General features: G+C 41.1%; 2 long non-coding RNA genes across 2 annotated transcripts; both read right to left on the bottom strand.

The window, feature by feature from the left end:
* Window positions 1-35,400: 35,400 nt before the first annotated feature.
* On the bottom strand, window positions 35,401-36,060 carry LOC114546398 (uncharacterized). The gene is made up of 3 exons (XR_003691052.1): window positions 36,007-36,060; window positions 35,730-35,795; window positions 35,401-35,505 (listed from the first exon to the last, which is right to left on the bottom strand). It is a non-coding gene; the product is annotated as an uncharacterized LOC114546398 (long non-coding RNA).
* A 20,597-nt stretch (window positions 36,061-56,657) lies between these two features.
* LOC114547149 (uncharacterized) lies at window positions 56,658-59,725 on the bottom strand. Its single transcript, XR_003691116.1, has 2 exons — window positions 57,010-59,725; window positions 56,658-56,891 (listed from the first exon to the last, which is right to left on the bottom strand). It is a non-coding gene; the product is annotated as an uncharacterized LOC114547149 (long non-coding RNA).
* Window positions 59,726-65,879: the final 6,154 nt, after the last annotated feature.

Consider the following 65,879-nt stretch of genomic DNA (forward strand, 5'->3'; position numbering starts at 1 on the left):
GGATATCTTTAACATTAATTGTTGAAGATCTATAGGATAAAAGCAGTATATGTCGGGACTAGTCGTTCCTTCTAGCAGTCCTGCATTTAAATGTGAACCGTTAGAAGTTGAGGGCAAAAGATGATGAATTTTATCTCTTATTGTTATAATTTTATCATTAAAGAAGTTCATGCAGTCCTCATTACTTAGAGCTAGAGGAATAGATGGCTCAGTAGAGCTGTGGCTATCTGTCAGCCTGGCTACAGTGCTGAAAAGAAACCTTGGGTTGTTCTTGCTTTCTTCTATTAGTGAAGAGTAATAGTCTGATCTGGCCTTTCTTAGGGCCTTCCTATAGGTTTTTAGACTTTCTTGCCAATCCAAACGGGATTCTTCCACTTTGGTGGAATGCCACTTACTTTCGAGGTTTCGCGAGATTTGTTTTCATTTGCGAGTTTGGGAGTTATACCAAGGTGCTAGTTTCCTTTGCTTCATCATCTTCTTTTTTAGGGGAGCAACAGAGTCTAAGGTTGTCCGTAGGCAAGTCGTAGCACCGTCTACAAATGTATCAATTTGAGAGGGACTGAGGTTAACATAGAGGTCCTCTGTTATGTTAAGGCATGACATAGAGTCAAATGCTGTTGGAATATCTTCTTTAAATTTAGCTATAGCACTGTCAGATAGGCATCTAGTGTAGAAGCTTTTATCTAATTTAGTATAGTCAGGTAGTAAGAATTCGAAAGTAATTAAAGAATGATAATACCGAATTCTGCGGAAATATTAAATCCTCAATTTCAATACCATATACCAGCACAAGGTCGATGGTGTGGTTAAAACAGTGCGTCGCCTTGTGCACACTGACTGAAACGGATTGAATCCAGTAATGAGTTGGAAGCAGTACTAAGGCTATCATTGTCAACGTCCACATGGATATTAAAATCCCTTACAATAAGTACTTTGTCTGATTTAAGGACTAAACATGATAAAAACTGAGAATTCAGATAAAAATTCAGAATACGGACCTGGAGCCCTGTAAATAACAACGAATATAACTGGCTGTAATGTTTTCGGTTTTGGATGTACAAGATTAAGAACAAGACTTTCAAACGAGTTATAATTTAGTTTAGGTTTAGGATTAATTAACAGGCTTGAATCAAAGATGGCTGCAACTCCCCCTCCTCGGCCTGAGCCTCTAGGAATTTGAGTATTAATATGACTGGGAGGAGTCGCTTCATTTAGACTAACATTCTTCATGGCCCAGCCAGGTTTCAGTAAGACAAAATAAATCAATGTTATTATCTGATATCAAATCATTTACCAATACTGCTTTAGAAGACAAAGATCTAATATTTAATAGTCCACATCTAATTTTCAAAACAAATTTCTAACTTGATTTATCAGTATCAGAGATGCAGGTCTCTGAGAGAGTGCCTGAGGGCTTTGCAAGTGGCATAATTAATATCTTTTTTTTAAATAAAGAAGAAAACAACAACTTAGATAATAATAGACCAATCAGCCTGTTGAACAATGATTATAAAATTCTTACCAAAATTATTGCAAATAAAATAAAGCATGTAGTATCCTCTGTGGTTGGAGAGACACAGTCTTATAGTGTACCAGGGAAAGATATATCTGATTCAATACTGACCGTTAAAGAAACTGTTAAAAACATGGTAGCAGAGTCTGGAGTGTGGCTGGGAGTTGACATGCAGAAAGCATTTGATAGAGTGGAACATTCCTTTTTGTTTAACACCTTACACACAATGGGATTTGGGGATAAAGTGATTGCATGGATTAAATTGCTTTATAATAATGCATATAGTAAAGTCAAATGTAATGGAGACTATACGGAGTCTTTCCCAATCACGAGATCAATAAGGCAGGGTTGTCCCTTGTCTTCACTCCTGTACAGTATTGTGGCAGAACCCTTGGCAGTACTGCTACTACAAGACACAGGAATTAAAAGGTATCAATTTGAACAATCAGACAACTGTTAAAATTGTTCAGTATGCTGATGATATTAATTTTTTTGCTCGTACGTGTAAAGAAATAGATTTATTTCTGACACACATGACGAGCTATCAATTAGCTTCAGGTGCAATGATTAACATTGGAATCAGAGTGCACTGCTTTTAATTTGGATCAAAAATGTATACCAAAGTGGGGTTTTAAAAATGTGAATGCACCTAGGAAGGTATTAAGAGTATTTGTAGGACAACATGTGCAGGCTGCTATAAACATGACCTGGGAATCTGTGATTGAGAAAATAAAAAAGGTCTTAAACATGTGGAGGAAGGTAATTGTATGTATTGTATGTATTGTCAATATGCTGGTATTTTCTCTGGTGACTCATGTTTTAAATACTTGTGAAACTCCGATGTGGGCTATTGAGGGAATTAATCGACTCGTAAATCAATTCTTATGGAAATCAAAAGGGGTGACTATAAGGCATGGGGTGATGATTAATAAAGTAACTAACGCACATGCGCACATGGTGATGTGGTCTCTCTGCCATCCTGTTTTCAAGCAACAGTATTTATTTCAACCGCTCACACACTTTTAACATAACTTTCCAACCATAACCTGTGTGCCTCTGTCTGCCCAGCTACAGTCAGCCATGCAGCCCGTTGCTCCCAACTTTTGAAAAAAGGAACACCAAAACAATTTCTCACAGCCCAGTCCTGTCTCTGAGGTGAGTGGCAGTCATCTGAAGCTCCAGCACACTACTGCAGATAAAGGGATAGTGTAATTAGGCCAACACCAATCAGCTGGGACAAATAACTCACCTGGCACTGCTCTCCTGATCTATCTCCACTGTAGCTGATTGCAGACCACGCCCACCTCCACATACACTGTTTTAGTTACACCTGGATTTTGAAGCTATTGAGGCCAAGGGTAACTTTTCATTCCTAAATGAGTGAGCAGTAAATCTAAAGTCAATATTGTAGTTTTCTACTGCATGGTTATATTGAATTGAATCAGCTTGCAACATTTTTGGAATGATTTCTGGATGCAAAATAATACCTCAGTAGACAGGCTACATTACAAAGCCCATGATTCAATTCAATTGAATCTTATTTCCAATCAAAATTATTCATAGAGCACATTTAAAAACAGCAACAGTTGACCAAAGTGCTGTACAATCAGAAAAACAAAAACATAGAAAGAAGACAATGAACAGTTTAACAGCAAAATAATAGTAATAATGAAAAGCAACTATTGTAATGTGTCTCAGGCCTAGTCCACACGGACACGGGTATTTTTATTACCGGAGTTTTTTCTCCTCCGTTTAAAAAAAAAAAAACCCGTCCACATGAAAACGCAAAAACACGCTGTCAAGCGCTGTCAAGAGCATGCCACACCAGCAGGCGGCGATATAACCCAAATCGTAAAGTCACCTTGGCCAATCAGAAGCCTAGAAAAAAGTTACATCCTACTCATCCGCCATTGAAAAGAATCGTCAACAAACATCAACAAAGCAGTTAGCGGCGCACAATATGACGTCAAACACAGCGGTTAACAGCGCACACTCTGACGTCGCAAGGCAAAAAATCCCGGTTATACTGTCCACACGACAACACTGTAACCGGCGGTTCTGAAAATGCTCACCCTGGCCGGAGTTTTCAAAAATGTTCGGTTACAGTGCCCTGAAACTCGATTTCGTGTGGACGGAAGGCCGAACCGCGTAAAAAAAGTCACGGTTATAAAACTACCTGTGTTCGTGTGGACATGGCCTCAGCCTGAGAATAAAAACATGTTTTTAGATGAGATTCAACAGACAGGGTAGGCGCCAGCCTGATATGTAGAAGCAATTGATTCCAGAGTTTAGGGGATACTACTGCAAATGCACCGTCTCCCCTGTTCTTCAACCTTGTTCTTGGGACCGCAAGGAGCAACTGGTCGGCTGACCTGAGCTAGCCCAGTAAATGCTTTGTCCGTAAACAATAGTATCTTGACATCAATTCTGAAACGTACAAGGAGCCAGTGAAGGAAGGGCGGAGGAGGAGGAGGAGGGTGAAGAGTGACCAATGCTGTCTACCAAACATCTGTCAGACAAGTAGGATCGGAACCATTCCAGGGCAGTACAACCGACACAGTGCTCCAGGCGAGCCATCACGATGTTGTGGTCTACTGGATCGAAAACTGTTGAAAGATCTAGAAGCATTAGAATTAGTGCTGTCAGTTAAACGCGTTAACGGCCTTATTGCAAACATCACAACAAAATCTTTTTTTTTACATGCTGTTGCGACAACTAGAAAAACGACATCACCACACCGGATCTAGCTTGACTGGAAACACAACAACAGGCACGCCGCACACACTGGTTTGGGCTTGGAGCCGGCCAAAGAGTAGTAGGCTAACGTTAAGTTTTAAGTGGATGGTGAGCGTGAGACGCTGAAATGGATACCAATAATATTATGAATGGAAAGATTACTTTTAAAAAGTTGCCAAATGGTTCCATTGACAGGACTAAAGTGATGTGTGTGTTTTGTGGTTGTGAACTCAGCTATCATCGCAGCACGTCGTCCAGTCTGAAATACCAGTTATTCTACTTAATTTAGGAATGCTTGATTCTGACTTCCGGTAACGGCGGCAAGCTAGGCAGTCGTGATATTCCGACCCTCCGCTACACTTGAGTAAAGAATGTTCGAATTACAACATACAACTATGAGAAAGTAAGTAAACGTGTTTGGCAAGGGATCCTGATGTCGTCTGCAGGAACTAAACTGGGCAAACTTTGCAACAAAAATCTGCAAGCAAAAATTTCGGACTTTGGCTCGACTAAGGAGGACTAATTCTGGAGGCTATAAGACATCTGAAGGATGATTTCTCCAGCGGATTTGACGGGGTATTGAGTGCTATTGAGTGCTAAAGACAGTCTAAAGCTGTGGAACAATTTAACGCACCACAACGCCAACGTCATCCACAAGCGACAGCAGTCGACGGGAAAGAGGCAGCCGGTAGCTGCCTTCAATCTCCTAACCAACAGTTAGATCTATAGCCTAGTCTCTTTTATACTAATATAGTGTTTTAAAATAACCAAAGTTACATTATTTTGTGTAGTAAGCATTAGCCTCACGCTAAATCATCAAGACTAGGCCTACCGGATCGACTAACGTTAGCTCCATGGCTACCTCTACACCTAGCGAGTCCCCACTTCCCCACAGGATTCCCCCGTTGTTTAAGAATACAAACAAAGAAATTGCTGACCTTAGGAAAGATTTTCGTCGGCTTTCCGTGGACTTAAAAACCAAAGATGCTTTGTTAACCCTCCTGCCCTCAGCTTCTCCAACCGTTTTACTGCCCTGTCGGAGTCAGAACTAGGGCTGTTGGAACGAATACCAAAATTTGAATATAATTTGAATAGTAAAAAATAATCAATACTATTCGAATGCTGAAATTACTATTCGAATGTGCCTTTTTTTTTTAAATATGTTGGCTAACGGGCCACTTCTAATGTCATGTGACGGATCACCATCGTCTGTGACAACAGGGCTGAGTGATACACCCGCTGAGAAGCCAACTCTGGTTATTGGGAGCTCTATACTGCGATATGTGAAGCCGGCGGCGGCCCCAGCGGCTACGGTCATATGCGTCCCCGGGGCCAGAGCGGGCGATATAGAAACCCATCTAAAGCTGCTGGCTAAAAAGAATCGTAAATACAGTAAGATCATACTTGATAATGGTAATGATACCCGATTACGTAAATCGGAGATCACTAAAATGAATGTTGAGTCACTTTGTGCATATGCAAAGACAATGTCAGACTCAGTAGTGTTTCCTGGACCCCTCCAAAACTTGACTAGTGATGAAATGTACAGCCGTACGTCATCCTTCCACCGCTGGTTGTCGGGGTGGTGCCCAGCTAATGATGTGGGCTATGTGAATAACTGGGGGGCGTTCTGGGGAAAGCCTGGTCTGATGGAGAGAGATGGCATTCATCCCACCTGGGACGGAGCCGCTCTCGTATCAAAATATCTGACCAAGTTTATTATTGGTCATAAACCATGACAACCCAAGTTTGATATTAGTAATCAGAGGTGCAATGCGCCCCTCTGTGCTTCCGTTAGAGCAGCCACCCACTCATAGTCTAATAAACACGGTGTCTGTCCCCCGGATCAGATCAGTTAAATCAAAGGTAAACAAAAGATGCGCTATACTTATGAAAGAAATAAAAAATAATCAGTCAAGCTGGCTATGCTTTATGAGGATACAAATCATAGTTGAATTATAGTTGTGTGTTTAGTGGAAGAGCACTGTGACAGCTTAGTCATGCAAAATGAGAAAAGGATACTGTTGTACTGTTGTACAGCAGCACTGTATGACGGTGGTCAGAAAGCAACAAGAGTGCAGCAACAAAGTTAATATCAGTTTGATATCAGTTTGACCATGAGAATAAGTTACTCCTCAACCTGTGACAGGCAACAGCGGCGCATTGTTCTTTCTGACCATCAGCATAGCTAAAGTCTGCCTAACAGCTGATGAAGAGGGCGTGTGACAAAAGACTGGGACCAGTCTGTGCACCAACCAGGGGACGCTAAGTCTGAACCACGGTACTCCTCCAACTTTTAATAAACAAATCAAAATGCTCTTAGAGACTGATATATGAATTCATGTATAAGCCAGAAAATTCAGTCTGATGAGAGAAGCCTGTGTGCCTGCTCAACTCGGACCCGTGTACACGTTTATGCTCTTATGATTTTACTTAAATAAATACTTGTTAAACTTTTAAATCCTCTCCTTGCCTACTTAGTGGATTTTGAAACGCAAAACTTAACAACCTAATTGGAATTAAAATGACTGCAACGACAGAACAAAATAGGAAAATTAGATGTGGATTATTAAATATGTCTGAATGAAGCCACTCCTCCCAGTCATATTAATACTCAAATTCCTAGAGGCTCAGACCGAGGAGGGGGAGTTGCAGCCATCTTTGATTCAAGCCTGTTAATTAATCCTAAACCTGAACTAAATTATAACTCGTTTGAAAGTCTTGTTCTTAATCTTCAACATCCAAAATGGAAAACATTACAGACAATTATATTCGTTGTTATCTACTGAGCTCCAGGTCCGTATTCAGAATTTTTTTTTTTTACAAAAACAAAAAGAAAACAACAAAAACCCTCTCTCCGCAAGACAAGATATTAAAGGTGCAATATGTAATATTGTGTGTAATACTGGCAGCTAGCGGTTAAAATAGTTACTGCACTACCAATTCAAAATACTGGAGAGTTGTCTCCCCCGCCCCCTCCTGCCCAGACTCCAAGTTCACGTGGGTTGCCAGGCTGAGACCGCAGCATTCACAACAATGTTGCTAGACACTTTTCTCACATAGCCAGACATTACTCCACAGCACAGCAGAGTAGCTAACGTTAGATGCTAGTCTCACATAGCCAGACATTACTGCACAGCACAGCGGAGTAGCTAACGGTAGATGCTAGTCTCACATAGCCAGACATTACTCCACAGCACAGCGGAGTAGCTAACGGTAGATGCTAGTCTCACATAGCCAGGCATTACTCCACAGCACAGCGGAGTAGCTAACGGTAGATGCTAGTCTCACATAGCCAGGCATTACTCCACAGCACAGCGGAGTAGCTAACGGTAGATGCTAGTCTCACATAGCCAGGCATTACTCCACAGCACAGCGGAGTAGCTAACGGTAGATGCTAGTCTCACATAGCCAGACATTACTGCACAGCACAGCGGAGTAGCTAACGGTAGATGCTAGTCTCACATAGCCAGACATTACTGCACAGCACAGCGGAGTAGCTAACGGTAGATGCTAGTCTCACATAGCCAGACATTACTCCACAGCACAGCGGAGTAGCTAACGGTAGATGCTAGTCTCACATAGCCAGACGTTACTGCACAGCACAGCCGAGTAGCTAACGGTAGATGCTAGTCTCACATAGCCAGACATTACTGCACAGCACAGCCGAGTAGCTAACGGTAGATGCTAGTCTCACATAGCCAGACGTTACTGCACAGCACAGCCGAGTAGCTAACGGTAGATGCTAGTCTCACATAGCCAGACATTACTCCACAGCACAGCAGAGTAGCTAACGGTAGATGCTAGTCTCACATAGCCAGACGTTACTCCACAGCACAGCCGAGTAGCTAACGGTAGATGCTAGTCTCACATAGCCAGACATTACTCCACAGCACAGCAGAGTAGCTAACGGTAGATGCTAGTCTCACATAGCCAGACGTTACTCCACAGCACAGCGGAGTAGCTAACGGTAGATGCTAGTCTCACATAGCCAGACGTTACTCCACAGCACAGCGGAGTAGCTAACGGTAGATGCTAGTCTCACATAGCCAGACGTTACTGCACAGCACAGCGGAGTAGCTAACGGTAGATGCTAGTCTCACATAGCCAGACGTTACTCCACAGCACAGCGGAGTAGCTAACGGTAGATGCTAGTCTCACATAGCCAGACGTTACTCCACAGCACAGCGGAGTAGCTAACGGTAGATGCTAGTCTCACATAGCCAGACGTTACTCCACAGCACAGCGGAGTAGCTAACAGTAGATGCTGGCTATGTTGACAGTCATAAAAGCCTGTGCTCACGCGGAGCTCCGTACCCAACTGACAGACACACTTTTTCGGCTTAAAATTACAGTATGAACCGCTAAAAACACAACAACCTCACTGTCCTCTCCACACGCCAGTCAGGCACACTTCCTCGGCTTAGAATTACACGCTAAAAATACCGCTACCTTGCCGACGGAACACACTTCATTGGCTTAGAATTACGGCAACAATCGCCAAACACACTGCAAACTCACAGTCCTCAATTTCTGATTTACAGCCCCCCTCTCGTGGCTTAAAATAACTCACCGTTGTCGGCTCCAGCCGCTGAAGAGGCTACACGCTGTAAACAGCCATGGGCTGCTTGCCTGGTCCTCCCGGTAACGTTAACAGTTAGCAGGGTTAGCATGGCGGCGTTAGCCAGGACCAGTTGGGATCACTTTACTGGCTATGTCTCAATTGTTTTTGCGAGTAACCAACTCGGGTACTCTAGCTATATAATTCAATGTGAGTACACAAATGTTGAAATGACAAAAAATGCCTGTCCCTAGTAGCTGTGATAAATTAGCCTGAAGCTAATGCTAACCTGTTCAGGAGAAAATAAGCCAACTCTGCGTCCTTTTGGGATCTAAGCTGTCTCCATCTTTCAAATACATCTCCAATATTTACCAGGGGGTTGTTACGTCTCTGGTCACGCAACTGTTAGAAACATGCTGTTTTCTTTTTTTATGTCATGTAGAATCTATCTCCGTTGATCCTGTTGGTTTGTTTGCTGCTTTCATGGCTGTACTACCGTTACAGCTGTAGCGTGCTGGGTTTTGCTAAGAAATAACTAAAAGACGTGTTTGTTCTAATTTCTGGAGGAGGAAGGAGAGGCTGTGGTCGAATTGAAAGTTAAGCAAAAAGTTTAATGAACTGCATGAAAACGACAAGACAAAACACAATCAAACATAAAACACTAAAACACTGCAGCTGACAGCGGACTGATCTCATGCTTCTCCTTGCGGAGTTACAGAAGAACAGTCATGTGACATGACAAACAAATACGCTGTAAACAGCTGACTTCAACGTGCTTCCCCTGTCGGGGTCACAGATTGAAGTGCCGACATCACCTCAGTTTCCGAATTATATTCCTGTGGAATTGTGGGTCTCTGATTAAAGACACACCTCTGATTTTAGGTTTACCCCAGGTCACAGACAAAGGTCGTTTCACATGGTAGTGCCGATTCTGTCTAATCACGTCTGGCCCTGCAGGGAGTGGCTCCCCAAAACCGACGGTGTGAGCCAGACCAATGCTAATCAGTGTAGTTATTTGATTAGATCTAGCAAGTACATTTTTTTTAAAACATAAGCCGGGTTTTAACTTTTTAACTTCAACAATCCCTCATTTTCACAGTGATTAGTGACTTGTATTCCATTTGAAACAAAAACAGAAACACTTAATTAAATCAGAAGATATTAAAGCTGTTGACCAGGTAAAGACAATGGAAGGGAAAACATCTTAGAAATCAAAGAAAACAAAACCAAATTCAAGTTTCCACACTGCACTTCAAATACTGCACAAGGAATAACTTGTCTCACATCTGTAATGCAATCTGGTGGGCTGAAATCTATTCTATGGCAGAACATATCTTTTATCTGGCTCAAGGAAAAAATGAATTAGGTTTGATCTTAATCTCAAAGGAGCTAAAAAAAAAAAAATGATACACACACACTTCCATATATGCTGACAGTTCAGATGGAGTGAGCACAAGGAAACAGTCTTCATCAATGACCTTTCTGTAGTGAAAGATGCAGACTGGGGAATGGTCTGAAATCCAGATTTTGAAAAGTTCTTTGTTCAGTCTTGTCCAATCTGAAAATTTGGGACAAAATCTCAGATCGCTGCTGGTTCATTCTCATGCACCCAGCACAGGCGGCAACGTCACCAAAAACCTTAGCAGGCTATGGCGCACTCTTGACGTCACATTTGCGCGCCTAGCTTGGCTGCAGCTGCTGTAAAAACTGCTCTTATCCTCCTGAGCATTCTGGCCCTTTAACCGTTGAAACATGAAGGTGACAGATCAGAGGGGAGCCCAGGGTCTCCTTGTGGATTTACTGCTGACCCAATTCTCCTCACTCCCCTTGTTGGCGTTGGTGTCCATCTCACTGTGCTGGCATTCAAGCGTTACATCCTGTAGGAAAAAGCCATCCTTAGCTTTTTTGGTGTGTCAGCAGGTCCAGGGTCAGGGGGTGGGATCCAGTCTCCTTGCTCTGTCAGGAAACCACCGCAGGAAGTCAGCAGCAGTGATGCTCCATGCTCTCCGTCAGCGTCTGGTCAGATGAACTGGGTTCCTGTAGGCACTCTGCTGGGCTTGAAGTTGAAGTGTGAACCTGGTTCCTTGTGATGCGTCTCTCCCACTCCACTGCAGCGCTGGTGTCCAGCAGCACCTTGCATGAATCTGTCCTGGATTCCTTGATCAGATGTAGTCATCAGGCTGAATGACTTCATCAGCAGGAATCTGGAGGCTGCTTTCACCTGTGAATAAAATGGCTTTGACACATTGACTTTTTGCAAAAGTCATATTAGTGTTTTAATTTCAGGCAATGTCTAGGGGTGAAAACAATGAAGAAGAAAAAATTTGATAGTTTGTCCTTGATTTGTCCATTAATTTCTCATGGAAGGAGAAATGTCCTTTGTCATCTGTGTTTTCCAAAGTTCTTAAGACAATGGGCAAAAAGCTTCAGTCCATAACACAATAAATGATCCCAAAAAGTCATGAGTCCATTGTAAACATACAGTACACATGATACAGATCATCAATTACAAAAACACAAAAACAAAAAATAAAACTCCACAATTTTCTTTCTCAATGGGGGAATGTGGGCTGCGTGATTCATCTTTTACTATTACTTAAAACATTTTTTACAAACTTGGTCAGCAAATTGCTTTTTTTTTTTTTAAATCAATTTCTATGTCACAAATCTATCTTTTGTGCCACTTTTAATATTCTGAGCAGAAGATTTGCATAGCACTCTGTGTGGCCAGCACAGAGGCTTTACTAATCCTCTGATCTCCCCCCATTTTTTATTTATTTTTTTAACAAAATATTTACAACTAGGGAATAAAAATAATAAAAAAAATCAACAAACCATAAAGAAATATCAATGGAATTACTACTACCTTGACTCTCTCAACCCTATGATTTCTCAGAGACATCATCAGAAACATGAAAAAGAATAAAAACTAACAAAACAAAAGAAAATAGTGGAAAAGATTAGCTACAGTAAGATCAGAATGCTTAAAAATACAATTAATTTATCTTCATGTGCCTGTTATTTATCATTTTTAGTGAAAAACAAACCAATTTTTTTGTCAAAATGCCCAAAATGCAAAATGCATCTACCAAATGTATCCATTGAAAACCCTCTAAGACTCTTAAATTCTTTTTGTGACAATTTTAGCTAGTGTTACATTGCTTAAAGTAGCTCAATTTATTTCTCCATACTGCCACGTTTATCTCCACCCCCCATTGAACTCTCTTCCCAGGTAGAATGAGGGATTCACATTGGTGAGAGTGTAAATTCAAACAAAGGCACCTTTTGTCTTGGTTTTGTGTGAAATAAAAGAATATGTGTGAAAAAATGCAAACAGCTGCTGTTTTGACTTGCATTAGGCTTATCAATCACTCAGACACAATTCTACTCAATGCAAAAACCAAAAAATTACAGATGATTCAAAATAAAATGCACTTATCTCAACTACCTGAAACATTGGAGCAACAAACATTAATTCACAAAGACTCTGAGTAAATTTACATGCAATCTGTCTGCTTGTGTTAAAACAAGGTGTGAAAACCCCCCTGTGTCTCCTAAACGGTCCTCCATTAACACAGGAGACTGATACTGTAAGAGTTTGTTTGTTGGAAGAATAACTGAAGTTTAGTCAAGGAACAGGAAAATGGATTTAAAGTTTAAAGAAATCTAAGACTAAGGTATTCCCAAGGTGGTCCATATAAGACAACACTAAAAACAAACAGGAAATGTAATCAAATGAAACTAATCATTTGATTACATTTTAATTTTACTCAGTTCATACTCCATTCTGTTTTACTGGTAAAACTTTTGGTTCAAATCAAATGAGATAACTGTGGGACAAAATTCAAAAAGGGTTCTTAAATGAGTTTACCAAACTACCAGAAGCAATTTTTTCTGGGCGGCTGTGTCTATTCATAATTCATCATTATGCCAATCAAAACCTACTTTTTGTTCACAGCGTGGTCAAATTAGTTCTAACCTTTTTTAGTTTGGGAGGGGGCCTGTCCTGAGTTGGTGTCGCTCTGTGGTGCTCCGGTGACAGATTTGGACCTGTGAAGAAGAACTTGAGTAAAATTAGAGAGAGTCCTTATTATCTGCTGCTCTTATCTGCCACAAATCCAACAATGAGCTATCTCTGGGCAGCCCTGGCAGTTGTAATATCCCTCCCCTGTTAAGTATTTCACTTTTTATTAACAAATGACAGAGCTTCGCAGGAGCCACCACGCGGCCATCATGCGATCTCCAAAGACCTTGTTCTGACTTATTTGCACCTTTTAAAAGCCACTGGTTTTGCTCACAGATGCTTGCCTGTTCCTGCATTCTCTGTATGTTTTCTTCAGTTAATTCAAGGCTCTTGTTTGTCTGTAGGCATACCAATTGTCTGTTGTAATCATAAGGTATTTGTGTTGGGGGACCCCTGATAGAACAATCTCTGGCCCAGTGTGTAAGCTGCCCACAAGTGAAGCAGCCAGGGAATCCTCTTGGTCTACCCTCATACTGTCCTCTTTTGTGCGCTCTCTGGTGCTGCATGTGTTGTGGCGTGACTGGTTCTGCCATGATGTTAAATCGTCTATCCCTGACTTTGTAAAAATGAAACAATGACTAAATTAAAACAGAAACAAAATAAAATGGAATGGAATCAATGCTATCAATTCAACACAAACAAATTTCCACAATTAGTCCACAAGCGCTGAGCTGCGCGCTCTCAATTTAAACAACCCAATCTTATTTACAAAAATTAGTTAGTTCCTGTCACAACCAACACAGGAGTCACCTTCCGCAAACTCCGTCATATTTACACTAGCTTATCACAACACAATTTCAACACATCACCGCGGACTCAAATCCCAACACAATTCTAAAAAAATATTTACAGTAGGCTATGTACAATTTCCTAAGTGTTTTTTACACAATTCGACTATACCTTTATTAAATTGATTTTCCTATTTCCATGCTATGGTCACGAGAAAGAACTGGGGGGTCTTCCACTGATGCCTTTCTTCCGCCGCCGCGAAAGTAGCTTCTCCAGGGCCTACGTCCCCACAGCTGTTTAAGCTGGCTTTGAAAAAGTCTTAATCTTTCCTCCGTGCCTTACAGAGACTTACTCTGTCGCCGCCCTCGCGGTCTTTTATTTAAAAATTTTCAGAGTCTAACTCGGGCCGGCTCTTACGGTCTTTTACTCATTCCTTTCAAAGTCTAATACTTAGGCTGACTTCACGGACATTTTAATATTTTTTCAAGGGCTCCACCCCGGCCGACTGTACGGACCTCTATAGACTATGCACACGGTACCAACACTTTCAAAGGCTTCACCTTCGGCCGACTTCTACGGACTTATTGTGTGTGCATTAGCCTAATAATACCATGGATTTCACAGGCCATTTAAGCTTCCAATCACCACATATATCACACACAAATCACATACAAGTACTTTTGACTTATCGTTTTCAACGTGTTCTCAATTGGGCATTACTTTATCATTACTTTTTCAGATTTTAATAGACTTACCAGTTGATGCTGCTGAATTTTTACATCTAAAAACGTTTCCTATATAAGCTTTGCAGCGTTTTGATAAAACCTCTCAGTGGTCTGGGCCCATGTGAAAATTCAGCAAGTCACCATGATTCAGTCTTTCAATTTGCCTTTTTCCTTTTGTCCTCCAAAAATCCACGTCAAGGGTCACCATCTGTTAAGAATTCTCTAAATTGACGTGTTCTTTGATTTCTGGAGGAGGAAGGAGAGGCTGTGGTCGAATTGAAAGTTAAGCAAAAGGTTTAATGAACTGCATGAAAACGACAAGACAAAACACAATCAACATAAAAGATAAAACACTGCAGCTGACAGCGGACTGATCTCATGCTTCTCCCTGCGGAGTCACAGAAGAACAGTCATGTGACATGACAAACAATACGCTGTGAACAGCTGACTTCAACGTGCTTCCCCTGTCGGGGTCACAGATTGAAGTGCCGACATCACCTCAGTTTCCGAATTATATTCCTGTGGAATTGTGGGTCTCTGATTAAAGACACACCTCTGATTTTAGGTTTACCCCAGGTCACTGACAAAGGTCGTTTCACATGGTAGTGCCGATTCTGTCTAATCACGTCTGGCCCTGCAGGGAGTGGCTCCCCAAAAGCAGAAACAATAGTTACCTTTCCTGTGGGGACAATGAGTCTTCTTCATATGTTAAATGTCAGACATGACCTGATTAATTCTTTAGAAGCTAGGTTTTAGGTGAGACACTCAAATGCTGTATTAGTGTACTTGATTAAATTTAGCTGCAGGCCCCATTAAACATTGTTTTCAAAACTTAAGCCGGGTTTTGACTTTTTAACTTCAACACTTTGAAACAATTACATTCACAATGAATAACTTTTTCACATATATCACGACACCTCCCCCCTTTTTAGGTCGATCCTTTCTAAATAAGTTGTACCCGCCTATAGTCACATCCTTATCAGAAATAATTTGTTGAGCCAAGTTTCACTTAAAACAAAAACATCGGCATTGGTTGAAAGTGCCCAGATACAAACCATATCTATTTTGCCAACCAGACTACGAACATTCAAATGACAAAATCCCAAGCCCTTTCTGCATTTAAAGCTTTCAGGGGTGTCATATGACATATTTTGCTGTGGGCCTGGATTTGGATGAACATTTCCAGAAATTAATAGCAACAATATAAGCACAAGTCTCTGTTTAGGCAGTTTCCAATGATGGTGGTTGTGGATGACTGTCAAGTTTAAAAGTGCTGCTCCTTGAGATCCCAGATGGTTTTGCAGAGCCATGAGACAGCTTAGACGTTGCACTTCTAATATGCCAGAAGAAAAGAGCAAAGGCTGGGGTCGATTGACCGCAGTCAGCTGATGGCTTGTTTCACTCCTCGCCCGAAGTAAACAATCCGGAAATGAGAGCAACGCGTTTCCATGGCAACAAGGGGAGATTCCAATAGAGATACACAGCGCTATCAAATGCAGCACAGCAAAAAACAACCGTGTCTTTAAATCCATTTTAATTCAAGGACTTTAGTCAATATCCATTACAACTCAAGATCCTCTTTTTCGAGTGGAGTAAATCCACCACTAGCTCCGCCCCGTCCACAGCGTCCTCCCGTAACGCAATGCTGTGAAGCTGGGAGTTAAACTGAATAATTTCCACGGATAAACAATGCGTTCCGAAGTTGCAGCCAACCCGGATAAGGTAAAAACAGCAGTGCTTATTCCAAGGCAAGGCAAGGCAAGGCAGCTTTATTTATATAGCACATTTCAGCAACAGGGCAATTCAAAGTGCTTTACATAAAACATTAAAGAGCAGTTAGAAAACAATTAAAAAACAATAATAAACAAATTAAAAACATTAAAAGACAAGAATAAAATTGATAGTGCAGTATAAGAATAAAAGTTACAGTGCAGTATAAGAAATTAAAGTTAATAAAATAGATTATTTAAAGAAAAGCAACATCAAAAAGATAGGTCTTTAGCTTAGATTTAAAAGAACTGAGAGTTGCAGCGGACCTACAGGTTTCTGGGAGTTTGTTCCAGATATGTGGAGCATAAAAACTGAACGCTGCTTCCCCTGTTTAGTTCTGACTCTGGGGACAACAAGTAGACCTGTCCCAGACGACCTGAGAGGTCTGGGTGGGTCATAATGTAGTAACAGATCAGAAATGTATTTTGGCCCTAAACCGTTTAGTGATTTATAAACCAGTAAAAGTATTTTGAAATCAATTCTTTGAGGCACTGGAAGCCAGTGTAGAGACTTCAGTACTGGAGTGATGTGATCCACTTTCTTGGTTTTAGTGAGGACTCGAGCAGCAGCGTTTTGAATCAGCTGCAGCTGTCTGATTGATTTTTAGGGAGACCTGTAAAGACACCGTTGCAGTAGTCAAGTCTACTGAAGATAAAAGCATGGACAAGTTTTTCCAGATCCTGCTGAGACATAAGCCCTTTAACCCTTGATATATTTTTAAGGTGATAATAGGCTGATTTTTAATTATGTTAATGTGGCTTTTAAAATTTAGGTCTGAGTCCATGACTACACCAAGATTTCTTGCTTTGTCTGTTGTTTTTAACATTGTCGTTTGAAGCTGAGCGCTGACTTTCAATCGTTCCTCTTTTGCTCCAAAAACAACCACCTCCGTTTTTCTTCATTTAATTTAAGAAAGTTCTGGCACATCCAATCATTAATCTGTTCAATGCACATATTTAATTGTTGTATTGGGCTATAGTTCCTAGCGATAAGGTTATGTAAATTTGTGTGTCATCCCATAACTATGGTAACTTATTTTGTTGTTTTCCATAATCTGAGACAGTGGAAGCATGTAGATGTTGAACAGAAGAGGCCCCAGAACTGAGCCTTGGGGAACTCCGCACGTCATATTTGTATGCTCAGATGTATAATTACCTATAGACACAAAGTAGTCCCTATTCTTTAAATAGGATTCAAACCACTTTAGTACTGAGCCAGAATGACCAACCCAGTTTTCCAATCGGTCAAGCAATATTTCATGGTCTACCGTATCAAAAATGCAGTAATACTAAGACTGAAATTTTGCCACTATCTGAGATGGATGTCATTAAAACTTTAAGACTGTCTCAGTGCTGTTTTGAAAACCACTATCTGTTGTTTAAGTGGATGTGAGTTGTTGAAAAGACTTTAACAAGATTTGTCTTAAAAAGTGCTGTGGTTTGATAAACCTATAGTTGCATCAAAACTGTCATGTCTAGATTGTTCTTTTTTAGGAGTGGCTTGATGACTGCCGTTTTCAAGGCCTGTGGGAAGATACCTGAGAGCAGAGATGTGTTTACAATCTGTAGAAGATCAGAAGCCAAACAATTCGAAACATTTTTGAAAACACCCGTTGGTAGAATATCAAGGCAACAGGAGGAGGTTTTCAGATTTTGTATTATGTCCTCCAGGTTTTTAAGGTTGATCGTATGAAATTGTGTCATGTTGGAATTTGTTTCGCGTGCACACTGTGACAACACATATCCTGTACTTGATATGGAAGCACTGACTGTTTGTCTAATTTTCTGAATTTTGTCTGTGAAGAAGGAGGCAAAGTCATTGCAAGCCTTGGTAGACAACAGTTCAGATGCTATTGGTACTGGAGGGTTTGTTAATCTATCAACAGTAGCAAACAAAGCACGTGAATTATTATTGTTTCTGGCAATAATGTCAGAGAAAAAGGACCGCCTTGCATTCCTTAGTTCCAGATTATAAATGCGAAGTCTCTCTTTATAAGTGTTATAATGGACCTGGAGATTAGATTTTTCGCCAACTGCGTTCAGCTTTTCGACACTCTCTTTTTTCTGTTCTCACAACTATAAAATTTCTCCATGGAGATCTTTTCTTACCAGAGACAGCTTTGACCTTAATGGGAGCAATAGCATCAATAACATTCGTAATTTTACAGTTGAAATTATCTACAAGCTCAGTGACTGAGGCCCCAGTGAGGGTGGGTGTAGAGGAGAAAAGCTGAATGAATGATTCACTGGTGTTTTCAGTGATATACCGTTTTCTGATTAACTTTGTTTGAACACTTTTGGGCAGAGAGATAGTGCCGTTAAAGAAAACACAGGAATGATCAGAGAGAGCAACATCAGTCACCACAACCTTGGAAATGTTCAGACCCTTGGAGATAATCAAGTCCAGAGTGTGCCCCTTATTGTGCGTGGGCTGTGTCACATGCTGAGTCAGTCCATAGCTCTCAAAAACACAACACAGTTCTTTGGTCCCTCGGTCCTGGGGGTTGTCAACATGAATGTTGAAATCACCAGCAATAATTACACGGTCAAAGTTAATACAGATTATAGACAACAGTTCAGTAAAGTCGTCAAAGAAGGTTGCACAGTATTTAGGTGGCCTGTAGATATTTAGAAGTAGAGCTTGAGGGGAGGATCTTAGCTGAAGAGCCACATATTCAAAAGAAGCAAAATTTCCGTAAGATATTTGCTTACATTGGAATGAGACATTAAACAAAATGGGGACTCCACCTCCTTTCTTATTCACTCTATTCTCACTCATAAAACTGAAGTTAGGGGGGGCTGACTCAATGAGAACAGCAGCACTGTTATTATGGTCCAACCAGGTTTTAGTTAAAAACATAAAATCAAGATTGTGGTTGATAATAAAAGGGAAAGTGATTGTTACAAATCTTATGTCTTATTCACAAGTGCAACATGTACTAGCGACGTGTTCTTTGCCCAAATGGGCTTTGACTGAGTTAAATAAGCTGACCAATAATTTTTTATGGAGCAGCAAAGTGACCGTGATTTCTCATGATGTACTGATAAATCAAGTTAAAATGGGAGGTTTAAATTTGGTCGATTTAATTAGTAGAAGGGATGCACTAAGAATAAAATTAGTAACCAAGTTTTTAGACAGACAGCGGGATGTGGGGTGGAAAGGTTTTTTTGCTCGGTTTTTGAACACATTTGGTACTAGAGATGAGATGAACTTGTTGCAAATTCATAAACCTATGACGTATGAACATTTACCGGGTTTGTATAGAGAAGCCTTGATGGCTTGGAGTAAAATAATTTATGTGCTAAAACCGGTGTGTTTGAGTAAAGAACATTTAATGCAGTTACCTTATCTTTTAAATCCTTTTTTCTCCTTTCAAGGGAGGAATTTGGTAAATGATAACACAATCAAAGCTGATTGTAATAGAATTATGTATATGTGTGATGAGGAGGGTAATATTTCAAACAAAGCATTACTTCAGGTGCTGGGTTTGAGAGGGGTGTTAAAGAGGACAAGTACTATTGTAGCTATGTGTAACAGGGTACGGGCAGCAATGCCTTTGGAATGGAGTCATTTTTTGAAAAAGAAAAGTGTGGGTGTATCAAGAAAACAAATGGAAATTAATGCATGTATCAGTGTGAAAGAATTTAATGTGTGTGAAGTTAAATTTCAACAATGGTATGTTTTTTTGAAAAATGGCAAATGTAAAAGACCTACGGCGGATAAGAAATGGGGAGAAATGTTTCCGGGGGAGTCTGGAGGGGATATTTGGGGAAACATTGTTGTACCCAATTCATCTCCAGAAACTTTTCATGTTGATTTTAAACTAAGGCACAGAAGAATTTTTACTGGTATAATCTGGCATCAAATACACAAGCAATACAGTAGGTTATGTAGTGTGTGTGAGGAAGAAGATGAGGATTTGGAACATTTGTTTTTAAATTTTTTTTTTTTTTTTTCAAGAGTTAAAAAATTTATTGATACATAAATGTAATCTTGTGATGGAAAAGCAAAAAGACTGGAATTGGATTTTTCTCTTTGGTATACAGAAAAAACAGAATAGCGAAGAAATAAATAATGGCTTAGTAAATTTGGCCGTGCATGGTTGGGAACAATAGTCGACATAGCTTTGCCGGAGCCACTATGTGTCCAGTGTGTGACCTCCAAATGCCGTCTTTATCCTTGCATGCTCCTTTTCTCTGCCATTCTGAATGTTCATATGATCCGGCTTCTTCTTGGATGTCTTTTATGTTTTCTGTGGTTAGTTCTGTTGGTCCTCACTCTGGTTGCAGTGTCATTTGTCTGGGAGTGTACCCTCCAACTTCTTTGGCTCTTTGGTCTGCTGCTTCATTTCCTTTTGCCACCCTTGTGTCTTCTTTGTCATGTCCTTTGCACTTCATTATTGCCACTGCTGCTGGCGCTTTTACTGCTTCCAGTAGGGTTACCAGTTGATCCTTGTGCTTGACAGGAGTCTTGCTGGAGGTCAGGAAATTCCTCTTCTGCCATTGTGGTCCATCTATATGCACCGCTCCATGTGCGTATGCTGAGTCTGTGTAGATATTGACCCTTTTCCCTTCTGACCACTGCAGTGCTTTTGTGAGTGCCAATATTTCAGCCATTTGTGCTGATGCAGGTTGTGGTATTATTCCTGAGTCCACTTGATTGTGTGTACCGTCTGCGTGTTGTTCCATCACCGCATAAGCAGCCACATTTACATTTTCTCCTTTGTAGCAGCATCCATCTGTGTACAGCCAATGTTGTGCATCTGGCAGAGGTTCGTTTTTCAGGTCTGGCCTGAGTTTCAGTTCTTGTGCTGCCACTTCTTCACAGCTGTGGGGTTTTCCGTGTCCTATTTTGTCTGCCAAATTGATGGCTGAGGTTACAAAAGTGATGTGGGGTTGTCTCAGCTCCTTCTGTATTTTCAGTTTTCGTTCAGTACTTAACGGGAATGCATTGCTCTGCAGGAATGTGGTCACTCCGTGGTCCGTGTGGATCTGCAATGGGTGATGCATGACCAGGTGGGTAGTTTTTTGGACAGCTTTCGATAGTGCTGCCAGATGTTGAGCACAGGATGTTTGTCCTTGTTCAATAGTGTCCAATTTCGAGCTGTGGTAGGTTAGCACTAACCTGTCTCCCCCTTTTTTCTGGAAAAGAGCGGCATGAACATGTCCGTTATTGACAGAAACATCAAGCTGACATGGAATGGTGTAGTCAGGTGCAGCCAATATGGTGGCCTGGGAGAGTGCTTCCTTAGTGAGGGAGAAGGCAGTTTCAGCTTCAGGAGACCATTGGAGGAGAGCATTTAGGTTTCTGTTTCCAGCTTCAGCCACTAGGTCTCTGAGTGGTTGGATGAGGAACTTCTTCAGTGGCTTTCGAGACCTGTAGCTTCAGAGCTCTTTTGGTCAATTGCAGCATCTCTTCATCATTTGTTCGCGATGTAGGTCGGTGTGATGGGAGATGTGCGCCAACCATTGTTCTTCTGGCAGGTTGAGCTAGGCCAACAGTGAGTTTCAGTTGTTTTTGCACTGGCTCAGGCAGACCAGCTATGCATCTCTCTCTCCACAGCAGGATGGAGGCCTTGGAGCGGTCATACTTCTCTCCCCAAGCTGACCTCCATAGAGATTTAGCCCTGTTAAGATAATCAATGGGGTTTTCGCCTGGTTTCAGGGTTAGGCCTGTCATGGCTTCTGGGTTGGCCTTGGTGGGATATTTATCACGAAGCCCATCCCAGACAACTCCTCTATAGTTCCTGAAATTGTCTCCATCATGGTCATTTCTGGAGATGTGGAGGCTCTTGAGCAGGCGTTTGGCTTCATCACCACCCATGGCTCTGGTGAGGAGGGCTCTCATATCTCCTAGGGCCAGGGTTTGGCCCTGGCAAAGTTCTTCCAACGTATCCATGGTCCAGCTCCCTGGGTGATTGGTGGGAGGTCATCCAGTAACCCCTCCAGATCTCTGTTTGAATGGCACATACACTCCAAAGTTGGTTGAGGGGTGTTCCATAATAGGGAAAGCTCCAGCCCCCCTTTTTTGGGGTCTGTCTCTAAGGTCATATACTCTTCTTGCTTCATCCATGACCTTCGCTTCTCCTTCAAACACACCTTGCAGCTGCAGTTTCTGCATGCCTCCATCGTGTGGGGGACCCCTTTTGGTGAAGTGTTTTATAATTCTGTGCTGCTTTTCATCTTCATCGTCAGTAGAGGATACGTCAGTTCCTGATTCCTTCAAGCTAACCGCTGAGGTGTGGCTGGAGAAGGTGTAGTCAGAGTATTTGGAGACTTTATCTGAGGGGGCATACTCATTTACAAATGGATCAAAAGGAGGTGGTCTCACTTACAGACCCCCTCTAGGAGTGCTCTGGGACCGAGGTTGGGGCAGGAGTTGAGGCGTTGATTGTGATGGTGGCAGTTGGAGTGATGCAGTGGATGGTCCTGGGGGTCCTTGGCCTGATGGTGACTGTGTCCCAACCATGGATTCCCCCTTGAGCTGGCTCATTTCTGCTGTTTTGCATTTGATTTTCTAGTTTGTCAACTGTGTCAGTCAGGTCGGCTGTGCATTTCACCAGATTTGCCAGGTCGTTGTGTTGGGGGATGTCCAGATCCAGAACTCCTCCATTCACTTCCAGTACACCTCTCTTTACTGGCACCACATGAGCTTGAACCACTGTTATAGCCTCGTAGGATGGTTGTGACAGGGAAGGGTACATGCTGGCAGTGGCTGTGGTTGGGTTATTATTAGTCTTTTCTGGCACTACTTTAGTTGTGCCACCAGATGTTGCCAACTTATCATTTTTCCTTTTCAGTTTACCCAGCAGTTCAGTCAGCCCCCTTGTGACATCTTTCTCCACGGCTTTCTTTTGTTTACGCCCCCATGCAGGCCCCCACCTACTACTCCCTTTTTCTTTCCATTCTGTGTCTGCCACTCGTGCCTGACTCTCTGCTCTGATATTCAAAGTTCTCAATACACTCTCATCTCTCCCTATGTCTGCCAACAGTCCTTCCTTTTCCCACTTACAGAGTATCTTTTTCCCTGTCTCAACCCATTGTTTCTGCTGCCCCCCCGGTGCTTTCTTCCCCAGTTTCACCAACAGAAAAGCTTTCAGTTCTTCCATTTCAGCACTGTATGCACAATCTTTCACTTCTTTATGCCATGATACAGTTCCCAACAGCACCCGAAACACACTATATATAAGAAACCGTATATATTTTCAATGAACAATTGTCTCTGCTTTTCAAAGTGTCAATTTGACTCTGTAACGTCAGTCTGTCTCTTGTCCTGCTGTATGTTGCTCTCAAAATCTGAGTCTAGCTCTAAACTCACTTCGTCACCACTACCTGTTACTGTTTCACTCTTTTCCTAAAGTATTCTCCCCTGTCCGTTCGGACACTTCACTAGTAATTGTTTGTACTTCAAGCTGTGCCTTATTAATTTTATCCTCTTCACAGTATACCTCAAAATCAAACAGTGCTCTAGTAATTTTATTCTCTTCACAATATACTTCAAAATCTTTTATTTATTTTATTTATTTATTTATTTAAGGACAATGCACATTTAATAAACATGTACAGCAGTACACGTAAAAGTGCCAGATTATAGCCCAAAGGCTAATTTCCATCTGTAGTCCCAATTGGCAGATATAAATTACAATAACAAGACATAAGATAAACACTATTAACATCTGCTATATAAAACAGGATGAAAAAAACAAAAATTATTAATAAATGTTACAACATCTGCCTCCGTATCGAAATGTAAAACGTTTTGTCATTGCATTGAATTCACAATCATTGGCTTTTTACAGTATTTACCAACCAACCAACTGCGATTCCTCTAATTAAGTCAAATTAAACCAACTCTCCAATTTTTCAAACCAAGAGCTTTTTACGGTTTTATTTCACCCAATGTACTCAACTTTCCGACCAGTTGCATAAGCTTTTTACGAGTCTCTTATAGCCAATTTATAGGTCTCGTCAGACCATTGAACCTTCGAAGGTTTACCTCTTTGATTTTAGTTTTGCCCAACTCTCCGGTCTCAATGAACCAAGAGCTTTTTACAGGCTAATTTAGATTTATTTTTTGTTACCCAACTCCCCGGTCACGGCGGACCAGGAGCTTTTTACAGGCTAATTTAGATTTATTTTTTGTTGCCCAACTCCCCGGTCACGGCGGACCAGGAGCTTTTTACAGGCTTTCTTTAGATCTAATTTTTGTTGCCCAACTCCCCGGTCACAGCGGACCAGGAGCTTTTTACAGGCTTTCTTTAGATCTAATTTTTGTTGCCCAACTCCCCGGTCACAGTGGACCAGGAGCTTTTTACAGGCTTTCTTTTCACTCTGTTAACAGTTCTTATTTTGCAATTTCGTTTTACTGTTTAGTTTTCTTTTATACTCTTAAGATTTCATTCAATTTACCAACGGCACTCTTGTTCTTCTTTACTCAAAAATGTGGTTATGCTCAATGTGCAGAAGTTAGATATTAACAGGTCTCTGCTTACCTTATTTCTGACAGCGCGCTGTTTTGAGTGAAGAAAAAACTGGAGTCCGTCCTGTCTGCTCAATTCAGGGGAAAGTCCTCTGGCGCCACCTAGTGGATCGCATCGGGGTCACCACTTTGTCGTGTTTCAAAATCCACTAAGTACGCAAGAAGTTATTAAAAGTTGGAGGAGTACTGTGGTTTAGACTTAGCCTCCCCTGCTTGGTGCACAGACTGGTCCCAGTCTTTTGGCACACGCCCTCTTCATCAGTTCTTAGGCAGACTTTAACTATGCTGATGGTCAGAGAGAACAATGCGCCGCTGTTGCCTGTCACAGGTTGAGGAGTAAGTTATTCTCATGGTCAAACTGATATCAAACTGATATTAACTTTGTTGCTGCATTCTTGTTGCTTTCTGACGACCGTCATACAGTGCTGCTTTCTGCACATACAACAGTATCCTTTTCTCATTTTGCATAACTAAGCTGTCACAGTGCTCTTCCACTAAACACACAACTATAATTCAACTATGATTTGTATCCTCATAAAGCATAGCCAGCTTGACTGATTATTTTTATTTCTTACACACCACAGGTCTTATGTTGACAAAGTGGACGCAGACATAGCAAACTCCAAAGGCAGTCGTAATATTTACCTAGCACACTAAAGCAAAACATCGCCGTAGCTTTAGCTACCTGTCTAATCTTGTCTTGAGTCCAGACTCGAGTACCACAGCCCTGACAGGTAGATATCACTTAGCTGAACAACTGAACAAGCTGCAACAAGCTGATTGATACAATGGGAGCCTGACTCTCATTGCTAAGTTGGCACAATGTAACCTCGCTGTCCCAGGTACATCTATGCCGAGTGAATGTGTTTTCTCAACGGCAGGGGACATAGTCGCTGCAAGTACGTCTCGCCTCTTGGCAGAAAATGTGGACAAACTGATTTTCTTGCAGAAGAATATGAAAATTAAGTAAACAGAGGAGTGTCATGTTTTTTTGTTGGCATTTTCAGCCTTTATTTGTATGGGCAGATGAAGACATGAAGGGGGAAATGACATGCAGCAAAGGGCCACAGGTTGGAGTTGAACCCAGACCCACTGCATCGAGGAGTAAACCAGGGGTGAAATTGTCAATCACACATTGGGGGACAGCTGTGGGACTTTTTGTGTTGGCGCATGCACACAATTTTTTTTAATCAAAATAAAATAAAAGTCAGAGTCCAGATGTTTGTAATTGTATTACACAACAAGGAATTTTATTACATCTGATCGTCAAACCAACGTATACTCACCCTGTAATGATTACAGCATCGGCATCAATTACAAGCCTGAATTGACAACAAAGCGGCCAGTGATCTCTCTCTTATATTCTTCTATAAACATATAGTGGCTATAAACGTTTTGATTAAATTACTGTTACAGGATAACAATATTCTAATATCAAGTCTTGAGCAATGATAGTAAAACAGTTATGTACTAATGAGGGAAAATGCTCTTTATTTTGTACAAATTTAAACAAAACTAACTTGTCAGTTTAAAAATAAACTCGCTGAAGTGCTCAAGCCACTAGCCACATATTATATTAAATACAGTTTGTAGGCCAATGTAGGCTCATACAGTAGGTCCTATTTTCAAAATTCTTGACACATCTTTATAAATCAAACACAAAGTAATAGCGGATGTCACTCATGGCTATTAAGCTTTTGCAGACTTGTTTTCTATCAATTCTGTCCAACCTATCTCTGTTCAACCTCTTTTGCGTCATATTGGTTCTCAGCCAGGTTTTTAGCCTTCTCAAAGCACTGAAGCTTCGTTCAGCCTGTGATGAAGAAGCAGGAACTACAAGCAAAAGTCTCAGGAGTGTCTCTACTTGTTTAAAAAGACTCCTGACCTCAGGCACCATGGTCTTTAGCAGGTCCACCACATCCCCACAGTTGCTGTACTGATAGGTGGACTTCAGCATCGACAACTGCACCTGCAAGACAAAACTAAAAATGAATCAATGAAAATAATTGTATGACTTTTTATACTAAACATAACTGTGACCATATATTTACTGTCTGTACTATACAAATAATACATTCTTTGGACCCTATGCATTTGCAACCTTACCTTTAGAGTTACTTGGTCCAACTCTGGGTAGCTCTTGATATCATCCATCTCTCCGCTGATAAGGACCTTCTCCAAACTTCCGAGTGTATGAATACCCGGCTCATCAAAGCGCTGTGTAAGCTGCCGAGCAGCTGTGTCAAGCATGTTGAAATAGTGGCTTCTGTAGAATGACTCTGCAGAGGGGTGAATATGCGGCTCAGCTGGTCCAGATAATCGTTTTGGAGGGCAGCAAATATGGGGCATCTTGATGGGCACCAGGTCTAATGATGAGGCAATGTCTTGGGCTTGCGCATACAATCCTTCGAAATGCTCTTCTGTTCTTCTGTTCTCCAAATGTCTTTTGACATGCTCCACAGCCAGCATCATACCAGAGATTGTCTGCCGTTTACTCTGAAGGGAGGTATTCAGGGTTAATAGGGCTGACATGACATCTGCAGCCATCTTAAGCCCCAAGACTGTGTTTCCTTTGAGGAACACCTCATGAAGTCCATTAGCCCTGGATGCAGTCTCCCTCACACTACAGTTCACCATCTCTTCAAGTGATGTGAACACACTGTCGTACTGACTGAGCACAGACTGGATGGCTGGTGTGCGTACGGTCCATCTAGTGGGACATAATGGCTTCAGGGAGGTACCTTACACTCTTAGATTTAGCTATTTCACTGAAAATTTATTAAAATTTTCCAGACTGGTTAGAAAAGCTTCCTAATTCATTGACTGCGTCAAGCGAGTTCCTGACAACCGATGAAGCTGAAATAGTCATCTGTGGTACAAGGTTTATGCAGTGTGGACCACAGTGAATATATGGAGCCAGAGGTTGCTCCCTTCTCAAGAGAGCCTGTACTCCCTGTACCTTACCGGACATGTTGGCTGCACCATTGTATGTCTGCCCTCTCAACTGTGAGATGGGCAAGTTCAGTCGGAGTATGACGTCAGTGGCAACTTTAGCAATGCTCTCTCCAGTTGTGGAGTTAGTTTCATACAGCCCTACAAACTCTTCGCTAGGATCTAGATCACCTACATACCTTATACATATGCACTCTTGCTCTATCCCAGCAATATCTTGAGTTCTATCAACGATCAAAGAATATTGCACTACAGGCAAATGTTGTACTTCCTGTACTATTTCTTTGATAATAGAGTTACTTATTATCTGAAGTATTTTGTTTTGGATCATTGGATTTGTAATATTCTGTTTCCCTGCAAGCCAGGAGGCCAGCTAGGGATCATCCTCTGCCTTGTACTGAAGTAGCTGTTTAAAGTTTCCTTCATTCTGCTCATAACCTCTGAAAGCATTGCCCTGCCTCGCCAAATACTGTATGCCACCAACTATCGTCAAAAGTTTTTCCTTGGCTTGTTCTAGTTTCTTTTGTGCACAAGATAATTGTATAGTGATTGGTTGGGCTTCATGTATGTACGTGGTCACTGCATGTTTATGGCTCTGGCTTTTCCCATGATTTTCAAATTTTTCAACAGCCTTCCTCCAATTCTTGAATCCAACTTTAATAAATGCAGAGTCAGCCTTTGTAGTAATTTTTGGCTTCTTGCCTCTGAATGCCCTACAGCAGTAAAAGCACAGAACTCCCTTGCTTATTGGGCAGTAATGTAGCCAGGGATTTTCACAGAACCACCTCTCCTGGAAAGACAGAGTTTTGTCGGCAAGAACTTGTGTTGGGATGGTCTTGACATTTGGCTGGTTCGGGGTATGTCCTAGCTCCTCTGCTGATGCCTGTTCATCTAGCCTGTTCTCATCTACTCTTGTCTGGACATCTGGCTCATTTGGGGTATTTCCAAGCTCTTCTGTTGCTACCTGTTCTTCTTGTCTGCTGTCACCTACACTGAAGTCACTCTGCACTACCTGTAATTCAAAATGAGTAACATCAAAACTTTCTGATATCTGTGGTTTGAATCCTGAGTGCTATTTGGCTGATTTAAACCCATGGTTTAAGAGACTGTATACCACAAGTATGATATGTTACCTATTTTTAATGCACTATTTGTTATGGAAACTGGTTTATTACAGCAATGAGGTGTCTCAGGGTTTTGTGATATATGGCCAATATACCAGAGCTAAATGCTGTATCCAGACACTCCATGATGCATCATGCTAAAACAATTTTTGCTTACAGCATACCATTTGTCACTCACCTCAGCGTCCACCCTACTCTCACTCACATCCGTCTGATTCTCTGCCTTTTGCTGAAACTCGCTCTGCTGGATGAGTCAAATAATACAGTCAGACAAACAAAATATTTTGGTAAGAGCCCCCAGGGGTAACTGTCCCCCCCCCTCTTTATTTCACATTTATTTCCCACAACATGTCACCAATTTTATCCCACAACACTTTCCCTGGCTGGCACTGATCATGCACAATTAAAATTGTCCTGTGTCTAATGACAATTTATGTAGATATTCCCACCAAATTATTTTGTGATAAATGTATGTAATTGTTTCATATTTTTAAAACATTTCAATAAGTAGAGCTATATCTTTGTTTTGAATGCACAATTACAACAGCCGTAACTAATCCACTGGTCTAGAGATTATCCCAATACTTACAAAAAAAATCATCACATTTTCTAAAAATCTAAACATCTTTTTCCCTTCATAATTCTCATAAGAATGGCCATGATCAACATATTCTTTTTCCTCTAAACTTTGCTTTTTTGTTTTAGCAATTAAACATTGTTCTTAGGGGCGGCTTGTTACCCCATCTTACCCTATAACGTTACATTCACTCACAATGAATGTCAGTTAAGAGCTATTAATGTCAGTCTGGTGTCCTGTACCTTAGAACATTAAATTACTTCTGTTAAAAATGCCTAAAATCTCCAGAAACGTACTTTCTTTTTCTTTCCAAAGAAATTACGGATGTCAGCAGCTGCAGTCTTTCTCTTGTTCATTTTTGGCCACTACTGTGAAATATAACAGCAACACAATTCCAAAGGGATGAAAATGGTGAAGTAAGAAAGAACAAATGGCAGGCCTCTAAAATAACTTGCTAGATAATAACCCAATTCTGAGAACAGGAACGTGGCCCAAAAACGCTAACGTTAGCTGTCAAAACTGGGTTTGGTACAGACTTCCAGTACATTTGAAAAGCCTGTCACTGACCGCTATCCCAGTTTGCTTTAAAGCCAGGCTACATGCTAGCGTGTATATAGTAACGTTAGCTAGCTGTCGGCTAGCTTGTCAATAGTCCCTCCCATTCATACAAGCTGTATAGTATTACAGTCGAAATTCTACAATTCGAAATTCTAGTGAAATTCACCTGGTCGTTATCTAAGGGATTATGTCAGCCAAATACAGGATATTTACCATTCATAGATACGTGCCAAATGTCTGTCAGATTTCGCGCTCCTAACTCTTCTTCTGTTTGGTTTTTCCTAACTCACTGACTGTGCACGAGCAATATTTTCGGAGCTGGAAAGAAAGACATATTTGCAATCACATCGATATTGCCCGCATAATCATACAGTATGATCAAATATTGGGGGGGACAAATTGTCCTTATTTGAATATTGGGGGGGACGTGTCCCCCTGTCCCCCCATAGAATTACGCCTATGGAGTAAAACTCTATATATGGGCACCCTCGCTACCATCTGAGCTATCCGGGTCCCCAGGAGTGTTGTTTTTAAACAGTGCAGTGTGTTGGATCAGCCCATTCTCATGGCAGTTCGTAAAATGGTCCTGTTATTGAATCTATGGATTTGTGGACAGGACACGATAATGTCGTTATTTTCGTGTGGTGATCACGGATTTTAAAGTAATGTATTTCAATGGGAAGCATATTTTGTGATAACAATCACAACGATTACGGTAGCGAGTAGTATTGATAAGGCGAAAATCCGTGCAGGGAGGTTGGTCGGGGTGGTGGATGGTTCAAACAACACAGGACTTTCACCCTGGAGATCAGGTATCACGTCCCGTGTGTTGCAGTTCCTTTCTGTGTTATTCTCTTCCTAACCACAACCGTCCCGTTGTTGTCGGCGTCTCCTGCGTGTGACGGTTCCTTTCCCCGTTTTTCTTTTCCTAACCACAACCGTCCCGTTGTTGTGGCCGGCGTGTGGCGTTTCATTTCCCCGTTGTTGCGTGCCACAGAGACAGCGTGTGGCGTTTTCATTTCATCATTTTATTGAAACCAAAGTGCAAACGCTGTCTCATCAACCGGTGATCACTGGACGTCAGTGAGTAATCACTAATATATATATATATATATATATATATATATATATATATATATATATATATATATATATATATTTATAGTGTACAGGCCAAAAGTTTGGACACACTTTCTCATTCAATATGTTTCCTTTTTATTTTCATGACTATTTACATTGTAGATTCTCACTGAAAGCATCAAAACTATGAATGAACACATGGAATTATGTACTTAACAAAAAAGTGTGAAATAACTGAAAACATGTCTTATATTTTAGATTCTTTAAAGTAGCCACCCTTTGCTTTTTTATTAATAAGGGACAAAATTCCACTAATTAACCCTGACAAAGCACACCTGTGAATGTAAAACCATTTCAGGTGACTACCTCATGAAGCTCATTGAGAGAACACGAGTGCAGAGTTATCAAAAAAAGCAAAGGGTGGCTACTTTGAATAACCTAAAATATAAGACATGTTTTCAGTTATTTCACACTTTTTTGTGTTCATTCATAGTTTTGATGCCTTCAGTGAGAATCTACAATGTAAACAGTCATGAAAATAAAGAAACACATTGAATGAGAAGGTGTGTCCAAACTTTTGGCCTGTACTGTGTGTGTGTGTGTGTATATATATATATATATATATATATATATATATATATATATTAGGGGTGTGACGAGACGCTTACTCCACGAGACGAGACACATCACGAAATTGGGTTCACGAGAACGAGACGAGACGAGATTTTAAATTTTTTTTTAAAGAAATCCTCAATGATGAAATATATGAATGGAAAATAGTTTTTTTATACAACTGAAAAATCACAAAATGCAAAACAATTTGTGTGCATTTTGAAATCAACTATTAATGATGAATGTTATTTAACTTTTTTTTACTATTTTAATGAATCATATGCAGTAAAGGACGTGCAAACACTGCAAAATGTTTTGTATAAACTCTACCAACTGGCTTCTGCCTTGTACAATTTCACATGAGAAATCTAACTCCTTTCCACAAATCGAACATAAAAAAATAAACAGTATGTGTAAATAAAATAAATGTGTAAATAACAGAAAAACTTTAAATGCAAACAGTAAGTGTATCAATAACCAAAGTACTGCTCTCTCAAAACTACAAGTGCAAACAGAAACAATTTTTTTCTATAAGATAAACTACACAGAACAGCCTAAGATATGGTCATGTTCTTTTCAAGAATATAAGCATGTCGACTATTTCTGGCAGCAGTTGAGACCTTTGGGCAGTAACTATGTCTCCTGCAGTAGAAAAAAACACACTCACTTGGAACAGAGGTAGCAGGGATGGAAAGGTATGCTTTGGCAAGTGGAGACAGCAAAGGATATTTAGGAGTTGCCGAAATCCGACATTTTCCACCACAGAAAATGGCCTCATATCAGCTGCAATGAAAACGCCTATGTCCCTCGTTATTGCCGTGGCTCTTGCACGGCAATTATTTGCAGAGATGCAAAGGCTTTTAGAGTTGTTTGCCCTTTTAATGTTTTCGTCGCGGGTGCAGTAGTTAGTAGAGAGCTGTGGTGGTGCTGTAAGTGTTTTTGCATAGTGCTCGTGTTAGCCCGCGGTATCTGGCATTTTTTCTTACAATGTTTACATATTGTGTTCGTCTTGTCTGTCACTCTTTTGCTGTTTATTATTTCCGCAGGAAAACCAAAATGTTTGCACACAAATGATTTAAAAGTGGCAGGGGGATCTTCAATAGTAATTTCACTCTCCATCACGCTGACATCACATCGCCTCACGAGACAACTTTTCACCTCGACGAGAAATCTCGTCACGTTTTAATCTCGCGCACCCTTTATATATATATATATATATATATATATATATATATATATATATATATATATATACATACATACATACATACATATATATATTACTGCACACTATATTGACTCTGGTAACTAGGGTTGGGTACCGAAACGTGCCGACCTAAACGGTAGTAACGAGACTGAATAAGAGAAAATTTCTGTGCCTCATTTCGGTGCCTGACTTTACACTACACCTGAGAGCAGGTAACATTAGCCTACCTTTAGCTAGCAGCTGGATTAAACAGGGTTAAAATGCTGACAGCTAACGTTAAACAGTGTAAAGTGTGATTGGATTTCACTGTACTGTACGTAACGGTCTGCTCTGCACCGCAGCAGCTGCCGTTGTCGAAATTAAACAACACAGACGGTGCGTTCACTTGCAGCTGCCGTTGTCGGAATTAAACAACACAGACTTAAAACAGGTGGCCTCGTGGTGCATTCAAAGTAATTGTAAAATATCATTTTCCCATCTGGTGGTTGTTTTTGTCGTTAAACAGCAATTTACTGGTGAAATAAATTGTTATAGTTATTACATTATTATTAAATCTTTAATGTTGACCATGGCCTTAACAATAAACCAGTTCCTGACTCTTGTTTAGTACCCTTCTTTTTTTATTTTGTTTACAGTAAATAAATAATAAATTAATACAAATCTTAAAGTGAAGTTCATAAAGTAACTTTCTTTGCATTAATTTGATTCCCAATCAAGATACACTTGTAATAATTGCTTTCCATTATTAATATTTACTTAAAAACAGTTCTGAAATGCAAAATAGAATTTTAATCATGTGATAAAACATGCCATTAATCGCAATTAACTATAGAAATTCAGCGATTAATCGAGATTACATAATTTTTTAATTAAAACCTTCTGTTGAAATTGTATGCATAATGTGTAATAACAATTTCAACTGATGCTCATTGCAAGTTACATGTACTCCAACATTTTTGTTATTAAAAAATTGACTTTTGTCTCAAACTTTTCATAGAAAAATTGAAAAGCACAAAAATAATGCTCAACAACACTGGTGTATATTTACATTTTAACACAATACAATTATTAAGATTATTATTGATTCACAAAAAAATGCATTCCACTTGCAGGATTATTTAAAAAATAAATAAAAATGCATTAAAAACATAATGTAGGACGGGGCGGCCTCTAGCTCACCCAGTGGGAGCGTTCGCCCCATGTTGGCTGAGTCCTGCAGCGGCGCAGTGTTAAGGGTGAGGGAAGTAGAGGACCCAAAATGCAGAGAGAGCAGGCAGGCAGGCAAACGTTGAAGTGGAGGATTTAATAAAAACAAAAAGCGGCAGTACAAAGACTGGAAAACTCACAAAAAATAAACTGACAGGAAAAACATAGGCAGGAGCAAACTGACGCAGACACCAACACAAGGCACAGGGAGAAAACACAAGGGCATGGCTACAAAACGATCTCACACAAGACAAGGGGAACACAGAGGCTAAATACATGAGGCGATGGGTAAATCAGAAACAGGTGAGACAACAGGTGAAGCACATCAGGGCGGGGCAGGACAATCAACAAAGGCGGGAAACAGAAAGACATGACAAGACAGAAGACCAGACTATCAAAATAAAACAGGAAGCAGGACAAACAGACAAAACATGACGTAACCTAAATACAGACACTTGACACAACACTAGACAACACCAGGGATAACAGAGACGACAGGAACACAATGCAGAATAACAAAAATGGGAAACAAACACACAAAATACAACACGGTCAAAACAGGGTAAACAGAAATATACAAAACAGGATAAATACATACAAGGGAAAAAATATACAAACAGGCAACAGAAATATACAAACAGGCAACAGAAATGTCCATAACCACAACACGCAGGGTTCAGGTATGACCTGCTGCCCTTTGATGCGTGTCATCCCCCATCTCTCTCCCTCTTTCATATCTATCCACTTTCAAATAAAGCCCAAAAATAATCTAAAAAAAATAAATAATATAGGACAAACAAAATCTACATCCAACGTGGAGAAGAAAGACAAAATAAAAAATGCAAAACACATGTGGGTGAGGCTGGGGAAGATGAGTGGAGGCAAGAGAGGAAAAGGCAGGGAGAAATAAAGGCAAGAGGGAGAGGAAGAACACAGAATGTGAGTGAACAGAATGATTAACAAATAAATAAAAAAAAATATATGTATATATATATCTATATATCTATATATATATATATATATATTTAATCTAAAATTTAAAACATTTACATAAATAGGTGGAGACATCCTTACACAAAGATGGCTGCCGTAAAATGCAATCCTGTTGAGGCTACAATCTAGTATGGATTATTGACTGTACGATGCTATTTAAAAAAAAATCATTTCCCAAATTTGTGAAATGAACTCCGTCTCTTATAAATATCCCAGGACAGTCAAACTTTATGGAAGGATGCCTTACACTGTCTCCACCCAATTCCCTGACAAATTTGTCATCTCTCTGTTCACCCAAATTCTGGTCTTGTTGATCTTTCCTGGATCTGCTTTCCTCCAGTGACATCTCTCATTGATGGAAAAGAGAATGATCTTCATCTCAGGAAAGATGCCATGGAGGTGCAGCAGGTCCTGCTTCATCACTGTGACAAGCTCCACACCTTTGATGTTGGCAAGGTCGTTGCCGCCACAGTGAATCAGCAGGACATCCGGGACTCTTCTTTCTCTCAAAGACTGATGAAAGGTTCCTCCATCTCAGACCACCCCAGCCAAACCACCACACACGGCCATCCAGTCCAAGGTTTGTCCCGGCTGTGGTCTGTGTGGCTCTCTCTTCCCCACGTCGGATGTAGCTGTCTCCAATCAGCCACACTTTCAGACCTAGATATTATTAAGTATATTGGATTTTAAAAAAAGTACTTTGTGCTCTTCTTTACACAAACATGGTTTATTAAGCTCTCATATACATTTTATATTGTGTAAAGGACTAAAATTACAGGTACTAATCATACCCTAAAAAAATTCCATGAATTTGTGTATCACCTTTATGAAAAGATTATGCAAATAGAATAAATAACAATGCTTGAATATATAGCCTAGTTCACCTTGTCCAAGTACGGCCGGGACCACATTGCGGTTTGTCCTTTTGGGCTCAGTCCACCGGGGAGTGTCTAAATAAAGTAGGTAAAAAACATGTTTTATGTTCTCCCTACTTTAAAAACAAAGAAAATGATCAGCAAATGCATATTCAGTTGAGTTAACTAGCACTCAGACTACTTATGTATGTGTTTTCCTATAATACATATATCCTGCCAGGTCTATCAATTTCTGTATCATCTTCATGAAAGGATTATGGAAATATAATATATAAATGTTGTTCACCATGTCCAAATACTGCCGGGACACCAACGTGATTGTCCTCAGTCCACATATCTGCCATCTAAATAAAGTAAAAACATTCATGCTCAATATCCAAAACACAATGTGTGTGTCTTCCTATACCAATGACAGAGATATGAAGGTAAATATGGTGCAAAACGTGAGAGCTTGTAAAATACAATGTGAGAACTTGCAGAACAAAAAATCTGAACTTGTATGTTAAAATTTGCACTTGTAAAATTAAAATTTGCACTTGTAAAACAAAAATTTGCCCTTGTAAAAAATATTCACACACATGATCTGAATTTGAAGTCACAAAAAGAAAAAAAACACGAGAGCTTGTAAAAAAAATCTGAACTTGTAAATTGAAATTTGCACTTTGTATTCATAATGTGAAATCGCAGAAAAAATATTCACAAATGTGTAAATTGATATTTGCATGAACACAATGACAGCTGCAAAAGTGTAATGCTACATTTACATTTACTATTTTTTTACTCAAGTTCATTTTCCATCACAACCACAACTCAGTGATTACAACCTCTCGAATCTGTCTCTGCAATGTCACATATGTGCTCTCTCGCATCACGAAGAAGAATCTGCGCCTCGACTTTTGCAACACTTGTTGCTATACATTTGGTGCAAAACTAATTTGTACCTGTGGACTACGGCTGTGGAGCTCTGAGCCAACAGGACGGGGAAAGCAGGGTTTCTATCACCAGATGCTACCGGGTGTGAGGCTCTCTGTGTCCCGCTGGAGCTCCGACTGCAGGTTGAGGTCGGCAGCGAAGCTTTCTGGCAATAGCAATGTTGCTACGCTGGCCGATCGCCCCTCATCTGGTGATAGAAACCCTGCTTTCCCCGTCCTGTTGGCTCAGAGCTCCACAGCCGTAGTCCACAGGTACAGATAAGTTTTGCACCAACTGTATCGCAACAAGTGTTGCAAAAGTCGAGGTGCAGATTGGCCACTTTGTGATGCGAGAGAGCACACATGTGAAGTTGCAGTGACAGATTCGAGAGGTTGTAAGTTGTGGTTGTGATGGAAAATGAACTTGAGTAAAAAAAAAAAGTACACGAGTAAAGGTTGCATTACACGTTTGCAGCTGTCATTGATTTCATGCAAATATCAATCTACACATTTGTGAATATTTTTTCTGCGACTTTACATTCAGAATACAGGTGATTTTCTACAAGTGCAAATTTCAATTTACAAGATCAGATTTTTTTTACAAGCTCTTGTGTTTTTTTTCTTTTTGTGACTTCAAATTCAGATCACCTGTGTGAATATTTTTTACAAGTGCAAATTTTTGTTTTACAAATGCAAATTTTAATTTTACAAGTTCAAACCTCGGCAGACCCAGACTCTTGGTAGGCGGTGTCTGACGGGGCCGGTTGGGGGTGTGAAGGCGATAATAGTCGCATTGAAAATAGTGGAACAGTGACTTTGAAGGTAGTCGTTGTAGTTCATGTCACAGCAGGACGTTGCGGGATGAAACGTGGCGCTGCAGAGCACGGGTGGGTGCAGCAGACGCAGCAGGACGCGGCTGGGCGGTGAAGGGAATCGCAGAGCATAGCTCTGCGAAGAAAAAACATAAGGACTCCGGGGAGTAAACTCCCCAGAGCTAGGTTAGTAACAAGCAGTTCTGGGACAGGATGCATACAAAAGGAAACAAATGAAAACATTGATGAGAGGCTGTACTGACCTGCCCCCCTCAACTCACACTATATTGATTATATGATCAATAAATCTGATGACTACGAAGAGAAGCAGGTGGGCCGGGTTAGGCGGACGCTGCAACTCCTCACTACACCAAGGCTCTGGCTCCCATTCTACTTTTGGAGACTCTAGGAACCACAAGTAACTGCATTCTGGGAGCGGAGTGCTCTAGTGGGACAATAAGGTACTAAGAGCTGTTCTAGATAGGATGGTGCTTTACCATTTAGGGCTTTGTAGGTCAGGAGATGGACTTTAAAGTCAATCCTGTATTTTACAGGAAGCCAATGCAGAGAAGCTAATACATGAGAAATATGATCTCTTTTCTTAGTTCTCGTCAGAACACGTGCTGCAGCATTCTGGATCAGCTGGAGAGTCTTAAGGGACTTATTTGAGCAACCTGACAGTATAGAGTTACAATAGTCTAGCCTGGAAGTAACAAATGCATTGTTTTGAGACAGGATATTCCTAATTTTGGCAATGTTACGAAGATGAAAAAAGGCTGTTCTCGATGATTGTTTTAGATGGGCGTTAAAGGATATATCCTGATCAAAAATAACTCCTAGATTTCTGACAGTAGTGCTGGAGGCCAGGGCAATACCATCCAGAGTAGCTATATCTGTAGATAATGAAGTTCGGAGGTGTTTAGGGCCCAGCACAATAACTTCAGTTTTGTTGTAAATTATAGGTCATCCAGGATTTTATATCTTTAATACATGCTTGAAGTGTAGCTAACTGACTGGTTTCGTCTGGTTTGATTGACAAGTATAATTGGGTGTCGTCCGCATAGCAGTGATAGTTAATTGAGTGTTTCCTAATGATATTACCAAGAGGAAGCATATACAAGGAGAACAAAACTGGTCCAAGCACCGAGCCCTGTGGAACGCCATGCATAACCCTCGCGTACTTAGAGGATTTATCATTAACATTAACAAATTGAGATCAATCAAAAAAATAAGACTTTAACCTGCTTAGTGCAATTCCTTTAATTCCGACTAAGTGTTCCAATCTCTGCAACAGGATTGTATGGTCAATAGTGTCAAATGCAGCACTAAGATCTAGTAAAACAAGTATGGAGACAAGTCCTTTGTCTGCAGCTGTTAGAACGTTGTTAGTAATTTTCACCAGTGCCGTCTCTGTGCTATGATGCTTTCTAAATCCTGATTGAAAGTCTTCAAATAAGCTGTTGCTATGGAGAAAATCACATAACTGATTAGCAACTACTTTCTCAAGGATCTTGGAGAGAAAGGGAAGGTTAGATATAGGTCTATAGTTTGCTAAGACCTCAGGATCGAGGGTGGGTTTTTTCAGAAGAGGTCTTCTCTATCTTTCAGAAGAGGTCTTATCACAGCTACTTTAAATGACTGCGGTACATAACCTGTTAATAGAGACATATTGATCATATCTAATAGAGAGGTGTTAACCACGGGTAACGCTTCTTTGAGTAATCTCGTTGGGATGGGGTCTAAGAGACAGGTAGATGGCTTAGCTGAAGATACCTTTACCATTAGTTGTTGAAGGTCTATAGGATAAAAGCAGTCTAAGTAAATGTCAGGTCTGGTCGTTCTTTCTAGCAGTCCTGCGTTGAAAGGTGAACCATTAGAAGTTGAGGGCAAAAGGTGATGAATTTTATCTCTAATTGTTGTAATTTTATCATTAAAGAAGCTCATGAAGTCATTACCACTCAGAGCTAGAGGTATCAAAATTGAAGATGACTGACTATCTGTCAGCCTGGCTACAGTGCTGAAAAGAAACCTTGGGTTGTTCTTATTTTCTTCTATTAATGATGAGTAATAGTCTGATCTGGCATGTCTGAGGGCCGTCCCATAGGTTTTCAGACTTTCTTGCCAGTCCAAACGAGACTCTTCCATTTTGATGGAGCGCCATTTACTTTCAAGTTTTCGCGATTTTTGCTTTAATTTACGAGTTTAGGAGTTATACCAAGGTGCTCGTTTCCTTTGCTTCATCTTTTTTTTTTGAGTGGAGCAACAGAGTCTAAAGTAGTCCGTAGGCAGGCCGTAACACCATCTACACAATTGTCGATTTGAGAGGGACTAAAGTTTACATAAAGGTCCTCTGTTGTATTAAAACAAGGTAATGAGTTTAGTGCTGTTGGAATGTCTTCCTTAAATTTAGCTATAGCACTGTCAGATAGGCATCTAGTATAGAAGCTTTTATCTAATGTTGTATAATCGGGTATGAAGAATTCGAAAGTAATTAAGAAGTGGTCTGATAATAAAGGATTTTGTGGGAATACTAATACATCTTCAATTTTGATACCATATGCCAGCACGAGGTTGAGGGTGTGGTTAAAACAGTGCGTGGCCTCATGCACACTCTGACTGAAGCCAATAGAATCTAGTAGTGAGTTGAAAGCAGTAGTAAGGCTATTGCTGTCAACGTCCACATGGATATTAAAATCACCAACAATAATTCACCATACAACTGGATTTATTTCTACAATTTCAGGGTAGTTAGCATGAGGTTGGTTGAACAGGTAACATATTTGAAATAAAAAAGGCCTGTCTTAGTTTAAAGCCCACTCACCACGTCAAGGTGCAGGCCTCGAGTGGGGACACAGACCAATCACTTATAGTACATACTCAGACAAGACAATACATATATACATAGAACAATACTAAATACATGAGAAATCATGAATTCATTAATTTATTAGTTAATGACCTATTAGTAATGTATAATAACTAATATAATATCATGCATGAGCTAATGCAAAAAAAACAATATATTAATAAATGCAACACCTAAGGTGTTATTAATTCATTCTGAGTTAGTGGTTTATAGATAAGTCTGCAGTTAAAGGGACAGGCCAAAATACTGACCAGTCAATGCAGTGCTTAGATGTATCCTTTGAATTTCAAATGTTTGTTATCAACTTTTTATGACTTTTTCCATGTATGGCCCTTCAATTAATGTGGTCCTAACACTGAAATAGATACTATTTGTTCTTGTACATTCCTGATAGTTCATGTAGTAGCACATTCATTATTCTTGTTCTTATTTAGGCATTAAGTCATACATAAATTTATCTGTCCTTACCATGAAAATTTGTTGAACGTATGAGGAACTTAGTTAAAACACGTAAACTGAGTGCAAACAATGTGGGAATATATTTAATATTTAAACAGAAACAACAGTTACAAAATTATTTTTTGTAAGTTTTTTATTTGATGTTTTTTTAATTGAAAAAGGCTATCTTGAACAACAACATATAGTTCAAAGCAATAGAAAGCACAGACCAAACTATTAACTATATACACTTCCAGTGAGTTAGCGCAAAATTGAAATAAGAATTTGTAATCAGATGAAATTTTTCTGATGCACTGTACATGTTCATTACAGACTTGTGCCGCGTTAAGCGTACTCCAAGCAGTATGTTGAAAACTATATGCACCAATTATTACTGTCAGCCACTGCATTTAGAAAGAAACCACAAAACTAACACTGACTAAAAGAAGGCTTGGGATGTTGCAGTTCACATTCACACACAGACATACAGTCTGTCCACTGTTACAGATTGAGCACAATAAAATTAAAATAAATTTGAATAAATAAATTAGAGGTATATACAGTGAAAACTACAGTATACAGAAGGTTGTATATTACATGACACAGTTATATAAAAACACAGAAGAAGAAAGCTGTTCATTTAAGCCACCCTCAGCATGTAGCAGCATGTAACTACTGATGATGAAAATGGACCAACTTGGTGTATTTATGCCTGACAATGTCTTTTGTCATTTTCTCAGTTTCACGTCTGGCTAAGTGGTGCATCCTTACTTTACAGTATATAGAGGATGCCATTTTCACCAGTAGATGTACATGATTGTCCTCAACAGTGGTTTCAAACATGTGGTCATGCAACTCTGGGAACAACATTTTGTCTGCACTGTAATCCAGAACTTGATATGTGATAGCTGATGTTAAGCCATATCCCTGGGGGAGCTTGCCAGATGTTGATCTCAAAACCTGTTGAAAGCAAAGCTCTGCCTCTGAACAAACAGCAACTATCCCAGGTGATGGTTTTTGCAAACCTCCACGGGTCTTCAGGAGAACAAAGGGATGCACAGTGGAATCAGAAGTCAGCGCATCAGCACTTTTTTCTTTTGTGTGATTTGGGTGAGTAGCCCTTTTGGCACACCACTAAAGGAGGCTTCCAGCATCTCTGCACAGCCTGTTGAGATCAGCAGTTTCTGCTTCACCATACTGATGACCTCAGTTAAACTGGAAATCTTCCTTTGCAAAAGTCGTGTCTTCTGTTTTTCCAATTTCAGTTTTTTGCGGCAGGTGTTCAATTTATGTCCTATTTGGTGCTTCAATGTTTTGGGAGATATTCAAGCTGGCTCAGTTGTTCTGTTGTCACTGGTGATGTCGAAGATTGTAGGCACAGCAGTTGAATTTAGTTTCATTCCCGCACTGCCAGTTTGGAAACACTCCTTTGCGGTTAATGTTTCTGACCCACTGACGCCTCCTTTTTTTTATCAAGGACAGGAAAACTGTAAAATATTTAGTGTAATCAGTTGAAGTAAAAGCACTCACTGCAGAAAATCCCTTTAGAAAGCATGATCTATACCTTACTTAAATTAGTCACAATACAGTCTGTTAAAGTAAATTAAAAAATGGAAGCGTTAACGTTACTTTAATAAAAAAAAAAGTGTAAAAATCACTTGAGTATTTTCTTAATGTTTATCAATGTTACACATAGATGTGATCCTGGATATATTAAGAGTTAGTGATCCTTATCCATTATGTGATCACACCATGAATATATAACAATAACATTATCAAATGTAGAGCTAATTAGTTTAAGCTAGTTATTACGCTTGCTAGCATTAGCATAAAAAACTATAATATAAAATATAATACTGTATATTGCAACTGAAATCATTTCAACATACCTGAACAGAGTTACCTTGTGCCTACCTGGAAAACATGTTGCAAATGACTTGAATTGAATTCATGAGTCTTTTGCAACAAGTTTTCCAGTTTCAGCTGCTGGCATGCCACGGTCCATTATCTGCTAGATGACTTCTCCCTCTCAGACAGCGATGTCCTTGTCCTGTCCAGAGTTCATATTACTTGTCTGACTCTTTATTTGATCCAAAGATGATTAAAAACAATACTTTAAAATTGTAACTGTGCAAAAATGTAATCTGTTTTGTGAATCGTTTTCTGGTATATAAAATATTACACACTTTCATATAGCCTACTGTATGTAATATATAAACATTTGCTACTTATATGTAACCTTACCCGTTTTGCTATTTCTTAATAAACCCTTCTATCATTGTTGATGTTGTACCGTCTGTCTCATATTTCGATATGAAAGGAAATTAAATGCTTTTATTATTATCACCAGGAGGTGAAAATGAGTGCCACCATACATAACGTTTATTACAGACAGGACATACAGTATATTAATATATTGTATATAGCCAATCATTGACTTCTACAGTTAACGACAATGTTCATTATAATACTTCACTTTGCCATGTATTAATTAGTAATGCTTATCAAAATAAACGATGGATGTTTTGAGAAAACCAAGTCGATGTAATCACTATGTCTGTAACGTTATCTATGTACAGTGTTACCGTTCTCCCATGCTAGCTAACGCTGATGTTAGCTACTAGCCAATAGCCCTTGCAGTTTTAGGAAACGCTAATGACGTTACATCCACATAACAGCATACATACATGCATACATCCCTTGGGTGTATCATAAGATAATACCATGGGCGCAGTCCCAATGGTGTGCTCGCTCCATTATGCGCGTTCATCATTTCAAATTTAATAATTCTGGATTCGCTTCTAGTGAATGCTAACATTTTTAAAAACTTAACATTTTAAACAAGGACCCTTTCATTGTTCAAGCTGCTAAGTTGAAATGTAGACGTTTCTTTCGCCATGCATTGTCTATGTGAAAAGTCTTTCTGGGCCATGGGGTGCAGCACCACCGTTATCCGCTAAGCCCACGGTGGCTTTTAGACATGGCGCTCCTCCTAGGGGCTTGACCGGGCAACCTTAACCTATAACCCACAACCTGGCAACCTATAACCCACAACCTGGCAACCTGTAACCCTCAACCTGCCGACCTATAACCCTCAACCTGGCAACCTGTAACCCTCAACCTGCCGACCTATAACCCTCAACCTGGCAACCTGTAACCCTCAACCTGGCAACCTATAACCCAGTTGATCTCTGCGCGAGCTTTGTGGAAAGTTCAGAACCGAAAGCGAGCCGATAAAAATGGCAGGTGAAGGTGGTGTTCCTGCAAAGAAATTGAAATATGGCTGTAAATTTCAACAGTTTTGGGCTCAACAATTTACATGCATCTTACCTAGTCATATCGACAACCTCCACGCTGTTTGTAAGGTAAGCGGCACCATCGCGCAGAAGAAGCACATAAGGGCACACGGGCCATTTCATCCATAATCACGAAAGGACAGACATAGGCAGGAAACATGACGCAAGCTGAACTCAAGATTGCAGTGTTGGTAGCACAGACTTAAGGGTGTTTTACATTAGCCGCAGCCCAGCTGGCGCGCGCAAATGTGATGTCATGGGAGCGCCGTAACTATTTATATCAGCGCTAGTGGTTGTGACACTAGTTGCAGTCTTCTCCTGAACAGAGGTGGCGCTAATGAGCAAAGGGTACCGACTTTGCTCTTTCTACAGACTAGAAGAAGAAGAAGAAAAAGGCAAACAACGGCAGAACTGGCAGCAGCATTGACGTCAATGCTTCGATTTGATTGGATGAGCTGCTTGGTGGGATCAAGCCTTTCATTCACCATAAAAGAGCTCATCTTAACCCAGGAAGTTTACCAGGGAGACGTGCAGTCACTCTGAGAGTCCTGGCATCACGTTGCCCTTGAGCTTCTTCATGCTTCCTGTTTCCTCCTTCCGCCATTTTGATGCTACAAAGCTCTCACCACCCGTTAGCATTCCACTGACTCCCATTCATTCTGACGTCACTTTGACAGAGAATAACTTTACATCTGAAGCGTTTAAAGACTATTTGTCCGTTGTTTATTTCTAAAGAAACACGACAATGTATAATAGGCTCCATTACCTTGTAGCTCACGTTATGGCTCCGTAGCAGACGCTTTTATAACAATAGGCTAACGATTGTGTCATAACCACGAGACTTACTGTCACACAGTAGAGGAATTACCGTATAGTACAGGAGAAGCTCGCAGGCAGTTTGGACTTACGTTAGCTGTTTAGGTTTAATTACTAATGTTAACTATCAAATTATAAAAAAAGCAATCGATTCTATAATCTAGATCGGGAGTTTGCCGTATTAGCAGAAGCAAACAACTGGACACTTTTTACAATTTTCATCTGCTATTCCACCACTAAATTCACTATTGAGACTTTTTTATGCGATACATTAACTGTGTAGAGTTTGAATATGGGCAGTTTTACAAACGTTGATGGCCAACAGCACATTTTCTCCGATGTTGTCAGAAGCTTCAGTCTGACGGGACAGCCAGCTGGTGGCGGCCGGGATCGCCTCCCTGCTGGCCGGCCAGTGATGCTCACAGACACCGCTGTTAGCTGGAAGTCTGAAAAAGTACACGGGCTGTACAAAAGGCCGTCAATCAGGAGTGTAGTTGTGAGGAGGCTCCATGTTGGAGAATAGCGCGGACACGCACCTCACACCGCTAGCACCACCCGGAGAAAAAATTGAGAGAAAGAAAAAGGAGAGGTCGCAGTTCGGACGATGACTATCCGGTTGAGATTGTGTGTGTGTGTGTGTGTGTGTGTGTGTGTGTGTGTGTGTGCGTCCTCGAGATCTGACCACACACAAACACACGTAAGCAGAGCTACCCACACCCATGTTTCTACTGTTGCTTAATTAAATATAACATCAAAAGAGAGAAGTCCGTGTTTTAAACAGACACACCTGGGGCGAAGTTGGGAACCAGAATCAGCTTTAAATCCAGTCCTAATCTAGTCCTCACTAACACAGGCCCAGTTATAGTAACTACATGAAAACTTCACGGTTGTAGCATGAAATGTGGTTTGTGTTTAGCTAACATCATCATTTTCTATCATGTGAAACCAGAGCCAGCCTAGTGGTGAATCTGCAGACAGATGCTTAACAGTGTGCTCCTCAGCAGTAAGCTCCCCCTGCTGCTCATAAAGTGCCTCTGCACCCCTTTGGTTTCAGACCCTCCCACCAGCCTTTGGGCCACGCCTTCTCATTTACATTGACATGTGTCAAGTCCAAACAAAAAGGTAATGTTAAATGGAAATTCAAAAGCCAAATATTAAATCCAAATGAAAATCCAATGTTAAATTGAAATTCAAAAGCCAAATATTAAATGAAAATTAAAATCCAATGTTAAATTGAAATTCAAAAGCCAAATGTTAAATGAAAAATAAAATCCAATGTTAAATTGAAATTCAAAAGCCAAATATTAAATGAAAATTAAAAGCCAATGATGAATTAAATATTAAATTCAAAAGCCAAAGCCAAATGGAAAATTTAAAAAATGATAATATTTAGGGCCCGAGCGCCGACAGCGGCGAAGGCCCTATTGAAACTGAAGGAATTATTGTTTCTTTCTATTCTTTCTTTCTATTCTTTTTCCTGTCAAATGAATTGGCTTTTTGAGGGGCTTAACATATTCAAAAACTCACCAAATTTGGCGGCCGCATCAAGTCTGGTGAAAATTTACGTATTTTAAGGGTTTCGGGAATAGGTGCACAAAAATGGCTCGCTAGCGCCCCCTAGAAAGTTGAAAATTGAGCCCCTGAAGTGGGTTTAACGTAGACTCACGACACTTGGTACACATATGTATCATGTCAAGATGTACAATAAATTTCATTAGAGCCATACCCTAAACCCAACAGGAAGTCTGCCATTTTGAACTGAAAGTTCGAAGTTTTTTTTTTGGCCATTTCCACATTTCAAACTCGGTCTGTGCCATCTTAAGACGTTAAAGATGAAAAGTTGTTAAAAGAAAAACTTTTCGTCATAGGGCGTGGCCGTGGCGGGGCGGCCATTTTGTGCGTTTCGCCGGCGAAACAGGAAGTGGGTTTTCACAGCTAATGAACCGTATGACGTAGAGTCTTGTGTGAACTATCGAACTCGGCAGGGAGTTCCCTTTTCATTGTTGACGATTCGCGGCATCTGAGTGCCGCGCGAAAGCACGGTCGCAAAGAGCGGCGTCCGCCAGTAATCCCGACGCGCGCTGAGGCGTGAGGGCCCGTCCATCGCTGCTCGCAGCTTTAATTATTTTTTTTTTTTTTTTTTTTTTGTGCGTTTCACCGCCGAAACAGGAAGTGGGTGTAAATCGAGTGTACGTTGTCCGATTACCTCAAAACTTTTCAGGATTCATAAGAGTCCAACCCTGAAGACAAATAAAGGCAGATATTTACTTAAAGTCATAGCGCCCCCCGCTGGCAACAGGAAATCTGCCTTATATGACAAACATCATCCGATTTGCATGAAACTCAGAATGTGTGGTCTACGTGTGATACTGAGCTGCCCCCTATACTATGGCCACGCCCACTTACTCAGGCCCCCTTTCATAACATTTGAACCATTTAAGGTATACCCTTGTGTGAGGTGTCATTGAACTCAGCATAGACTTCTTTCTTCATTGGTGATGTTTGACCCGCCCCCTATGCTTAAGCCCCGCCCCCTTTCTTAAAATTTGAACCATTCAAGATAGACCCTTGTGTGAGGTATCAATGAACTCAGCAGAGACTTCCTTCTTCATTGGTGATGGTTTGGCCCGCCCCCTATGCATAAGCCACGCCCCCTTTTATACATGCTGAACCATTTAAGGTAGAGTCTTGTGTGAGGTATCATTCAGCTCAGCAGAGGCTTCATTTTTAATTGGTGATGGTTGGACCCGCACTCTATGCTTTAGCCACGCCCCCTTTCACAGCTAATGAACTGTATGACGTAGAGTCTTGTGTGAGGTATTGTTGAACCCGGCGGGGAGTTCCCTTTTCATTGGTGACGGTTTGCGGCGTCTGAGCGTCGCAAGGAGCGGCGTCCGCCGGTAACCCAAACGCGCGCAGAGGCGCGAGGGCCCGTTCATCGCTGCTCGCAGCTTTAATTTTAATTTGATCTGGCTTTGTTTTCTCTTTGGACTTTCAATTTCTCTTTGGACTTTCAATTTGAATTATGAATAAATATTTCTTCCATAGTTAAATCATATTAAAAGTCATCATTAAAAAGATGTGTGAATATGTAAAAGTGTCAGTAAACTCAGGAATGCATATTTTCAGTTTGCTCATATTGTTAAAGGAGATAAATTGCAGCAGGAAACATCTGTTGTGATGTGGCTTCGTGTTTCACAGCTGTCGCTGTCTTTCAGCGCAACTAGCAGCAACAGTGACTGTTTAATATGTGATACTGTACAAGCTCCACAACCTTTAACTACTGTATGTATTCAGATTGACTGACTAGGGCTGATCTGTTCTCGCTTTTAGTTGCCACAAACTGTTCCTTGTCTTAAGATTTAGTACACCAAAACCCAAGCAACTAAAGTCAAAAAAGTTGAAAATCACAGCCAGTTTCCTGCATGAGCTCCTGTGCGTTCGGGATTTTGTTCAAGCTGGTGCTTTTGGAGCCCATGCTGCAGCTAAAGCACAACCCTGATGTCTGTTTTTTTTAATTCCTGGAGGCTTCTGGCTGGACTTTGAGCAGGCGGACTGTATCTGTGTGTCTGCACTCTGCAGCCCTGTTACAGATATGACAGACACGTTGCTGAGCCAATCACTACTCACCTAACAGGCACTCTCTGACCAATGGGCGTCCTTAACCTGGAACAAGTGAGCCTGTCTGCGGAAACTGACCCTATGTTCCAGTAGAACTACATGAAGCAGGTCATTTAAGACAAAATCTTCAAAAAGTCCTGGATCTTCACAATCCTACCTACAGCAACTTTAAATTCATTTAAATAAAAACACCCACTTTAATACTTAATCTAACTCATACATGTTTACTATTACCAAATAAATTAACCAATACCTTTTTTAAACATGGTTTCCCTTTCGTGGAAAATGAGGACAGAGGCATATGGATTTTATTTATTTTTTATTCTTTATTTTAATTTTCTTTTTTTTAATTTTCATTACCTTGATGGTTGGAGGAAACCGGAGCACCCCGGGGTAAACCCACACAAACACAAGGAGATTTAGGCTACATTTACATTGCTACGTTTTGGTTTTTAAGCAGAGTTTTGGGCCAAAAGTGTTTTTAGCTCCAGTAGAAGAACAAATATCTGTTTACACTAACACGCCCAAACCAAAATATCTCGTTATCATTCTGGTATACTGGACATAAACAGGAGGCCGTGTGGAGACTCCGCCCACTGCTGGTAGTTGCCATGGTAATTTTTAGTAGCTTTAAGTCTCAGAGAACCCAATCAGGAGGAGAAACGTTGGCGTCAGTTTCGGCGTTGCCAAAGGTCTCCGTTTACACAACCCCGCAGATTACCAACCAAAACGGGTCAGAAGGTTTCTTAATGTCTCCGGTTTGTAAGCTCGGAAACACCAGAGCAGGGGGAATGAGAGGGAGAAATGCCAGAGCAGGGGGAATGAGAGGGGGAAACACCAGAGCAGGGGGAATGAGAGGGAAACGCCAGAGCAGGGGGAATGAGAGGGGGAAAAGCCAGAGCAGGGGGAATGAGAGGGGGAAAAGCCAGAGCAGGGGGAATGCACAGTGTAAACGTAGCAAAATATATTTGTTTTTAAACCAAAATGTAGCAATGTAAATGTAGCCTCAGAGGCCAAAACATCTCCACACAAAAATGTAGCTACTCTTCTATTGGTAAAATTCAGAGATATTTGTTTTGGTTTTCAGTAGATGGTATATCACATACCATCTACTGAAACACAAATATTAAAGTTTGGCTTCTGAATCCCCAAAATAGATTCAAGACACCTCCCAGGTAGGCTGTCTAGCCATCCATATTCACATCAGAGCTTTCCGGCTGGTGATCATTGTCACCGGTAGTCGCCTTTTTCTCGTCCGATTCCCCCTGCTTCTTGTATATATCATTGAGGGACTCGCCTTGGAGGAACCTGCATACATTACTGAACTCATCATCCTGCCCCCACCAATTCAAGTCAATGCTGTTATCAGTGGAATCGGCTTTGCTTTTAGCGTTAGCCTTTAATCCATCGGTAACGAATAAATCATTCGACTGCCACCACTCCCAGTCGAGATCGATATTGTGGGACTGGCCTTTGTTTTTGGTGTCATTTTGTGGCTCATCTTTGATATCAGGTTGGGGTTCATAGTCCTCGGTAGTTGATGACTGATCATCTGACTCCCCCTGCTTGTTCTCGATGTCTTTCGTGTCGGAATCGCCTTTGTTTTCTGAGTCATTTTCTAATCTATCGGTGATGACTTTACCGTTTGACTTAGCACTCGTACGAGAGCTGTCCGTCTGGGTTTCATCGTAACTGGTGGTTGAAAACTCTGACTCCTCAAGTTTGATGACTTTACCGAGACAGGCTTCATAGGTCTTGTAGGCCCTTTCGGTTGCCCATCCATCGATATTCATGTGTGAACAACCAGACTGTGGTTCAATCTCACTGCTAACGTCGTAATCGCCTCTGTTTTCGGAGTCATTTTCTGATCTATCGGTGACGACATTACCGTTTGACTTATCGCTCTTATGAGAGCTGTCCGACTGGGTTTCATCATCACCGGTTGTCGAAAACTCGTCCTCTGACTCCTCATCTTTGTTGACATTACCGTCTGACTTATCACTCTTACAAGAGCTGTCCGTCTGAGTTTCATCCTCACCGGTAGTCGAAAAATCTTCTTCTGACTCCTCATGTTTCTTGTCGATATTACCGTGACAGGCTTCAGAGGTCTTGTAGGTCCTTTTGGTTGCCCATCCATCGATATTCATGTGTGAACAACCTGGGTGTGGTTCATCCTCACTGGCAGTTGAAAACTTATTATCTGACTCCTTCTGCTTGATGACTGTACTGTGAGTCTCTTGTTTGCTTTTGGAGACATTTTTCAATCTATGGGAGTTTAATTTGCTATTTAACTCCTTATCTGACTTGCCCTGCTTCCTGTTGGTGTTCTTACTGTGGGACTCTTGGTTGTTATTAAGTATCTTTTTTAGTCCATGTGTGCAGAAACCCCTAATTTTATTCAAAACCAAGCGGTTGTTTTTGAGGATTTGTCCAGCGGAGACCTCTGCCTGTGTTCTCAGTCTCCCTTTCTCCAGTGTTCTCCTCAAAGACTTTGATTTTTAAATTCATGTCATTTTCTTGGAGCAAGTTTTTATTTATTGGGATCAAGTTATTTTCTTGGACTTCCATAATGGTTACATCCATGTCAGAATAACCTGTCGTCAGGCTGGTCGACAACCCATAATCTGCCTCAACCTTGCTTTTGACGCCTATTCTGTTGGACTCGTCTTTGCTTTTTGACTTGGACCCATGGGAGATGAAACTCTTAAGCCTCTTAAAAACCGAACGCTTTTTCGGGAGGATTTCTCCTAGCTGCAGGGGAAGATCTTTCTGCCTTTCTCTACTGTTCTCAATTTCTAGTCGATTGATTGGGAGAAGGTCATTTTCTGTGTTCTGTGTTCTGTGCTCATTCAGATCCTTGTTTTCTGTCTTACTTTTATTCTCAATAATTTCCCTAAGGCACTTATTCTCTTCTCTTAGAGCCTTCTTTTCTGCTTTGAGGACAGCATTTTGATTGCACATACGCTCAATGGTTGTGTAAAAGATTTTACGGAGCACCATAAGCTCCTTCTCTTTCGCGTCGATTACAAAGTTCCTATAACGTGCACCTTCAACGACTTTTCTCAGGCTGTGAACGTCTTTATTAAGAAGATAGTTCTCATCAGATACAACCGCATTGAGTTTTTTCAGGCGTTCAACCGTTTTTTTTAAATTTGATATCCCATACCTTTCATCCAAGAGGATTCTTTTTAGGTTTCCAACCTCTGTTTCGTGCGCTAGTCTTACTTTCCAATCAACAATGGTTGGTTGGTCTTCGGTGATATTTTCATAGGCCTGTTTGTCTACTTTGTGTTCCTGTGACTCAGCCTTTCCTTCCTCCAATGTATCTATGGCGCGTGCAATATCCATGTTCTTTAGTTTTGTATCTAAACGAAATACTGCAGACAGATGTATCTACGAAACAATCGCAAACTCTGCACTACAGACTCAACATGTAAACTATCAATCAACATACGTTTGTGTATCTTTTTGGACGTGCTAAACTGTAATTTTCAACGTCACTTCCTGAGAGCCTCCTTGCTGTTGAAGTCGCGTTACAATCGCCAGATAATGCTTAAATTACTGAAAGGGGGGAATAACTAGAGGGAGAGTTGTTTAAATATGGAGAAATGTAAATTAGAGCATTGTTGACGTTACAGAGCTCCTTGGTTTCTGTCCGTTGGTCTGTTATGAATGTTGTTGGTACTACCGCATTGTATTGTGGGATACTTATCCCGGTGAAGTGGCCAGTATTGCACACTGTAATATTTTAACATAAATTGTATGCAATTCACTTACTATTGCTTTCATACTATTGTTTCTATCACTATTTGATGGAATAAACCAGTGGCGATTCCTAAAATTATCGGTAGCTGCAGCCGTGTTGCAGACAGATTGTCATGTCAACTTACCGCTGAATTTGTGCCGTGCGTTGTGCCGTTAATCTGATTCTTGACAAATTGAACTATAGCAGGGTGATGATCAAAGGCAAACATGATGTCACTTGGAATCTTAGATAAATGGAATACTGCCCCCCAACAGAAGTGATGTCACGCTCTGTTGACGTTTGTTTTTTAGAACCACCTTCCATAGTTACTGTTGCTATGCCTGTCAGGAAGGGATGGAACTTTCAAAGTAAATTTCAAATAAAAACCTGGATCTGTTTTTGTGAATCATAGAAATAGAATGAACACATACATAGGGTGATATCAGGTAAAATGGGCCATCAGGTAAAATGGGCCATTTGAGGTTTGGGGGTCCCAGCCCCTCTGGAATTTAGAGCCAATGACTGCAAAGGATTTCAAACTGTTGTCATAACTGTACTTGACAAATAACAGGTGATTTGATTGGTTCATGGTTGCTATGGTGGGCGGGGCAATAATTCAAATCAAGACTGCACCAGAAAGCTGCATGGTGAGTAGCCTGGCATACCAAATCTAACTAAACTATTATAAGGATGATAAATCTGTAAAAAAAAAAAAAAAAAAAAAAAAGCATGCCCATAAAAAACTATGCATAATATCTGTCTTGATGGCATCAATCAGAAATAATGTTGTTAGTTTGGTATATGAATATATTTTTTGAAAAAGTGATGTTTTTCTTGGCGGCCCAATTTACCTTAACCCACTGAGGTAAAATGGGCCACATGGTTTCAGCTAAAATGGGCCATCATTTGTGTCACTCACAAACACACATACACACGTGTTTGAGTGTGTGTGAGTGAGTGTGTGTGTAAGGGTGTGTGTTTGTGTGTGTATGTGTATGTACACACACACACACACACACACACACACACACACACACACACACTCACCATGACCCCCCCCCCCAACAGTAATAATGGTAGTATTTTATTTACAGTGAGTATGGCAAACGAGAAGGAAGCGAGAGGAGAGGAAAGAGGGAGAAGGAAAGAGAGAGGAAGTGAGAGAAAGAAGGATGAGAGAGGAGACAAGCAGAGGAGACAGGAAGTGAGAGAACAGGTGAGGAGAAAGGAATGCAGAGGAAATGAGAGGAGACAGAACGAGAGAAAAGAGAAGAGGAGCAAAGACCAGAGAGGAAAGGATACAAAGATAAAACAGGGAGGGAAAGGGAGGCCGAAAAACTACAATCTGTGGAAATAGGAGAGGATGAAGGGGGCCTTAGATGAATACAGGGCGGGAGTGAAGAAAGGAAACACAGTGAGTGTGCACTTCTTATCACGAGCATGGGGTGTGCCGCGATCCACACTGCAAAGACGCATCAGTGGAAAGGTGACTGGCAGTGAACGTGTCAGGGCGGAAGCCCTACCTTCCAGAGGAGGCGGAAAGGGAGCTTGCTGCCACCCTCAAGACATTGGCACAGAGGGGGTTTCCCTTCACAAAACGTGATGTCCAGCAAGTGGCCTTTGATTTTGCAGCCAAGAACAACATATCTGGTTTCTCCAAGACAGCAAGGAGGGCCGGATATTACTGGTTTCAGAACTTTTCTAAAGTGCAACCCAGAGCTTGGTTCACTGATCTATGCTGTTCCAAAATGGATTTTTTTTAATTGCACATTTGAATATGTGGGTTTGCAACCAAAATGTTTTTTGAATGGCACATATGAATGTTTGTTTAATGCAGTTTAAATGTTATGTGGCTGTATAAGCAACTGTGTTTTAAAATTAAAATTGATAATAAATGAGTATTTCTCTTTGCAGTTTGACTGGCCCATTTTACCTGAAACTGCTCATGCAAAAAATGTTGGCAGAGCTGATGTTTCAAGAACTGTAGGGCCTGAATAATTATATTTTATTACATTATTTCAACACAAAATGATCAAAAACAGTCTTTATTACAAATCATAAAAACACATGGAGAAGGCATATATGGTATTGTATTATTGTCCCAAACGATTTACCAAAAAGTGGCTCAATTTAGCTGATATAACCCTACATTTAATTTATATTGTGTCACTCCCACACAGATGAATGTAAAAACGTATGAATATCTATCCAAATAAGGGGCGGTTGGGTACCTCACCTGGTAGAGCACGCGTCCATATACAGATGCTCAGTCCTCAACACAGCGGCCAAAGGTTCGATTCCAACCTGCAGCCCTTTGCTGCATGTCATTCCCATAGATATAGAACAATAGATATAACATGTAATTCTGACTTGCCATTCCAGGATGGAACCACTTGGCGGCCAGCTTACCAGGGTTAAGTTTTAGAATTACTTCAATAGGTGGGTTTCAGTCACGTGATTATGATGACGCGCAATGTCAGCTGGAGGGCAGGAAGTAAACATGGAGAGTACGTATATGGAGAAAACCGTTGCAGAGAGTCCGTATTGTACTGATTTAGATCCAGTTTCCAGACAAAGATACAAGGATTTAATTAGCAGATACATAGGCGCGGGAAGTAGGGGTGCTGGGGGAGCTGCAGCACCCCCTGTTGGTGGCAGCACCCCTTGTTGGCAAACTGGGATCAAGCCCGTATTACCCAATGGGCATTAATCATTATGGTGATAATTATCCAATCAGAATAAAATACAAGTTGTTTAATGTAATGATTGGGAGAAGGCCGCATGCACTGTGTAGATTGGCTAAAGATAAAGGTGGGTGGGCATAGAGCAGGTTGTTTACATCGCACTGATTCAAGATCAGCTTTCTAAGAACGCGTTGAGATTGAAAGAGTGGAATTAATTAGTAACTGATCCCCGGTCAGATTGGGTTGTATCAGCGAGTGAAAGTGTGGAAAAGAGAGAGCTTATAGCGGCTGCTATAAAAATGTCCCGCGAATAAAAAGCTTTTTTAAAAGAGCTGGGAATGACGAAGAGGAGGATGTCGAGGAGCTAGCCAACGTTAGCTTGGAAGAATCGCTGCCTTCTACCAGCTACACTCAGCCACAGCTAACGGTGGCTAACGTTAACTTTAGCGAAGTTGTTGTGGAAAAAGACAGAGATGAGGCCGGTCATCAGCATTACAGAACAAGGTAATGGCTTCACAACGGTGAAACGGTAACCACGGGAGTGGATTCTAGATCACTGTCCACCGGAGACATTTGTTGCGTTGCCTGTAAAGTGCTCCCAACACACAGCAACGCATGTGTAGTAGGGTTTAGCGAGCTGCTGAGGGAGCTGGACTTTGAGGATTTGATCTGCGACTTTGCAAAGAAAAAGACAAGAAATTAGAACTTCTAAAGGTAAGAGCTATTATGCTATCTGTAAATTGACTAGGCTAATATAATCTGTTGTGACCGTGTGACCAGATAATGTACATATTTTGTTTAGTTTATTGAAATGCCATGCATATCAGACGTATTGCATCATCATTTTGTGATGCTGCTATATAGGCCTGTATGAGACAGTTGTCAAGTGCAGTAGCCTATATGTTGGCTTTTGCAGTTTGTGAAGTAGCAGCTGACTAAGTGACTGTTATTTTGCAACCTGCACTCAGCTGTGTTGTGTGATGGCATTGTTGTATCTTCAGTCAATCACGTTTCAGAATTACTATTGTGCTTTCTGCTTGGGTGATTTTTTGTGAATACTATATCGCCATAGTCTTGAGCTATACAATGCTTTTGTATTATTTAATTAATTGTAACATTGTCTTGTGATGTGTGAGTCAGATGGCAGTACTTGGTTTATTGAACTGGAAAGGCATACTTGATGCCTGCTCAGCTGGACTAGTCATTCATCTTTTTTTTTTTTTTTTTTTTTTTTTTATTCGATAGTGACAGTGGATAGACAGGAAAGGGGGGGGGGGAGGGAATGACACGCAGCAAAGGGCCGCAGGTCTGATTTAAACCCGGGCCGCTGCAAAGGAATCTTTTGACCAGTAGTGATTGGCATGTGATTTAGTTCGCACCATATGTAGCCTACTTCATGGAGGGGGGGGTGGCAGAGGTAGAGTCGTTCTGCGCACCCCCCTCCCCGACAGCACCCCGCACCCCCTGCTGAAAATGACTTCCCGCGCCTCTGAGCAGATATGTTGGACGTGACCCGTACCTCATGAAGATGAGTGAGTTTTCGGTAGAAATTAAAGATTTGCCGACAATCGAGGCAGTTGACATCACCAACTATCTGGTCCTTCAGACATGTTACTACACCAGACAGCAAATGAAGGCCTATAAATGTCTGGAAGCATACAACTTTTTTGTCAGCGGGTGGGTCCACAACCTCGTGTTAGGGAGCTTGTCTGACCCAGAACGCAGAGAAATCACACAAACAACGTAAAGCAGTTTAAAAAGGTTTAATGTAGCAGAGTGTACTCAGAGAATCACTGTAGGTAGTGTCAGGGTGGTGAAACTCCTGGCTGGTCTGAGGCTTGTGGCGAGCCGACAGGGAAGAATCCAGGTCTTTATGGGACACGAGGGGAACAGGCAGAGACGAGAACATGGAGGGTTTCCCAAGTTGGAGACAGAGGCTGGATGGTGGGGCTTGAAGCAGGCAGGCAAAGCAGAGGAGGCAGCTGGGCAGAGCGGTAAGTGGAGAGAGACACAGGGTTAGTAGGAGCTCAGGGAACAGAGACAAAACCGGAGTAAAAGGCAAAACGGATTATACTGGATGTAGACTGGGAGCCAAGTTACCACATGGGTTGTAGATAAGAAACTGGCACCAACAAGGTGATCAGCCCAGGTTTAAGTATTGCAGGGGTGAATCATGAAGATGAGCTGCAGCTGTGAAAACCGGCAATGCAGTGTTGGATCGGCCACGCCCCTTGACCTACTTCCTTCTGGACACTCCTCCAGCACTCCAGGTGGAAAAACACAGAACACAGACAAACAGGGAAAACAAAACCACCCAACTCAGGGTGGAGAGACAGCAACCCATAACACCTCGGTACCAAAGGGCTCCAAGATGATCATCGTTTGGTCTTCGCCAGGGTGATTGTTTGTTCTTATATTGTTTTATGCGTTAAGATGCTAGCAGTAGCGGCTATAATGTCAACAAACATGCAACACAACTTAACGACGCCATTAGCCATTAGACTGACAGTTGTTTATGTTTCAAGGTAAACCACTCTCAGAAATCAAACGAAACACCTCTGAAGACCTACTGCTAGCATACTGCCAGTGGACTTCAGAACCAGTGTGGGATAAACATGTTCATTAATGTAAAGTCCATATTAGTATAAGTAGGCTATATTGCACATCATCAAAATGTATTGATGCACAAATGTGCACTTTGCCCCTGGTGTATATTGCATTTGAGATTTAAAAAAAATGTCATTCTATTCACAGACTATCAGAATTGTGTTCTCATGTAGGGGCAGTACTTTTTTACATTGAAACCGGGGTAAAGATGCAAGACACAGCTTCCTGCACAACAGAGCAGTGCAAGTGGCTGATGCCATCACATGTAAAAAAGGTAGGGTGACACGTTCACAGCAAACCAAATGTGGGACAGAGAATGTTATTTTTGGGTAACTGTGTAACAGTAGGCTAAGTATTGATGTTAATAAATTCATGTTTATATTGTGCCCCTTCGGTTATGTCTTTGCTTGGGTTAAGTCATCAGGACATGATTTATACTGCATATAGATATGCTATGGACCACAGAAATGTGGACTTAATGATCTTTTTTGTGTTACTTTTACTTTATCTAGCATGCTTCCTAAAACTGTTCTTGAATACAGAACACCAGAGACTCTGCAGCTAACCCCCAAAGAGCTTGGAGAGCTATGCCAGGATTTCCAGCTCAAAGAGCTCACCCTGTCCCAGGTCCAGGCTGTAGAGAGGGCAACTCAAAGTCAGAGTACAAGCAAGATTTGGTTCAGGCAAAGAGCTGGACGCATAACTGCCTCTAAGCTGAATAAAGTTCTTAAAACCAACCCCCAGCAACCATCCAAGAGATTGATCAAGGTCATATGCTACCCAGAAGCATATAGGTTCACCACAGCCGCTACAAGGTATTTAGGGTTTGAATTAGGGTAAGGCAGAGGTAAGATTTGGGGTATAGTATGAGGCTGTCCACATTAAGAACTGTAACTAAGAAAGTGTTCTATGAAGTGGAAGGAGAGTCCATAACACAACTATAAATCTGTGGTCCATACTCTGCCATCTACTGTAGGCCCTCTTCAGTTAGAACAAATGTTTAGTTTTTTCATAGTTAATTCATGGTATGGACAGCCCTGAAAGGTCAACATTAGTTATAGGGTTATAAGGCTGGGGTTATGCAGGAGTAGAACTAAGTATAGTGGTTAGGGTAATGACATTTAAATCACTGAACTGGCTCTACACATCCAATACTAAGTAATAATTTCCTTTTAATGTTTTGCATGTCTACTGTGTACAGTTATGGATGCAAACATGAAGCACAAGCCAGAGGAGTGTATGAGAAGCTAATGGGTCATGAGCATGCAGGCTTCTCCTGTATGGACAGTGGTCTCTGGCTGAACCCCAAGTGGCCATACATGGGGTCCTCCACTGATGGGATTGTCGCTTGTGACTGTCAGTGAACTGGCATCTGCGAGATTAGGATAATATTACAGTCTCTGTTGTAGTAAAGTCCCTAAATCTTGAGTCTGAGTATAGTCTCAAGTCCTCAACTGAGCAAAAAGGCAGAAAATATCTTTGCTAATCTATTGTTCACATGTTCTTCTCACTGTGATTTTAGTTCCCACACTCTCACCAAGATGAAGCCAATCTGCACTTGTGTGCTGGGGGAAAGGGCTTCTGCCTCATCAATGATGGGGATAATGTCAGGCTGGACCGGAGTCATAACTACTACTACCAAGTTCACGCACAGCTTCACATTGTAGATGCTGAGTACTGTGACTTTGTTGTGTGGAACCGTAATAACATTTTTGTTGAAAGGATTTTGCCTGATGTTGAAGTTTGGGATGATGTGATTCCTAAAGTTGAGTGCTTTTTTAGAAACAGTATACTTCCAGAAATATTGGGACAGCAAGTTACAAATGTACATGTGTAATGTGATGAAAGGATATGAACTTGAGCCTTGAACGTGGGCTGTGTGGTATATTACTGTTATATGAGAGAGGATGACATTTTGAATATTGTTATGTGGTCTTTGTTCTGGCTGTTTAATTTGCCTTGATACACATTACTTATCAGAATAGGTTCCTATCTTGGGAGTTTAGTTTAGTTCAAATTTTTTATGGCAACATACTATTAAATACTTTGTACATTAGAGATGCTATTTTAAGGTCTACAAGTTCACTACATTTAAGTACCTGTAAATTTATAAATGACTGATTTGTCGATTCCCGATAATTTACCATCCATCCATCTTCGTCCGCTTATCCGGTATCGGGTCGCGGGGGGAGCAGCTCCAGCAGGGGACCCCAAACTTCCCTTTCCCGAGCAACATTAACCAGCTCCGACTGGGGGATCCCGAGGCGTTCCCAGGCCAGGTTGGAGATATAATCCCTCCACCTAGTCCTGGGTCTTCCCCGAGGCCTCCTCCCAGCTGGACGTGCCTGGAACACCTCAGAAACCGTTCAAAAGTTTATGCAGCATTGCATGAAAGCCAAGTTAAGCTTGGAAAGGCTCTGCAGAAGGCCGAGAGGTACCGCAAACGGTATGACCGATTAATGAAGAAAGTGAAGCAGGCTGACTCCCCAAACTCCAAGTCAAAAAAGCAGATGGCAACAACTTATTTCGAAGATAATGCTGAGGAATACAGGCAGATACTTATCCATCATGCAATACCATCAGGGAGAGTCATGAGTGCTACTAGGCATGCAGCCTGGACCCGGCCCATATCAGTTAATGCTTGTTGCCTTTTGCACACAAGCATCCTTATCATTTTGGGGAGAAGGAGTTAACTGCCGTCCTTGAGGGGGCAGAGGTGCCTGGCTTTTTATATGGGAGAAGGAAGGGGGGCATACTTGGTTCCAGCATTTACCAGCTGCTTCATCTGGTCAGTGAACTCCAACATGGGGATGGGGGAAAGAGGGGAGAGCGACGTATCCTTAAAGAGGTCCTCAAAGCTTTCGTGGTTGTCAAAGGGGTTTGAGGAGTGTTGGAAGGGTGAGATGGGGGGTTGAGATTTCTCATCTTCGCTCTTTGGTCTCCCATGGTCAAATCTTTGCTCAGGTGGGGGCTGTAGTTGATCACTGCCGCACTTTGTTGTGTCTTCCTCTTGTTTTGGTTCATCTTGTCTCGTGTCCTTGGCCAAGGGAGCAGATGTGTGGCGCAGAAAGTAAAGTAGGCTAGAGGTGAACAGCTTTACTCCTGGCTTGTTAAGGAATAGTCCATCTGCTTTAAAAAGATGTCTTATTAGATTATATATCATAAACCAATAATATAAGATATATTACACTGCATAATGAGCACTTTTTACTTTTTGGTACTTTAAGTACAGTATATTTTACTTAAGGACAATGTTGAATGCAGGACTTGTAACTGACAATTTGTAACTCTAAAACACTGTTTTTTTTTCTACTTTTACTAAAATACATGATCTGAGTAAGTCTTCCACCTCTGAAAATCACCAACAACAGTCGTGCATGAATAGGTGCAGCAGTGTTTAACACTGAAAACACACAGCTCAGTACAGCATTTACTCAGGGCTCTTAAGTTTGAAGGACAGGCTGTGACAACTTTTGTTGAGGAAGTAACCTCCTTAAATGCGCATATGACAATTATTCACCTCAATGATAAATTCATTAATTTTAATGAATTAATACACCCCTGGACTGTAATATTTCATGTTCAAAACTTTGTGCACATTCAAAATATATCTGTGTTCTCTGAGATTTGGAGGAGTCATGATATTTTGAGAAAAATAAAGTACCTAAAAAAAAACATCATAGTCTGCTGTGCGTTACGTGATTGCTGTGCTGATACGGTAGATCTCAGACCTTCTGACAGACTCAGAGCCCTGTTTGGGAATGTTTAGGGAAGTGTCTGTACGCTGCTCTATGCTTTTTTCTCATTGGTTGTTGCGTTAAATCTTACCCAGATACAATAGTGCTATTTTCTGATTGGCTATTGTATAGCCCCTTTCTTTTTTTTTTGATTGGCTGATAAGTGGCAGGCTTGACTAAGAACTCCAGGGAAGACACGCTTGATTCCTGTCAGTTCCATAGTGAGAGCGGCGCACCAGAAAACTTCTGGGCGCTGCAGAATATTAAATATGTTATAAATAGTTTTTCCGCGTGAGAAAATACAATGTGTGGGGGGAGTGCGTGACAGTCACGCTCAATGTGTGACACTTGAGAGCCCTGGTTTCCTTGCAGCTCTGCTACAGTAGCAGCGAACCTTTAACGTTAGCTGCAGGTCACATGGTCTCTAAACAGTCGGCTCACAGTGAAGTCCTGCACGGATCAACAGATGTTAGAGTCCGGCGGCTGCTCGCTCCGTTTGTTATAAGATGCACCGAGCAGATTAATATGGAGCCGCTCGGTGTTTGACTAGCTAATAATCCGTTAGCCTGTTATCTTGAGCTTTGTCTGAAGGCGCCGAGTGGCCAGCCAGGCTCAACACACCGACACATTTCCGCACATCCTCCGATCAGTTTACCCGCTAACCCCTCCCACGATACCAGTCAGAGAGGCGTGTTTTGTGTCTCGGTCCTTCGGTGCTTCCAGCGACGGGCTCCGGTCAATTTTTAATTAGCCTACATTAGTAACAGTTAATTTTGTTACGGTATGAACTTAATCCTAGGAAAGGCAAACAATATAAGACCTTTGTAACGAAATCCAAGACTTTGTATACCAAATTCAAGGCTTTTAAGGCCTTAATTTGAGACAATCAAATTTAAGACTTTTTCAATGCTTTTAAGACCCCGCGGGTACCCTGACACACACACACACGCAGTCACTCTCTAGTCTAGTGCGCGGTCTTGCTCCAGATTCCGGGAGATTTGATCTCATTTGCGGGCGTCAAGGAGCCGCTATCAATATGCGGGAGATTCCCGGAACTTCCGGGACAGTTGGGATGTCTGGATAAAGATATAAAGGCATAAAAAGGAAAATTTCCTCCCGTTTGGCGCACCCCACCTGTCACGTCTCTATTCCCCACCAGTGGAGCGCGCCCCACACTTTGAGAACCGCTGCGCTACATAGCTAGCTAGCTACCTCACTAGCCGAAAGCTAGCTAGGAATTAGCTAGCTTTAGTGAATCTAGCTAGACACATTCACTAAAAGCTAGCTGGTTCCTGTCCTCTTAACTTACTCTCCAAAAAAGCTTTTGGTTATAAAATAAAATCATCCCCTGCTTAGAGGCAGATTCTTACCTGCCTTTTGTCCACACGACAGTCTTGAGCTTGCAATCCTTAACGGACAGCAGACAAAGGCGGCGAAGTTGTTGCTGGGCAGACTTTGTTTGCTCGGTGATGGGGGTGGAGCTTTCCAGTGTACACTTTACAGTGGAGAGTGCGCGCTGCTTAATTTAGAGTTTGAACATTTTGTGGGGAAACCGTTAGCAAACGTCTGTTGAAAGTCGTAATAGTGCTTAAGACCACTATTGAATTGCCATGGTTACCCTTTTAAATAGTCGCCTAATAAAATTTGTATAAAAAGTGGCTATTGTTAAAAATAGCATCAATGTCGGACATAATCAATTTTTAATATTAGGAGTGGAGCCCAGCTGGAGCCCACTTAGTTTAGCCCATGTACTGCCCATGTGGGGCCCAACAACAAAGCCCACTCTGTGCCCATGCCCAGCTGAAGCCCAACCAGCCCAAGTGAGGCCCACGTGGGCCCCAACTGGACATGTTTGCAGGGAGGTAGCAATTACACTTTTAACAAGCTAGCTGCAATATTCAACACAACATATCAACAGTATTGTGATCAAATGACACAATCACAGAAAATAATGGGACGTGGTAGTCACCATCAGATTCGAGACATCAGACGCGCACCAATAGCGCTTATTAATCAGATCATATTAAAGGCAACACAAATAGCAACAATAGCAAGTTACTTATTAATAAAACACACTATTTATCTCTGCCCAGACCGTAAGCCTTTTTACTGTGTGTAGTCCATCAGTCCGTAGGTTTCCACGAAACAGAACCAAAAATCCGAATTGCTCGTCAGCAATGCACGGAAGAAAACTTTTTCCTCCAAGTCGGAGCAGCCTAGAGGGAGTTATTTCCAGTCTACTTTTGAAAAAAACATTTGTTCTTTTCTCCTGCAGATATGAAAAACACTGGTCTGTTTTTCATAGGATCCACGATGCTCTTTGGACACCGAAATGAAATCCACTTTCTCCAGAAAATGGAAGTTTAGCACAAGCGCTTGCGCACTCCCTTCTGCAACGGGTTGCAATGGAAGACAAGGATTTTTCAGGTGTCAGAATATTTTATAGGCTCAGGCCCCATGCTGTGTTCAGGGGCTGTTAAGCGAATGGGGATCTGGAGATCTCTGAAAAGGTGTGAACTACAAGGTTGTAGTTCTTAGAGTTTTCCCACTTTGGCCACTCCTTCGTGGTCATTCACCCATTTTGTACCCTTCTTATCTCCTTTCTTCATGTAGGAGTTTGGAGCAAGGGATGTGGAACTTACATGTAGGCCTGTCTTTTGTCTCAGGCTTTTTGTCCCTGAGTGCCATTTGGCCACGTGTTCTTTTGTACAAGATCAGGTTATGCACATTTGTTTGGATCCAACAGCATCCAGTGGAAATCCGGGGTTACAGTGTCAGAGGTTTTAAAGCGTCTTCTTGACTCAAACTCCAAGTTCAGCAAATGGGTTACCGAAGCTTTGTTTGGCTTCTTGGACCGGCACATCTCTTGCAGTGTCTTGTAGTGCCTTGCCTGGGTTTTCTGGCTGTCCAAGACATCGCCCAAACGACCTGAAGGAATAAAAAAAAACTAGAGGGTGGGGTTAGAGGTGTAAAGCAACATTAGGTTTCCAAATTAAGTAGGAAGAACATAGCATGTAATGGTTACATGCTGCCAGTACGACACGCCGCTATTGCCTAACCCTAACCCCTAACCTGCATGTAACAGGACTCAGTCACAGTATTGCATTTAGAATAGAATTTAGTTAGAATTCTAACATCCCTGGGCTAATACTTTTGCAAGGCCACTTACCCAAGGCCTATGTTTTCTTTTGTTTGTACATTTAGCATAGCAATCTCTCCCACACTTCTCACTAATCAAAAATGCATCACAACAACTTGAGACTAGCTGTTACTTCCCACAAAAACTCATGTAAACAAAGTTTAATACATTTCATCCCTGCTATCCAGGTGTTGCACTGGGGTGCTGGCTCTGACTGGGGACTGTTGAAGAATGACCGTAGAAGCACTCCAATCCCCGTCGTAGTCGCTCGTTATTTCTTCGACTGCCCGCTGTTGTTTCTCTGCAGGAACAACGGCCTTCTTTGGGCTTCTTACATTCGATAGCCTCTTCATGAGCTTTTTGGCAACATGCTCGTGCCGGGTAAAAACAGTAAACATTAAAATATGACACATGGCAATGTTCTCACAATAAAAATAAAAACACAAGCAAAAGGGAGATAAAAAATACTTACCCAGTCTTTTACCATTGGATAATACTCCACCAGTCACTTTGCCATGGCATTGACTGTGGCTCTTGCAATTGAGATCATATTACACATAGTGTTTCTTATGAGCCAGCAGAAGAGCTCCTTAGATAAATCCACAATGTTCTCAGTCCCCATCCGTTTCTGCTCGAAGTAGGAGCGTCGCACCTGTTCAATTTCAATGTCTGTGTAAACTATGTATTCTGGGCTGGACATAACCACAAACTTAGAAACGTTGGGCTCTTCTTGTGAAAGACCACTGCCTCCAGTCGCTGATGGCTGTGGTAGTTCAGCAGCAGTCTCCACCTAAAATACATTCACAATTACATATTTCATAGGATAACTTTCCGTCATAATGTATTCCCACACAGTGAGTTTTTTGCTCTGTAATAATCACATGGCCCAGCCAAAATGTCAAGCCCAGACAACAGAACTGACGACACCACTGTGCAATAACACTAAACTGTTATATAACTGCAAATCCTAATGTTATTGTAGCCTACTTGTTTCTGGCCAAAGCCCTAAAATAACTATGATCATGCTGAATTTACACTGCATGAAAAGTGGGATTTCCGTCCCCGTAAATGCCTGTAAACGCCCGGAAATCCCTCTAATTTTCGGCAGTTATCGACAATTAAAGGCTGCGAACATCACGTTCGTCTGTGCCACATATTGTCGGAAACGAACCATGACGTATGTGGAGAGCCCCTGCGGAGGTGTTAATGGATCTAATTAGAATATGAATAGGCGCCTGGCCAGAGAACGTCTGGCCTGGCTGGAATTTCCTCACTCACTATTGGATGAAACCACTACTTTAAAACAAGAAAAATCTCTCGTGATTGGTTGACAGGTCTGTCACGGGTTAGGCTATTGGTCAACCTGGGCCATTATTATTATTATAATAATAATTATATATATATATATATATATATATATATATATATATATATATATATATATATATATATATTTTTTTTTTTATTATATATATTTATTTCATATA

This window comes from Perca flavescens, chromosome 20 (genome assembly GCF_004354835.1).
Source record: "Perca flavescens isolate YP-PL-M2 chromosome 20, PFLA_1.0, whole genome shotgun sequence".
In the NCBI taxonomy this organism is placed as follows: Eukaryota; Metazoa; Chordata; class Actinopteri; order Perciformes; family Percidae; genus Perca; species Perca flavescens.